This window comes from Gopherus evgoodei, chromosome 1 (assembly GCF_007399415.2).
Source record: "Gopherus evgoodei ecotype Sinaloan lineage chromosome 1, rGopEvg1_v1.p, whole genome shotgun sequence".
Classification (NCBI taxonomy): domain Eukaryota; kingdom Metazoa; phylum Chordata; order Testudines; family Testudinidae; genus Gopherus; species Gopherus evgoodei.
Window position 1 is genome coordinate 348,880,836 of NC_044322.1, and position 72,089 is coordinate 348,952,924.

The 72,089-nt window shown below is 42.2% G+C and overlaps 1 pseudogene; it reads left to right on the forward strand.

Annotated features, from left to right (window-relative positions):
- The first annotated feature begins 7,140 nt into the window (after nucleotides 1–7,140).
- Nucleotides 7,141–30,652, forward strand: LOC115645275 (annotated as a pseudogene).
- The last annotated feature ends 41,437 nt before the right edge of the window (nucleotides 30,653–72,089 follow it).

Genomic DNA, 72,089 nt, shown 5'->3' on the forward strand with positions numbered 1-72,089 from the left:
CCCACCTGCCACCCTGTGCTCCTCTCCCAGAGCATCCCCCGGCCCACCTGCTGCCCCTGCGTGCCTCCCCTGCAGCATCCTTGCCTGCACCCTAGGTATCGGGCGGCTGCCCTGCCGCTCCGTGCTGCGCTCCCTCTCTAGCTACTGTTGCTGCTGGTTACCAAAGGGAGCAGCACCAGCGGCAGGCCGAGGTGTCGGCACTGCAGAGGGAGGAGGCACACACGTGATGGCAGCCCCATCTCTCCCTGGCACCCACCACAGGGTAGGCAAGGGGGCTTTCTGGACCGGAGAGGGGCCCTAGGAGCACGTGCAGTGACTGGTGCAGGCTGAGTGTGCTGCTAGGGGGAAGAAGGGAGGCCTGCCCCGGACCTTGCTGCTGCCAGTGGGGAGAGGGCTGGGAGGAATCCTCCTCTCTGGCTCCAGCCCCAGGGCAGCCTGCCTGGACCCCAAACGCCTCATCTCTAGCCCCACGCCAGAGCCCACGCCCCCAGCCCACGCCTCTCATCCTCCTGCACCCCAACCCTCTGCCCCAGCCCTGAGCCCCCTCCCACACCCCAACCCCCTCATCCCCACCCAGAGCCCTCACCCCCTCACACCTCTTCCCTAGCCCTGAGCCCTCCCACACCCCAAACCCCTCATCCATAGCCCTCACCCCTCACCCCAACCCTCTTCCCTAGCCTTGAGCCCCTCCCACATCCCACATTCCCAGCCCCAGCCAGAGCCCTCATTCCCCCACACCCAAACCCTCTTCCCTAGCCCTGAGCCCCTCCCAAAGCCCTCATCCCCAGCTCCACTCCAAAACCCTCACACCTCAACCCTCTTCCTTAGCCCTGAGCCTCTCCATACCCCAAAGCCTTCATCCCCAGCTCCACTCCAGAGCCCTCACCCACAGTCAGAGCCCTCCCCCCCACATTGTCGAATATAGGGAAACTGTTAAATGTTTACTGTTTCCAGTCCATTTTTACATTGTTTTAAATATATATATATATTGGCTTACAGGGCAGGTAGGGGTGTGTGGGTGTGTGTTGGGGGGCACGTGACATTTGGCCCCATTCTGGTTGCCACCAAAAATTATACAAACCTGCCACGCGTGGGCTTGGGTGGAAGTGGTGGGCCTGGGGGCTATCCTCCCTCAGCACCTACTTTTCTGCATTGGAGCCTATGACCCACATGGAAATTATTTTAATAGATGTTCTAAATCTCACTGAAGAGTCATTACCTTCAACGATATTTGTATCAGGTCCTAACTGGTTTATAGTACAACAGCAAAACAGAATAATCTGAACAGAAAAGCTGAGGGTTTTTTTTTCTTTTTTTAATTGTAGAACCATTTGATTCTGGGTTAAAAGCTCAAAAATTTAAAGTTTAAGCCGGTAATGAATTACTTTAGTCAAAACTATAAATCCCTAAAAATGAGGCATTATAATAGAAGTGCTGACAAAACCTTAACTAAAAGAGCACCAGTGGCCTTGCTAGGATAATAAAATAACAAACAGAGGAGGGAAGTTAAGCCTGTTTCGGAGGAACCTGCACAGTCTGGCTGTTTGTTCTGGTTTATTGAACTATTCACTGTGGTGTTTTTCAGTGAATGCAGTTTATAGGAATGCATTATTCTGTGTAGGTTTGTGAATCAAAAAAAAAGTGACATGTGAGACTAGAGGGCATAAGGGACTGGTTTGTTGTAAATAGTAGCTGAAGTGTCTGTATTTTGTTTCTTTATTCCCATTTCTATTGCTGCTATGGAAAGAGAATAGAAGTTAAAACCCGCACGTTTGATAATTACATACTGTAATACCTATAGGAATCACTTAAGCAACCATATCCTGTCTCCATGCAGGTTTGCATCTGCTGAAGTAATCAACCTAATGCAGTATTCACAGTAACTCACTCCTCCAGAGGAAAGGAGAATTAATGCATGGTGAAATTTACCACAGACGGATGGCATGGGAAGGTCTGGGTGAAGTGGCTGTGCAGAATAGCCACTGCACCTCTGCGTGCCAACAATGCTGGCTCAGAATGTTGGCATCAAGGGGAGTGTTGGGTATCGCTTGGGGCAGAACCAAAAGATCCACACTTACTTGGATCTAGTAGATGGAAAGTGCTTCAGGAGAGGCATGGATTATCTGCACTTGGAGAAGGACTTCTCCTCCCCACAACCCTGCTTAGTTCCCCCACGCAAAGCCCAGGTTTTGTGTGTGTGTGTGTGTGTGTGTGTGTCCATGTGGGAGTGGGGAACAGATTTAGACAGGGAGTGAAGTTTATCCCTAATGCCAGATACATTGTGGTTTCTTTCATGGGTGCAGCTCTGCTCAAAGCTTCATGAAGCATGCACACTTTGAGCTTGTGTGCCTTTTTTATACTTGGCGTTCTTCTTTGCCTGGATGCACCCACTTCGTGCTGATTTGGGCTTTACAAGGCACCTAAACCTGCCCCCATCTTCTCTCACCATCTATGACTGTCCACTTTGGGTTATGGTAGGATGTTGCGGGTTTTGCTAAGGCAGAGTTCAGGTTCTTCCTTGCCTATGTTAGGCAAATAATCTAGGATATATGACAACAAATCAATGTGACATTCTGAAAAAAACCCACTGAATTTCAACCCCAAAACCATGAATCCTGTCTTTACAACTCCCTGCCACAGAAACACTGAGAAGTGTGGCAAAGAGGTTATGGTGGGACCCTCTTGCTTCCCTGAAAACTGTTTAGGTTTCTCATATACATGCTGCCATTGCCTTAGTGGTGGTCTGGTATCTCCTTGTCCCTCACAGAGGTATCTGTCTGTACACTCCTCCATTCCTTGGCTCTTCAGAGCATGTCTCTACTATTGCTGGGAGTGAGCCTCCCAGCCCTGTTCCACAGACCTATCAGGACTTATGCTTGCACCCTAAAAATAGCTCTGCAGACATTGTGGCTCTGGTTCTTAAGCTCCCTCCCCTGACTTCAGAGCTCAAGCTTCAGCCTACATAGCAATTTTTAGAGTACTAGCATGAGCCCCACTAACACAAGTCTGTAATCCCAGGTTGGAAGGCTTGTTCCTTAGCAAGACAGCTGGGTGATCAACTGTGGCTGGGACAGAGCAGTGGCAGGCTAGAGCAGGGACAGGCTGGAGCAGGAGCAGTCTGTCAGAACTATCAGGCAGCTAGGTGCTCCCCATCAAGGTAGCGACCAGGGCCGGATTTACACCCTAGGCACAGCATCTTCAGTGCACTCCCACTCCTCATGTGGCCCTGCCTATAGCCCCCTGCTGCCCCATTTGGTCCTGCCTGGAGCCCCCCACCAGCATCCTCATGTGGCCTTGCCTGGAACCCCCACCAGCATCCTCTTGTGGCTTTGCCTGGAACCCCCTCCTGTGTCCCCATGTGGTCCTGCCTGGAGCCCTGTGACCCCCCATCCCTGGGTGGCTCGCTCTGCCTCCTAACTTGGCTCCAAGAAGGCTGCTGTGACTTTTCACTTGAGGAAAAGATAGACCCACCGCCCACCTGCTAGCTGTCAGCCTCAGCCAGCTTAGGCTGTTCTGGTGCCACAGCTGCCTTTGGTGGGAGAAACATGGAACTGCAGAACATTCTCTGCAGGAAAAAGAAATTATGCCAGGCTAGAAAGTCTCATATTTGGCAATATACCTAGAATGCCAGTGCCCCTAGGCACGTGCCCACTGTGCCTAATTGAAAATCCAGCTTTGGTAGCGACCTTGAGCATACTGGAGTTTCTGCTTTAATTAGGAGCCTACATACCTGACTTGGGGTCACCTGGTTAGACCCTTGCTTGTGGATTGTCTGGACCCTTAGGACTCTGACAGGAAACGACAGGTCAGACTCAGGACAAGGATGACTCATCCGGCTCAGAACACTTATCACGCTCCCAAACGCAGAGTAGACATGCCGTCAGAGGGCAGTCAGGGTAGCCTGTAAAGCAGGCCTATTCACCTTCCACCTTGCTGAAGCATCTTCACTAGCTTGCTGGCTCCCATCAGCTTGACTGAGAGTGAGCTGGACTAGGATTTTAGCATGAGGAAGAACTTTAGTGTGGCTTGCTCTCACAGCACAGGTGGCTATCCAGGAACAAGCACTGCCCCAATCATGGAGAACCTTCATTGCTTTGCCTCTGAATGAAGTCTTTCTGACAGCAATCAAAGGAGGAAAATAATCATGCACTTTCAAATATTGTGAACCCCTACAATTCAAGTATAAAAGATACATCTGAAGCATACACACAACACACACACAATCATTCAAGTTACACATGCTGAAAAGTTACGAAAACATTAAACATAGATTCAGAAAAGGTAGATTTATTGCCTAACACATAGAATATTGTTTTGGCATGTTCTACAATTTGCATTCAGTTTTGTGCTATCCGCTACTGCAGTAGGTTTTCATACAGATGAACTTATATTAGATCAATAGCTAACCTCCTGTCGGGTTAGCTACTGATAGACAGATGTAATTGTGCTTTAGATATTTAGAGGTGGCTAGGTACCATGTAGTCACTAGGTGGTGCTCCATAATTTGAATGAAGAGAAAAATATTAGCTACAGCACCTGTTAGTTAACTAATGAGCTCTTCTTTTTTCAGAAGTACATGGTTTTATTTCATTTTATATTTAAATCTATGCTGTAGAAATTCAGGCTGAAAGATAACATTTCAAAGATTATATAATGAATGAATAAAAAAAATACACCAAATAACTTGGGAGGTTTTGGTCACCATAAGATCAGAAGCTTAAAATATGTTTGAATGTGTTCAACCAACGTTGCTAGAGAATTTAGAAGGGCTGCCTGTTATGTATAGCTATTCCAGCAGCAGCTCTTTGTATCTATGCAACCCTAGATAAGGGTGTTGACATTACTAACACAGAAGGCAGGTAGTGACATTTTCTAACCTCCACTTGAAGTCATCAGCTGTAGTCTCCTACTTTGCTTTAAAATGTATTTTTATCATTTTAATACTACTTGTTTTATGTGTTGATTTAATACAACACATACTATTTAGTACTGAATGGGCTTGATTCAGTCCTGCCTTGCATCTTCCAGACATCCAGGCCATGTCCCTTCACCAGCCTGTTTGTTTTGGGGGCAAGGCTGGCTAGCTCCCTTGCAATGGTGAGACTGCACCAACTGGAATTTACAGCACTGGGGAGTAGATGACCCAGTAGATTATCAAGCCTGACATCTTTAATAGGGATTCACAAATATCAATGAATTTTATCTTCCCTTTGAGGTAGGGAGGTGTTTTAATTCCTGATGAGTTTGGGAAACTGAGGCACAGAGTTTCTGAAAGCCACCCAGTGAGTCAATGACAGAGGTGGGGTTAGAACTCCAGAGTCCAATACTCAATTCACTAGACTTCCAACCTGCCTCCCTATGTGTACCGTATTCTGTTAGGAAAATGTGCAACCCATGCACAAGGCTTTGTGCAGCTCCTGAGTCCCGGGTTTAGGCCAAGTGAGATGTGGGTGTTGCAGATGGCCTTGTTCAGGCACACCTCTCAACTGGGCTTCATTTTCAGGGGTGCCACTCACTGCAATCCCAAATACTTAAATGCCACACAGCTTTGGTGTCCCTTCACTATTATGGTTGGAATTTGTTTACAGCAGAAATGCAGAATCTTGGAGCTGAGATGATCCAAAGAGTTATTCAAACCAAAATAAAGGATCTCACTGCAATTCAAATTTCTTGCGTGAGTAACATTTCTGTATCCCTAACTTTGGGTCACTGGCACATGACATGTCCCACATTTGGGCCTCAGCAGGTGTGAGGTTCCACCCTTAATCCTTTGGGATCTTAAACAACCTTTTCATGTTCTCTCTCTCTCTCTATATATATATCCTTACTATATGTTCCATTCTATGCATCTGAAGAAGTGGATGGTAGCCTACGAAAGCTTATGCTCAGATAAATTCGTTAGTCTCTAAGATGCCACAAGTACTCCTGTTCTTTTTTTGATTTTAAAAGCACTTTAATTCAGTTTTAAATCTGATCACACCATGCTGCACAGGTAGTCACTAAGACCCCTATTCAGCCAAGGACTTTAGGCCCTTTATGGCTCCTAAAACTGTTTAAATAGATAAGCTTTTACTGAAAAAGAAGGATGATCCAGTAGCTAAGGCACTAGAGTGGGACTCAGTAGACCTTAGTTCAACTCCTTGCTTCCCCCACAAATTTCTGTTGTGAGATTGGGCAAATCTTACTTTGCTTCAGTTCCCCATCTGTAAAATGGGGCTAATAGCACTGTCTCACAGAGTATTCTGAGGTTAAGAAAAAACAGCTGTTTAAGATCCATTAAAAATTGTGAGTTGCACAGACACTATAGTGATGGAGGCGATACAAGTACCTAGGATGGATAGACATATTAGAAAGCAAATTCCTGGCTACATTAAGCATGATCTCTGATGTTTAGTTTCTTTTTTTTTATCTTCTTTCTAACTGAAGTTTAGAGCATCACTTAGAAAAGGAATGGGAAGGGGAGTTAATACAAAGTCAGTTAGAAACAGAACTGTACTTAAATACTGAAATACAAGCATTGCTTTGTATACTACATACCTTTATTTCAGACACAGGAACGGTACTGAAAGTTGTGAGCATTACAAAGGAGAAGTGGACTGTGGAAGAGCTGCAGATTTTCAAGGTAAACATTAACAGCCACTGGGTGTTTCAACAGCATCAGAGAATAGTTTAGGGGAGTTTTAAACCTTGTGGAATTCAACCTCTGAACAATTCATTTCTCAGATCTAGTGCAAGTTCCCAAACTTATTTTATTTTTAACATTGAGATCCTTTGGTTTTCTAAAGGTGATTGAATCAATAATAACATGAATTTTCAAGCTCCTAGGAAACTGCTGCCAACTCTTGCAGTTTTATCATGTCTCACCAACACTGCTTGATTTTTAGTGTTTTTCCTAAAGCCTCAGATTCTGGAGTCCTGTGATCCTCATTATCATTTAAAAAATGTTTTCAAGCCTCATGGTTGTGGAGAAAATCTTGAAAACACAAACAATCAAGTTTTAAAAAAAGAAACAAAAGCCACAAGGCAAATAAAATGAACCAAATATCTATTAATTATTTTTAAATCAATCTCTGGTTTGCTTTGTTTTGGGGTGGGTTTTTTTGGAGCTTGATTCGAGGTTTAGTGTGCTTCGGGTTGGCAATGCCGGTAGAATGTCGGAGAGAGAAGAAATCCACTAAGTCAGGCTAACACCAGTGAGTTGCCCATAAATGGTGTCTATATTGGGCCAAATTCTGCTCTGTATTACACTGACATAAATCCTGATTAACTCTGTTGATGGAGTGGAGTGGATTTTGATTTGCACCAGTGTAATGGAGAATAGAATGTGCCTGCTGATTTATTTTTTCATCCAAGTGTTTCTCTCCTCCTTTTTGGCAGTCCCTTGCTGTTCCCTTTTCATTGTGTCCAGCTCTACTTCATTTTTCACCTTACTGTTTTGTTAATGTTTTCCTTTCTGCCCACCATCTGCCCTTTTTCCATGGACTCTCTCCTAAGGGCAGTTCAAGCCCAAGAACAGTGGGGTCATACTCAAACTTTCCAACCCAAAATGATCAAGTGGGTTTGAAATCAGACACAATGAGTTCACACAGCACTAGTACGGACTCTGTAAAACTGATATTACTGAGTTAATCTCTCGATGTGCCTTTTGATACATCATCTATAGGATGAGAATCTTAAAGGCTCTCAATGTCCTCTTTCCAGTGCAATGAACACCAATTATAAATATTACTTTGAAAATACCAAGATTACTCGACAGTCTGCCAAGTAATCAGGAGTTTCAGCATGTACACCAATTTGCTGCATTCTTATAACATAACGTCAAGGGCAAACATGGCATATCATATTTAACAGTAAAAGGGTTGGAGTTTGCTCAGCAGACAGTCCTCTATTTTATAAATGTTACCGCTACATATTTTTAATACAGAAAATTGAAGAGGAGAGAGCAGCTGCAAACCATTTATTATTCTTAAAGCCACATCAACATTAAACAATAGGCTTAGATGTTCCATTATGTGATAGAGCATAGATAATATACCAGGACCATCCTGTTCTTACTACAGTCATTGGCACAACATCCACTCACTTCACTAGAGGTAAAATTCACCTTTGGTACAGAGGAGTAAAATGCATCCCTTCCGTCCCATTTAAGCCTTCAGAATAGTTCTTAAATGGAGTTTTTAGATTTGGTGCTGGCCCTCTGTGCAGGGTGAATTACAATCTTCCTGGATAAAAGGCATCTACTTGCAAGTAGCAGAGAATATTTGCTTGCGGTCATAATTTCTGATCTTTTTTTCACATCTGCATAAACCAGTTACATTGATCTGTAGTTTTATTGATTTTGTAGTTAGGCAGGTGTTAAGATATATCATCTTTTCTATTAAAGACAGAAGCAAATGTCAATGAACAGGTACACTGACATTCACTCATTAATTTTTCAGCATCCATCATTTATCTCAACTATGGAGATGTCCCTGAAGCAGATAATTCACACACTTGTTTAATTCACATGAATAGTTTGGTATTTTGAGCATTTAGCTTGTTGCTTTGCTGGTGACATCTGTTGCTTATTGGCCAAACTTTCAAAGGCTGCCACTTAAGCTGCATCTGGAAAGTATAGCGTGAACTAGTTTGCCTGGAAAATTGACATTGGCTTGCAAATAGTAGTTTGCATGCACAAACTGGTAATTACTCATGGATACAAATCCTTAGTCATATGGATGTGGGATTTGTGAATTAAGTTAATACACATATATTTTCCAGACACAACAAAAATTGGACTCTGTGTAATCTATCAATTCAATGAGACATTATTATTATTTTATTGTTGGTTATAGTAGTGGTATTACAAGCAGCACCACTAGGGATCCCAAATAGGGATCAGGACCTCACAGTGCAAGGCATTTGTATGTACACATAGTAAGAGGCAGTCCTCAAGCTATGAGCTTAGAGTCTAACTACACAAGTCACAAAAGGTGGGAGAAAGGAAGTATTATTATTCCCCATTTTACATGCCGAACTGAGGCACAGAGTGGTATAGTTATTTGCTCAAGGTCATCCAAATATCCCGAATTCCAGGTCAGTGTCATAGATTAAAGTTAGAATGGACCACCAAACCATCTAGTCTGACCTCCTGCGTGTTACAGGCCATCTACCAAACCATCTAGTCTGAACTCCTGTATGTTACAGGCCACCAACACCACCCAGGACCTGCACACTAAACCCAATAACTGAAATTAGAACCAAGTATTACAGCCCACAAGAAACTGAACTGTTATGTGCTACAGCAGAGAGTAGGTGAGAGACCGAGGTGCACAGTACCTGAGGTCTCTGCAATGGCAGGGAAATGATTAGGAGAGATACACCCAGGTAATCCTAGCAAGTGACCTGCACCCACATGCTGCAGAGAAAGACAAAAAGCCCCAAGGTCACCGCCAATCTGACCTGGGGAAAAATTCCTTTCGACTTCACACGTGACAGTCAGTTAGACTCTTTGAGCAAGAATCAGCCTGCCAAGCACCTGAAAGAGAGAATGTTCAATGTCATCTCAGAGCCCTGGATCACCTTATCCAATATCCCATCTCCAGCCAGGGCCATCTTTGATGCTTCAGTGAAAGACGATAAATACTTTGGAGGGGAAAAAAAATCCCTTCCTGACCTGTGCAGGTGACTATCTGAAACCCTGAAGCATGAGGTTTTAGGAACATAAGACAGAAACCAGAGATGAGCCCCATGGCTGTTGAGCTTAACATCAAGATCTATCTTCCACTATAAAATTATTATTAAAATTACTTTTTGCTGTGGGGGATTGCTGCTAATTTTTTATACTGTAAATTCATGCCAGCATCCTACCAGTGTTTTAGATCCTTGTCCTTCCAGTTCCATAGCCCCTTTCCACCATCATGTCATCTGCAATGGATGGAGACTGTCCAGTGCACACAGTGCCCTGAGAAACATTTTACAATGAATGTGAAATTCTCTCTCGTTCAGTACAATCTGGGCCAAGATTGAAAGATTGCGAGGGTGGTAGCGAGAAAGAGAACATTTAAAATAATTGCTTGAAGAATGCTTCTAATTCATTCGCCTTGCTTGATTTGCAGCAACAATTGTACATTGGTTCCAAAGATGGATTGGTTCAGCTCTCCCTGCACAGATGTCACACGTATGGGAAGGCTTGTGCAAACTGTTGCCTTGTCAGAGACCCATACTGTGCTTGGGATGGAAACTCATGTTCCAGATATGCACCAACTTCTAAAAGGTAAGAATATATAGAGAGTTCCTATGGAAAATCCACCCACTCATATACCTTACATTAAAGGCTTCAGAGGTTCCCCATTGAGTTTCTAGGCCAGCGAAAACAAGTTGCACTTTTTCAGCATGCTGTTTAGGTAAATTGTAGACATAACTTTGTCCATGTTTTGGTGGGAGTGCTATGAAAACAGTGCAGCACTTAAATATGAATAGCGGTAACTGTGCTAGGGTGTCTAACATAACAAGATCATGATACTTATTGTTATGCTATGTGCTTTAAGATACCAAATTATGAGGCTAAGGGCTAGACTGTGTCTGGCTCTGCATGAGTGTGCAAAGGAGGGAAGTGATTCAAGGAGTCTCCCGTACTTGTGCCTCTGCATGGGAGCTAGGCACAATCACAATGGGGTGTGTGACTCTCACATGATACCTCTGGGTGTGTCATCAGCAGGAGGAACTGAATGGATGAGCTGCTGCTGTCTGAGCTAAAAGACACAGGTCTCATGGCTCAAGTGCTTTAGAGTTTACAAACCTCTATCCATGGACTAGCGAAGAACAGAGAGCCATAGTGTGTTGGTATAGAGTACGCAAGTGCTTTGCTGGGCTAATACCAGCTGCAGCACCAGCCTCCCAAATGGGGCAGCTTTATGTATTTTGCAGCCCCAAGCACGGCAGTCAGGCAGCTTTCGGAGGCGTGCCTGCAGGAGGTCTGCTAGTCCCGTGTCTTCGGCGTACCCGTTGCTGAATTGCCGCCGACACCACGGGACTGGCGGACCTCCCACAGAAACACTGCCAAAAGCAGCCTGACTGCCGCCCTCACGGCAACTGGCAGGCCGCTGCCCGTGGCTTGCCACCCCAGGCACGCACTTGGTGTGCTGGTGCCTGGAGCCGCCCCTGCTCCCAAAAGAGAAAGGACCACGGGAGCCATATCTGAACTCTCCCTGAGCCAGATGGAGGGATTTTGTGCTGTACTCTAGAAGGCTAATAGAGTTACTGAGTTGGCACTAGCACCCCCTACTAGAATTTCTCAGTTCATGCCACTATTTCAAGGCTTTTCCTCAGCCTTCTCTTCCACCCCTTTGATGAAACTGTCCTGTGCGCAGTCCTCATAATTCGTGCTCATGGGGTTTAACTGATTGTCACATGCGAGGTTGCAAAGGCATTTTTTCCCAGGTCAGATTGCTGGCAGTTCCAAAAAATTGAAACAAAATTTAGTTTTAATCAGATTATAAAATATTCTCCCTCACCCTCCCAAACGAAAGATTTTTTGGCTGCAACTGCATTGTTTTGGCATATAACAATTCATCTGAAAAATGTTGCCCAGCTCAGCTTACAATAAAGGTCCATGGTTGCTGTCTGTGATGAGAGTTTTGCTTCTTTAAGGACTGCAGTACTGGGCCTAAATGATTAAATGAGCGATTGAAGTTAATTAGTTGTGGGTTGTTGTATCATTCATGGGGCAACCATGTATATTCTCCCCTAAGCTAAAGTGAACTAGAATAAATTCAGAGAAATATAAATGAGAAGAGAAATATAAAAGCTAAGATTCAATGGACAAGTTATGTCCCATGGGGTTGCTGAAGGCTGCAGTGCTTTCTTTCGGCTGCAGTGCTTCTTTCCACTGCATGCGGAGACAGAGAATGAGGGATCATTTATTTATAGAGCTCCCTGGCTTGGTGGATAGGTCAAAGCTTTGTGGGTGTGAGGCTCCAGAAGAAGGGATTGGTGTTTTGCTTTGTGCATCTTCCATAGGTTAGTTACTTGGGTATTTTCCGTTAGCTCAGTATAGCAACCTGGCACACTGTGCTCCCGGCATATTTAAGTCTCTACTCCAAATGGACACATTGGCATCAGAAGCCGGCTCTTCCACTTAGACATTGCTGCGCTTTGCACTAGTAAGGGCCTATTGCCATCTCTGACACTGGCTCATAGTGTGTCCTCGAGGAAGTGACTTTGCCTCTCTATGCCTCAGTTTCCCCATCTGAAGAATGAAAATAATTAGATTTATCATCTTGAGATCTATGGATGAGAGTTCTTAAGAGCTAAGTATTATCAATATTATTTTAATAAAACCTAAAAACAGTCACAGAGAGGTTAAGTAATTTGCCCAAAGATCACTATGCAAGTTAAATAGTGGAACTGGGAAAAGAATCCAGGAATCTTGACTCCCAATCCCCTGCTCTGTTGATCTCTGCATAAAGTTCCCCAAACCGTACTCTGAAGCTGCTGTTCTCAAAACTGTTCCATCTGAAGCAGCACCTACGCTTTTTCAGCATTGCTTGTTTTAGATAATTCAGTAGTTGACATTACACTGTGTTGGCCTTGAATTGCGTCAGGAATGTGGTCTGTTGAAACTCGTAGGTTTACATGATGTAGGATGTTGAGGGTTCTGATGGTTTCCAAGATGATCTGGCCCACCAGATCACAACATCTGTTCTGCCTTTGGATCTGGCAGAGTATCTATAGCTGATTTGGAAGCTGTCTCTGCCACTAGATTGCACTCACCCTCTTCTAGGCAGATCTCTCTTCCCAGAGTGATTTTCTTAAATCACTAGCCTGTCTCTTTGTGCCATTTGTACAAATCTCTCTGTGCCACATGCCACTTGAGAACGAGGCTGGATTTACTTAAGGGCGTAATTGCCAACGATAGAGCAAGAGTGCTGCGGTCCCACATCTGCCAAGCTCCTCTGCATTTTGTTACTGAATTCCAGCAATTATGCCTCAAGTGTTACACATTTTAATGCTCTTGTTATAGGCGAGCCAGGAGGCAAGATGTTAAATATGGAGATCCAGTCGCTCAGTGCTGGGATATGGAAGTAAGTATTTGCGCCTAGGGCCAGTGCAAGGAAGTTTCGCGCCCTAGGTGAAACTTCCACCTTGTGCGTGCCCCCCCCCAGCCCTGCAGCAGCTCTGCGCTGAGGCGCCCCCCCCATGACACATCCCCCCTGCCCTGAGGCGCCCCCCCCGCGGCAGCTCCCCCTCCAGGAGCCATGCGGCACCTCCCCCCCAGCTCACCTCTGCAGGGCTGGTGCAAGGAAGTTTCGCGCCCTAGGTGAAAATTCCACCTTGCACCCCGCTCCCCGCCATGTGGCAGCTCTGCCCTGAGGCACCCCTCTGTGGCAGCTCCTCCCCACTGCCCTGAGGTGCCCACCTGCGGCAGCTCCCACCGCCCTGAGGCACCCCCCCCAGAGCCGTGTGGCACCTCCCCACCCCAGCTCACCTCTGCTCCAGATGCCCTGCTGTTGCACCCGTCGCCAGGCTCGTGCCATGTGCGCTAAGCAGAGCTGCGGAGCTCTGCCCAGCCCCCGCCGCCCCCACTGGCAATGAGAAGAATCACATGGGATGGAGTGGCCGCTGCGCTGGGAGAGAGAGGGAGTCTGAGCCGCTGACAGGCAGCCCAGAGGTTCCCCTGGGTCAGCACGCTGCCGGCAGCCCAAAACCTTGGGCTGGCTGCCGGTGGTGGCGCGCTGACCCAGGAAACCTCTGGGCTGCCTCTTGGCAGTGGCGCGCTGACCCAGGGGAGCCTCTGGGCTGGCTGCCAGCGGCATCGCGCTGACCCAGGGGAACCCCTGGGCTGCCTGACAGCGGCTCAGACTCCCTTTCCCTCCCAGCGCAGCGGCCCCTGAAACGCTTTAAAAGAAAATTGGGGGCACCGCTTTTTGGCGCCCCTAACTCTTGGCACCCTAGGCAACCGCCTAGTTGGTCTAAATGGTAGCACCGGCCCTGTTTGCGCCTCTTCCTCCAACAAGGTGTGTACGGTCAGTGTGTCTGTCTGTTTACTATGCTCTTTGGAACTAGGCCTCTGCAGATATCTGGGCAGCTAATGCCCAGGCAGTTAGAATCCCCAAATTCTCTCCATTCAGCCCTCATCCAGCAGTTAGACTCACTGAGCCATGGGAACTTAAAAGAAGTAAATGGCGAAAACAACTCTCTGCCCCCCCTGCCAAAACACACACATACTTCATGCGAGAGAGTCACCAGCGGAAACCCACATGAGGGGAGAAATAGGGCAGTAGATATGAATACCCTATACCCCACCATGAGTGAGATGCCAGGACCTCCGCTCCTTTGCAGAGTATCTGGAGAGAAATCCAAGTATGAAAACCTCTGAGGAAGCAGAAAATGCTCCTTCTTCCTTCCCTAATACATACACATACTTGACAAAAGTCCCAACCCCTGTTCCAGCTGCCAAACCCTCTAATTCCCCCTCCCTGTAGCTACTTAAACACTCCCCCTATTAACATGAGCTTCCCCTTCCCTCAACAAGAAATCCCCCTCTCCCAGCTGCCAAACAGTCTGGCTCACTGACTTGGCAACTACCGCAGTTCACTTACAGAGTGTACTGTCAATGCTAAATCCTGCGGTTTCGCTGCAATTTCTGTGACAGTGTAAAATAAATGAAAAACTTTCAAAACCGAAGTTTAAGTTAGTCTGGAGTTTTTACATTCAATTATTAAAATGAACAGCCCAGTCACAACTAGAGATGTAAAAGGTTAAACGGTTAACCAGTTAGCATTAGGCTTACTGTTAATAGATCTTAACTGTTAACCCCAGCTGCCCTGCGCCACCGGGAGGGATCCCAGCCTTGGCTGCGTGAGACTAGCAGGAGCAACCCCAGTTGAGTCAGGCCAGCCGGCCAGTGGGACCACAGCCTCGGCTGCACTGTGCTGGTCGCGCTAGCGGAACCCAGCTCTGGCCGGGCTGGTTGGACCCCAGGTGGGCTGGAGCAGCCCCAGCCCCAGACACCCTGGACTGTGCTGCCAGTCGGAGGGACCCCAGCCCCCGCTATGCCAGGCTGGCCAGAGCGACCTCAATTAATCGTTAACCAGTGAAATGATATAATTGTAATTGCTTAACTGGTTAACTTTATTAGCCAATTTTTACATCCTTAAACACAACAGTACTGATAGTATTGCCGAGTTTAATTTTTGACCTCGTAGAAGCTGCTCTATTTGATTGAACTCCAATAATTTTCATGTCACCTGCTGCAGAACTCAGCGTATTTCGTGGCAAAAATTAGGATTGTCTGCCATGAGATGAAAGACCAGTCTGTTGCACGGTATACTGGGATCTCACTGTGCATATATACCGCAGGGATCATTAAAATGTCAGCGTGAAATCCCGATTCCATTGAAGTTAATGGCCAAACTCCCATTGATTTCAATGGGGCTGGGGATTGCACTCTCATGATTCACCCCACAATTACTACATAGTGGTATCTGAGATATGCCACAGAGCTTAGGGTTACTGCAGGGATGCCATCCCGACTGCTGCAATCAGGTATCTCTTTGTAGAAAAATGGTTATTGAAGTTACTGTCTTTGATGAACAAATACAAAATTACTTAGATGTTGCACTAATATGAACTCCATCCTGAGCCCCAGTATGGTGGCAAAAATGGAATGTATGGCTAGCTTTAGCAGCAAGGTGGGTATTTCCCCTGGTGCTGTAAAACAGGTTCAGATGGCCTTGTGCAACCCCACCTCCAGCCCCTGGCAGATTAATAATAATAACTATTAATAATATATAATAATTATATTATGATAGCATCTCTCAGCTCCAGTTGTGATTAGGGCCCTATTGAGCTAGACACTGCACCAACAGAGTGCAAGAGGCAATCCCTGCTCTGAAGATCTTGCAACCTAAATAAACAAGACAGACAAAAGCTGAGAGGGGAAACAACAGCACAGAGAAGTGGAGTGACTTTTTCAAATTCATTGGTAGAGCCAAGAGAAGAAGCCAAGTCTCCTTACTTCTAGTTCAGTGCCCTGTCTGGAACACATCGAGCTTCAGTAGTAACTGCCTAGTAGATGGCCACTAAAAGGGAGTGATTTCAGATAGCTTCAAGGCTACTCTAAAGTATGCAGGGTGCTAAAGCGGTCCCTAGTGGCTCTCAGAATTGATGGAACTACAACCAGCACTTATGGCTACGCCACCTCTACTCTGCTCAGTCTCCACTGAGTGCACAGAGGATGGAGCAGAGGAAAAATGCAGGTAAAATATTGAATTCACCAGCAGTGGCTGTCTCTCTTTAAACGTAAGTAAGTCAGTGGTACAGATTTTATTAAGGGCTCTAAAAAACAGTTGCACGGGAGAAAAGTTAGCAGCCACCTCTAAATCCTAGCTGTTAGATTTTAAGCTAAAAGTTAAGTTTCCTTTGTCTTTTTTTATAATTCACTTGCTCCTATAGCCTCTGTTCTGAATCAGTCTATTTTATCATTGCTTTAAAAATCAGGTCAGGGTTAATTTTCGGTACCATTTTTGCTTTTCAGGCATTAGTCATGAAACTGCTGATGAAAAGGTGATTTTTGGCATTGAATTTAATTCATCTTTTCTGGAATGCATTCCTAAGTCCCTGCAAGCCTCGATTAGGTGGTATATTCAATGCTCTGGAGAAGAACATCGAGAAGAGGTACGTTATAGGCATCAAGGCAAGCTTCCTCAGGGGACAATTCAGCTGAGTATTCGAAGGCAGGAGTTATTGGGATTAGTAGATGTTTGCCTTTTCCTTGCTTCACCTTAGGGGTCATGTAGTGTTCTGGTATCACTATTTAGGGCATAAAGAGGGTGGGAGAGAAGCCATTTGCACTGTACTACAGGCAGATTTATTTTATTTATTCTGATTTATAAAGTTGTTCAAAAAAAAAGGGAGGGGGAGAGAGTGAGAGCGAGCGAGTGAGAGAGAACCTAACCTTTGCTCTAAGCACTCCTGGGTGCATTTTAAAAAGACAGACTACTCCAGTAACACCCTTTCCCCCTATAATTAACACATGGAATAACTCAGCAGCCAAAAACATATTCAGAATGTTCAGCTCTCTATAAGTTTACATACCACCCTCATCACGCTAGTATCTGAGAACTTTAGTTCCTGAGGGAGTTAATTCCATAGTCTAGGACCAGCACCCGAGATGTTTCCTGCCTTACAATCTTTATAATTTCCCATGGAGTCCTCTCACAGCTACTGAAAAACCAATGGGCATTAGAGCATGTCCTGAAGGTCAACACATTGGGACTGGTTTGGACTGATGTTCAAACCCAAGGACCCCTCACAGAGAATGACTTTTGCCCTCATAAAAGCCATTTTCCATCTCAGGCCACTCCCTACCACCTGTGTAGTCATCACAACTGTGGTGGTAGTGAAAAGGGGGAGATAGGCTGGTCGAAGGCTTTAGATGAGCTTTATTGTTCAATGTTCATCCCAGTCTTTAGTTAATTATGCCTTTAGATCTGAACCAGATTGAATTGGTTTTTTTTTCAAGCTCATGCAGAGTTTAAATACCACAGTCCTACAGGAACTATTAAATATGCACCATGGTTTATGGCTCGGTATTCCGTTGATTGTGGGCACTAGCAACTTTCCCATTGACTGTGATGGCAAGATTGATCTCTTTCTTTCTAAAGGCCAAGAAATTCTAGCTGTGGCTGATTTTTGTGAGGTTATAGCCCTTAGCAGGTTGCAGAGGACCCTGATCACCATCTGGGCTCTTTGAGAAAAGTTGCCATGTGGGAGGCCACATGAGGGCTAGGACAACAGTAATGGGCCATAGAGAGAAGTGACGGGTGCTAACCTTGGGAGTCAGATAATCAATTTTATGTGCAAGTAGCTCAGGCTGCCGCTGCTTTTCCACCACATGAGCTGGAGGAACAGGACTGTCTGCAGGCCCTGGCTTTGGGGTACTTTTGTTGTACCAACCCCTACACACTCAAGCTTGGCAAAGTGAACTTCACCACTGAGCATGAACACATAACAAATGTATTTATATATCTCACATGTCTCATGCCCCAGGCTTAAAGCCTTAGGTAAAGGCTGTGACAAGTTCCCTGGGGTGCAACCTGGAACTGTGGTATCGCTGAGCCTGTCTTACCAACCTGGGCTCCCTCTCACACTGCGATGCTGTGACAAGCTGCAAGGTCCTGCACTCACACAGCCATTCACAGGCAGGGACACACTCAGCTGAGTTACATGCAGGGACGGCTCTAGGGATTTTGCCGCTCCAAGCATGGCAGGCAGGCTGCCTTCGGCGGCTTGCCTGCGGAGGGTCTGCTGGTCCCGCAGCTTTGGACCTCCTGCAGGTGAAGCCGCGGGACCAGCGGACCCTCTGCAGGCAAGCCACCAAAGGCAACCTGCCTGCCGCCATTGTGGCAACCAGCAGAGCGCCCCCCGTGGCTTGCAGCCCCAAGCACACGCTTGGCGTCCTGGGGCCTGGAGCCGCCCCTGGTTACGTGAATGCTTTTACCATCCACTCATGAACCAACAATACAGAGGCTCCAGCCAATGCCCCCTGATTCCCCAGCCTAGAACCTCAGAGTTGTACTGTCTTGCCCTGGTCAGACGCGTGACCAGTGTAATCTTATTACCCAGTCTGCCCCTCCCTCAATGTGGAGAGGACATGCACCAGCCCTTGCTCCTGAGTAGATTTCCCTCACACTTCAAGCAACATACTATTTTAGGTAAAAAAATATAAAACAGATTTATTAACTACAGAAAGATTTTAAGTGAATAAGTACAGATCAATGTTGGCTATCTAATAAATAACAAGCAAAAAGGTAATCTGAGTTTCATAAACCAGACAGGATTTAAATCAAGCAGTGTCTCACCATGATGGTATACTTCCTTTATATACTTCCTTTATATACTATCTGGGATTCTCCTTTCCAGCCTGGGACCACCTCCCCAGTTCAGTCTTTGTTTTCTAGACATGTTTCCACGTGTTGAGTTTTGGAGGGAGTGAAGCCAAATGATGATGTTACTTACCCTTTTATAGCTTCTTCCAGCTTGCTGGAAAGTTCCTTTGCTATAACGCGAGTCAGGCAGCCTCCACTGTGCATGTGCTATCTCTGGGAGGTTTCCATTATATACGGCTCCTGGGGTAATCCTTGTGAATGTGTCTATTCCCCTTAATGGGCCATCATCAGTTTCTGGCTGCCCCATTGTTGTACCTGAAAGGCCAGTTGTGGGTGTTTCCAACTTCACACCATATTTCAGTAACACACACAGCAAAACTCCATAACTGCAATGGCAGCACATGCAATCCAACAGAATATTAATGTTCAACAGATTAAGGCTCTTAGAATGATACCTCACCAGGCATACTTTGCTCAAAACATAACATAATCGTATGGGAGTGCCAGAGTGTTGCTTTGGGGTACAGAGTGTCACAAAGGTATAGTGATTTATTGTGTCTTTGACATCCATCAGTACTTCAAAAATTATATTGTATTCTGATCAGCAGGCCTGCTGTTATGTCTTGAGAATGGCCAAAGAACAACAACAGACATAGGTGGCTAAACTGAGAAGTGTGCTATACGTGGCTTGGAAGACTTATATTAATCACTCTGGAAATACTGAAATTCTTGCCCTAATTGTTTTATTTTTGACTCTCTTGTGCAAGAAGTTGTATTCCTTACCTCACTAGTGGCCTTCTTCAGAAAAGCATTTAAGTATACGATTACATACAACCCAATTTATAAAAACAATTGAGCAATTATTTAAGTCCCATTCTTTTCAAAGGGATTTATGCACGTGCTTAACTGTGGACCAGAATAGGGAACTGGAACTGGGGCTCAGATGAGCCACAGTCATTATAAAAACAACCTTTCGCCTCTGTAATACCTAACCAAGGTTCTCAAAAGAATTTACAAACATTCATTAACCAAATATTACATCTGAAGAGGGTTTATTTCATAATGATGTTTAACACTTCTTAGATCTGAAAGTGCTTTGCAAAGTTGGTTAAGTATTATCATCTTCATTTTTCATGCTGGGAAACTGAGATACGACGGGGTTGGTGGGTTACTAATGTCCATGCCTGTAGCTCAGGGGTTGGCAACCTCTGGCACACGGCTCACCAGGGTAAGCACCCTGGAGGGCTGGGCCAGTGTGTTTACCTGCCACGTCCGCAGGTTCAGTCAATGGGGGCTGCAGGAAGTGATGCGGGCCGAGAGATGTGCTGACCACAGCTTCCTGCTTCCCCCACTGACCTGGAGCTGCAGCCAGTGAGAGCTGCGATCCGCCGAACCCTCCGGACGTGGCAGGTAAACAAACTGTCCTAGGCCGCCAGGGTGCTTATCCCGGCAAGCCGCGTGCCAGAGGTTGCCAACCCCTGCTGTAGCTAAACCAGGAATTGAAACTCCTGGGTCTCCGTCTGATGCTTTAACAAGACTTGTTTTCCTCCCTGGATTTTGTTCAACCCAGTTTGGAAAAATTCAGGTTTTGTTAGAAATCGAAGACTCAATCGGTGCAACTGATGGTGGGCAAAACAAAGACATCTTTAAAGGACCTTTCCATCTCATTTGTTCTTGGAGTTGGCTTAAGGCCAAACTGGCCTTTGGTTACATGAGAACAGGCTAAGGACTGGGCAAACTTCCACCAACTTGTAATAGCCCCACATAACCAATTTGTCAGAATGCTCTGGCCCCACTCCCTAAGCCAGGCCATGAGAACAGGTAGTGTAGAGTGAGCCATATAGGTTTTATGCCACCCAGAGACTCCTCTCCATGACAGGATTCCACAGCTGGTTCAAAAAATAGAGCCAAGAAGCTGGCATGAAAGGCGTAAGGGGGTGTGTGCATAAGTTTTATGGCACTTGCATCTCTAATATGCACCCAGCACACATTTGCAGCCTTTCAAGGCAATGTTTACTAGGCTTGCACTATGTAACAATCTGACGTGTTTATATGACAAAAGTCAAGTTTTGATAAAATGCCACATTAACCATTGGGCACATTTAAGAAGAAAACTCTCCAGATTGTTTTTCTGTGTTATGAATGTTAACTACAAGCAAAGAATTTCTTATCACATGCTGCGACTATATCCATGGGAGTATACACACGATGTTTTATCTTGATAAAATAGATGCTGGAGCTCATGTTCTGGATTTTTTTTTCTTATACTTTTTCCCCCCACCAAAGTCCCCAGACAGAGTCCTTTTTTACTTACAAGATCATAGGAATTAGAGATGGAACTGACCTATTAGCTCATCTCCATCCTTGCCGGTGAATGTTTGTTCCTATGTTCCATCTGCTAATATTTTGACCCAGTCTAGTTTTTCTTATCGTAAGCAATGGGGCAACCATTTTTTCCCTTTTCAAAACCATCCTGATGGTGCATTTCAATACAAAACAAAACAAAAAAAGTTCTTTCTTTTAGAGAAATAGGGTGGGTGAGGAAATAGCTTTTATTGAACCAACTTCTGTTGGCGAGAGCTCTCTACAAGGTTGAAAGCTTGTCTCGAAAAAACTGAAGTTGGTCCAGTAAAAGATATTACCTCATCTACCTTGTCTCGCTAATATCCAGGGACCAATACAATACAATGCTGTTCTTTCTTTTGTTATTTTTAAAGATAAAGAAAAAATTAATAAAGCTGCATTTTCAAATTGGGTACCTAAAGTAAATTCATGTGTAACCACCTAAATAAATCAGCCCGATTTTAAGAGATGCTGAGCACTCACTACTCCTGTTGGTGTTTGGCATCTCTGAACCACAAGTTCTTTTTATTGAGATGGTCTAGCTTTGGGCACCCATGTTTGAAAATTTTCCCTCAGTGTTGGATACCATACAGATGGCCTCTATAGAAAATCCAAATATAGAGCGATATTAAACTGAGGGTTTTTAATGCACTTTACTTTGACTAAAACACCATATGTAACAGAAATGACGTAGTTGTATTTAACATGTAGCCTGATCTTTGCTCAGTCAATACCCTACCCTAACTTTTCCTGTTACAGTTCTATATTCTGTTCTCTCTTCCTGCATTATATTTCTCTAATAACACTGTATGTTATTGTAGTGCATGTCTTAAAGGTATAACTTATTGTGATGACGATACCATGCTTTGTGAATGACTCAGTGCACCTGGAATTTAAGTTGCAGACTTTTAGTTACAGTGGTGTAGCTGGAATGTTTCAGCAGATCTTTAAACCTCACGTTACAAATAGATGGTTATGCTTTGTCCATGACATGCAATACAGCTTCCTGAGGGGAGAGAAAGGGCAAAATCCAGACTAGATTGGGAGCCTTTGGCCCAGCAGGATGTCTCCTGCATTTCACCTTTAAGGTCATGGTTCAGAATCTTACTTCCAGTCAGAATGGCCTATGGGAGGGGACAGGATCTCCTGTGGTACAGGAGCTGTCACCAGGTCATTCTGCTGCCAGGGGGAGTGTGTTTCCCTGTGGTTTGGTGGGTCATGAGTCAGTTATCTGGTGCTTTTGTATTTAGTGTTGCTCACGCAATTGATCATGTTTATTCCCATATTTGGAAGGTTAGTCACTGACTTGTGGGAGAACATTTTTTGTGACTTGGATTAATAAAAAAAGCCTGTACATCATTTGTTCGTAAAGCTTTAATGTGCTGAATTTCCTGCAGCTTAAGCTTGGCTGTTTGTTTATTCCTTTTTAAATTCCTATGTGTTGTGTTATGTACATAATAGGTGTCAGGGCCAGAAAAAGCAAATCCAGTGTTCCCTGCAAAGCTATTAACATTGGCCTCCTATGGTTTCTTAAAAATATTCAGCTAGCCTGACCCAGAGTCTCCTATGGCTGCAGGTTTGCCAGGTTGTCATGTCCTTTCCATGGGACATAGTAAGCCATATGTTTTGAAACCATGGCCTATTCATTGATATGGTTTAACTCCTTGTATGGTGTGGGTGATGGAAGATAACCCACTGGGGAGCCTCAGCATTGTCATGGTATAATTCCCAAATCTGAACCTTAGAGTCCAAAAATATGGGGTACCAGCATGAATTTCTCTAAGCTTAATTACCAGCTTAGATCTGTTAAGCTGCCACCACCCAAAAATATATAGTGTTTTGGGGCACTCTGGTCCCCCCAAAAACCTTTCCTGGGGACCCCAAGACCCAAACCCCCTGGATCGTAATACAAGGAAAGTAAACCCCTTTCCTCACCGTTGCCTTTCCCAGCCTTTCCCTCCCTGGGTTACCCTGGAAGATTACTGTGATTCAAACTCCTTGAATCACAACACAGAGAAATTAGGTCTCCTGGAGAGAGAGACAGATTTACACTCCGTGAATCTAAAACAAAGGGATTCCACCCTTACCCTCCTTTCTCCTTCCCTGTTAAGTACAGACTCAGTTCCCTTGAGCCTCAACAAGGGGGAAAAATCAGACAAGTCTTAAAAGCAAAACTTTTAATAAAAAGAAAGAAAAAAAGTAAAAGGTTATCTCTGCAATTTAGATGGTAAAAAGTTACAGGGTCTGTCAGCTTATAGAAACTAGAAAGAAGCTTCCCCCCTCAGCAAAATACAATTTAAAATACTTCCAGCAAACTACACATTTGCAAATAAAGAAACAATCAAAAGACTATAACCGCCTTTCTTACTAAAAATACTCACTCTTCTGAATATATAAGAGACTATAGCAGGCAGATTGACAAGAAAAGTGGTTGCGTGTCTAGTCCCTTCCAGGACCCAGAGAGAACAAAGCCAAAACCAAAAAACACAAACAAAGGCTTCCCTCCACCGAGATTTGAAAGTATCTTGTCTCCTGATTGGTCCTTTGGTCAGATATTGCAGGTCACTGTTTGTTAACCCTTTACAGGTGAAAGAGACAATAACCCTTAGCTATCTGTTTATGACAAGCATATTTCAGCTTCTTCACCAGCAGCTCACTCTTTCCCATTGTCCCACCCCATGTTCGCTGGCTGATGTTAGCCATGGATTGGGCTATCCTGCCTGGTTGGTAATCCTCTTTGAAAGGTATGTATCTGGTAGGACATTGAACTCTATTGCTGTGGTCACCATATTGGAGACAGGGAGGCATTTTTTTCCCTAGGTGCATTTTTCCCTGGTTGGAGGGATTGGGCTTCAGTTGCATCTGGCAGTGATGTCTGTTTTGTGGTGTTGATGTTTTTTGTGGTGAATTGGTGCGTGAGGCATTGGTCTCTGTTGGTTTAGTCAGTGGTTGATGATTTTTGTGTGATTACAACCTATTTTCTTTGACCACGACTTCATGGGCATGAGTTTCTGGTGGTGATTGTAGATAGATTCTGTGACTATTCAACCCCAAACCCAAAAGTCAGATGAAAGCAGAATGGAGAAGAGGGCTAAGTTTGGCAGAGAATAGTAGTTATGGGCAAAGACCTTATTATCGATAAAGATTTAAGAATACACCATCTTGTATCAGGCCCAATTCTTTGAGAAGTGAATTTTGTCTTGGGGGCCCAGTAAATGGTGATTAGTGGGAACTCTGGGCCAGATTGAAATACACATTGCCCGGTAGGGATGGAATGTCATAGCAGGTAATTATTGACTAGTTTGCTGTTGAATTTAATTAAAAGTGCAGCCAATTTGCTTTTTACCATAAGTTAGTGGTGTGATTTGCTTTCTTGGGCAAATCCCCTGGTGTTGATAGCAGGGTCAACTTATTCTTTAAAGGTTTGAACTGTTTCATTTTGTTGACCAATGATTCTTTCACACTTCTATTATACTTTAACCAATTGGGTGGTGGTGGTGGGTTGTTGTTGTTTGTTCTTTGTTTGTTTTTTAATTCCCTGAAGTTCTTAAATCAGATCATTATTTTTTCCACAATTTCCAAGAAAAAAACTATATCCTGAGCAGAGATATACCATGTGGAAATTCAGGGAGATTGATTTGATTTGGGTAAATGTAGGGTGGGAGTTTAAAAATTACCCTTCCAATGGGAAGTTAGCTTCAGCCTTGCCTATAGTGGAACTGATGTCTCTCCATACATAATGACATTATGTCCCAAAAACCGAAGAAGAGCTCTGTGTAAGCTCAAAAGCTTGTTTCTCTCACTAACAGAAGTTGGTCCAATAAAAGATATTATCTCACCCATCTTGTCTCTCTATTATGTCCTCAACACATTCTTCATTTTTTCTTTAGATTTTTATGTACAAATAGATGTTGTAAAAACAGTTTGAATTCAATTATTATTTGTCTCAATATAACAGTAACAACATGGCACATAATAAGAAGATCCACCTTCTCAATGGAATGATGATATAGGCCACTGATAATGAAGTCCAAGGAGAATTCTCAGTAAATGCTCCTTATTTTTGTTTCTTCCACCCTTTCTTTGTTGAGTGGTAACATTTAACCTGTGGTTAGCTCAGCTTTACCTCTAGTGCTTTTTCACATGTTGATTAATGAGGCTTTGAAACCGCTATCTTCTCACAGACAGGTGCAATGTTTTAACTGTGAAAGAGGTGACGTGAATTATTTGTAATGAGGGAGCCATCTAAACATACCATTTATAAAGGACAAAAAATGGTGACCTAACCTGATGCCATGCCACTTTTGAATCCTTAGTTGTTTTCCATCTGACTGTTTCAAGATTTGCCATCCTTATGGCAATTGCTAAATTCATGCTGTAAAAATAAAGCAACTAATATAAATGAACCTCTTATTCCTTTGTCAGGCACCTTCTGTATCTGTGCTCTACACATTTTATTTAATATTTTATAACAAAGATCAAAAACTATTTAAAAGTTGCTGAAATAATATAGAGAATGCTGTCCAACTCTGCTACCTTGTCACTGAGAAGATATAGCATGCACACTGCAACCTATTTGCAAGCTGAATCAAAGCAACTACATGACACCAGAAAAGTTACATGGACAAATGTTGATAATCAACTGCTTAATTTCTGTGGCTCACAATATTAGCTCTGATTCAACAAAATACTTAATCATATGTTCAGCTTAAAATACCTGCTTAAAGTTAATCACATTATTGAATAGGAATCTCTGGTCTTCTGAATTGCTAAAAAAAAACCTCGTTATAGTTCCAGCAGAATTAATGGTTATGATATGCTGAAAAATAATGAAACCACATATGACAGAAATAAAATGACATCTCCTATGTAACCAGGCTTTTCACTATACTCAAAATTTAATAAAACATGTTTTACGTCTGCAGGTCAGGAACTAAAGAACAAATTAAGCATTCAAGTGAAAGGTTAAAGATCTACTACCAAGTAATGAAATGCCAGGTGTTTATGAAACTCCAGAGTCCTGTGGGGGAAAAAGTAGAGAGGAAAGTCAGGAAGAGTTCTGAATCTATGGGTAAAACAACATAAACAGGATACCAAAAAAGAGAAGTGGGAGGGAAAACAATGATGAAGTGTGGCTCAGTATGTGTGAAATCAGAGCCATAAGTTCATCCTGTCAGAGAATAAGAAAGGAATGAACAATGAAGACACAGAAAAGGAGGGGGTGACAGTCATCATATATCAATAATCAACATATAAATGGGACATTGAATAAGAACCTTATTAATTAAAAGTAGAAGTAGAGATGGATTAGGATTAAGAGACACAACCACTTTAGCGATGTTAGCCTGTGGTGTGGGCTCCCAAGGGGAGTGATGGGAACCTCAATGTTAGCACATTTATAACTATACTATGTCAAACTGCATATGAAGGCTACTGTATTACAAATAGTGCATGGTAATAATTAGTACAGAGATGGACTAAGTGACCAAACGGCTATTTTCCAATTCTAGATTCTTCAAGAGCCTCCATAGCTCTGTCCTGCCTTAACCTGACAACAGGCTGAGCCCCACTGTGGTTCCTTTGAACCAGTGTACAGCCAGCTTAAAGAGCCAGCTGCAAATTCCCTTACTGTAGGAGGTCCGACGTGTAGCCAATATACGGCAACCAGGTAGCAAGTGTGAAAAATCAGGACACTTTTTTGTGTGGAGCTATAGTTGCATATATAAGCCAAAACCCCTAATATTGGGATGGTCCTGATAATATCAGGATATCTGGTTACCCAAAGCCAATGTAGCTGATGCTGTGCCTCCAGAATCAGAGATGTGGCCAGCGCAAGCTGTACTCTGGTGATCCCCAGCTGACAAACAGCTCTTCAGAGGACATTGCAGCTGGGACATAGTGTAGAACAGCCCTCAATCTGCTCAAAATGATGCTGCCATGGAGCCACAGGATGCCTCTTTGAAACTCCCTTACCTGGGCTCAGCAGTGGTTCGAGCCTCTTGTCTCTTATTGCGTCATCTCTTCTGCTCCACCAGCGACACCAAACTTTTCGCTTTGGTCATCAACTTTACCCACAGCCCTCTTTGCACTTTCTTGCACACTACTCCTGGCATGAGCTGCTTGAGCTTCTATGAAAAGACACCACCTTCAACTCATTCAAGCCCCTTTTTAAGATCCACTTTTGCCATTATGCTTATATGATATTAGCCAGGTTAAGACATGCTTTCCTGGAATTATTTAAAAACCTTTCCTCATACTGCCATGCCCATGCTGACTAAATGCATAATCTTGGCTTTCTAAGCACTTTGGAGAAGGCATTCTGTTTTCTTTCTGTTTTGGAAGGAACTTAATAATACATCTTTGGGTGGCCTTAGAAATAATCATAGGAAAAAGTGAGGGAACCCTTACCCTTAAAATAGGTCTTTTCAAAAACTTAAAAGATCTCCTTTACATTTTATCTTTACAGGATACCAAATGTTGTGGTATCACTTGACACAACATAATGCCATGTCTAGGTGAAATTTTCAAGAAAGTTCACTTGGTCTAATTCTACCCCTGTTGAAATCCATATGGGTTCTAATGGCAGCAGAGTAAAGGCCAATGCTGAGCAGTTTTGAAAATCCCACTCTATATTTCTCTGTCTTCCTCAGCTTTCCAGCAGGTATCCATGTCAACGTTTCTTAAATGGTGGGTCACAATCCTTACATGGAAAGAAAAGGGAGATCATGAAAGGCAATTGGGGAGATGGGGGAGGTTTGTGAAGCACTGAAAATTTTATTATAATCTTAATCAAAGAAAATCTCTCTCCACCACTGCCCACACAGCCTTACTCTTCAGGGTCAAGTATTGTCTCTCAACAGCACGAAACACACACACAAATAAATTACATTGGTTTATCTTTGTTATCACTGATACATTTTTATTGTTACTTTACAATAAGCGCAAGGGGTTTGCAAAAAAATTTTTCTTCAAATAAGGGGATGCCATCCTGAAAAGGTTGGGAAAACTGCCCTATGTGATAGAATCTAGCGAAGAAAAAGACTTATTGAATTACCCTCGCTATTGCAGGACTGTTAGCTGCGGAAATGTATTTGTATTTTGACCATGACTAATTTAGTTTCACTCAGATAAACTTTGGGGTTGTATAGTGCCTGGTATCCAAGGAGCACAAAACACTTTCCAGACACTTATTAAATAAGCCTGACTTCCCCTTTGTGATGCAGTAAGTATTATAGTAGCCAATTTATGACTAAGGAAACTGAGCTGCCTTGCCTCAGGCCATATTGTGAGTCCGTGACAGAACCAAACAGAACCCACCAGTAAGCCCCAGCTGAGCCGGGTTCTGTTCAGTAGACCACCCCACTATTCTAGTAGCTGACGTCTTCTCTCTGAGTGGGTCATCAATGGCACGCAGGCAGCTGCACATATCTGGCTGAAGAGTGCTTCAGCTAGTATGGTAGCAAGCCAGGCCAGCAGGACTTATATATATTATTTAGGGATGAAGAATTGCTTACAGATTTTTCACATAAAAACAGTGTGTAGTCTACCCACTGTGAATAAAGTTAATTTACTCATCTTTATGCTTCCCTGATCTTCATCCTCTGAAATATGCTGGAAGGGCAGACGTATAGTCTGGGACGTTTTCCAGATTTCTTTTTTTTTTTCCCCAGAGAGGCACTCAGCCCAATAGTGAATTAAACAGGATCCTTGTGTATTATAACAATGCCACCAGTGGTGCTGAAGATGTGCTTAATGTGCATGCTGCATTGTGAGCTAATCAAACTGAACCACAATCCCTTTGCTGTTGTTCTCCCCTGCAGCCTCTGTGTGGCAGCAGAACACTGCACACTCTGTGAAGTGCCAGCTTCCTTTTCAAACATCAGCGCTTCAGAGGGAATGTTCCCTGGGGTATGGAATTAGAGCAAGGGACTGGGAATCAGAGCTTTACTCACAGCTCTGCCACTGAGTCTTTGTGTGACCTTTGGCAAATCACATAACATCCATGTTTGTCCATCTGCAAGGATCCTAACATATCAGCGCCTCAGAGAGGGATTGTGAGGCTTAATTAATTTTGTAAATTACTTGTAGGTTACCAGTTTGCAAAGTAGCTGGCAGCATGGATGGCTATGTTTGCCTCAGGTACCAAGTGCATTGAGCCAGCACCCCAGTGGCTAACATGTCATATTGTGCTAGATATAGCAAGTATTTCCACAGCCTTCACAATCTCAACTACAATTCCACAAATGCTGCAGTGAATAGGGTACATAATGCACAGAAATTCAGCCTTAGCTTTAAATCTCAGTTTTTCCTAGGTTTTCTCATTCACAGATCCTGAACCCTACATGATAAAAAAATTGCATTTGGTTTTAGCTCCCTGAATCTTATTGGCGTTTTTCTGCTTTCACTTACAATGGTGTAAATGAAGAGTAACTACACTGAAGTTAAGAGAGTGTTGTAAACCAGTGTCCCATCAGAATGAGACTTATTGACTTAATTGTTATTACTGTTGATTTATTATTTGTATTGCTGTAGTGGCTAGGCACGGCAGTCATGGACCAGGACCCCATTGTGCTACATGTTATACAAACAGAATAAAATGATAGCCCCTGCCCCAAACAGCTTGCAGTCTAATGGGATTTGTCCAGTTAACTATCCCACCTTTGCTTCGAGAAAGTAGGCTACCGCACCGTTGTTTTGGTCTGTTTCATGTTATTATTCCTTGGTGACTCTATCCTCTCAGACTGTATGTACCTTTAACTAATGCATGCTGATAAGACTATAATTATCAATTGAATAGTAGAACTCTGAAATTCAAATGGTTCCATACGCATCTGTTTATCTAAGGTACTTATATGCCAGTGACCTAGAGGTAAAAGGCTGCATATCTCATTGTCAGTCCCTGAGCCAACCATCCCCTCTGTCTCCTCTACTCCCCACCTAACACGTACTTAAATTTTATTTTTCCTGTGCTTTTAATGCATTGTTTTCTGCTGTGTCCAATCTCACAGCTAAAGGCTGATGAGAGGATCATCAAAACGGAATACGGGTTGCTGATCTGCAGCCTGCAGAGAAAGGACACAGGGGCATATTACTGCAAAGCACAAGAGCACATGTTTATTCACACCACTGTGAAGTTAAATTTGAAAGTTATAGAGAATGGGCACATGGAAAGCACTCAGAAAACGGAGGACAAAGACAGATGGATGAAAGATTTGCTTACTGAGTCGCGGCTGAGGTACAAGGATTACATCCAACTCGTCAGCAGCCCCAGCTTCAGCCTGGATGAGTATTGTGAACAGATGTGGCACTGAAGGAAGCGGCGGCAGCGGAACAAAGGTGGGGCAAAATGGAAGCACATGCAGAAGATGAAGAAAAAGCGAAATCGAAGGCACCATGAACCTGTCAGCAGCCCGCATGCCAGGCCTGCATCTACGTAGCTTTTATATTCTATTTAAAGAAAGGACATTAAACATGCAAAAATACTGTGTTCTGCTTTGTGCATCCTTCCGATTAATTAATATTGCTTCATACTGAGATTAGATAATGTACAGTCATTATTAGTCTGTATACGACTGCACTGTAATACTGGAATACTTAAGCAAATGGCAAGTTCCTTATTTGAGCATCGCACTCAAGGCAATAATTCCAAATCTGGGTTTTTTTCCCCAGAAATTGAGATTTTTTACTTAACACTTAGATCGCAAGAAGCTGGTTCATGAACATGTGGGTGTTTCACAGCTTCTCTAGCATAGTTTTTATATGAGACTTAAAGTCTGTGTTATAGTGCATTATTAATCATTCCACCCCAGAGATGGCTGCAGTTCAGGGGTATGTGCATGTATTTGTAAAAGTGCTTTGGGATCTTGTAAGGATGGGAGGTGCCATATAGATACAGGCCATTTTGTGACAGATCTGCAAAACTATACTAAATTACCCACTGGGCATATATTTAGGTACATGGGTGGCATTTGCTGGCATATAGAAGCAAAGCAAAAAAATCAAATTAAATATCAGCTTAAGAGTAACGCTCATTTTCCCCATAAAAATGTAATCACATTTTAATAGGAGGAAATGTAGAGCTTTATTCATTAGGGCATAAGCAGCCTCTAGCTGCTGAAATGAAACGTTGACTCAGATTGACGCTGCCAGCAAGAGTAAATGTTCTAAGCAGAGCGTGGGAGGTATGTGCACAAACCCTATTAACAAATAATGGGATTTCTGCCTTCATCTCTATTGTCTCGCTGAAGGTTTTAACCTGAATGTCTCCACTCACCTCTACAACTCTAACCCCCAGCTGGCTTCATTTTCTGGAATATGGTTAGTTTGTTGTAGAGAAAAAGAGGAGTGGAGAACGTACACGCACAAAAATCCTCCCGAACTTGATGACAAGAGTCAATGAGGGAAACATATTTGGCGACAGACAGAAACTGAGAGTGCTCTTACGCCAGGTATAACATTGGGGAGAGAGCAGACATTCCTCAGCCTTGTGTATTTGTTTTATAAAAGCTCTTGTGTATTTCAAACAAGGCATTGTGTTGTTGGAATTAATACTATTTTATTAGAATTAAATAAAAACAAAAAGAACCCACGTGTAAATAAACAGAAGTAGAAGTTAGAGATGAGCAGCTTTGCAATTTACAATAACATCATTTGTAAAGTGTTCCTAGTTTTACTTTCTCTCTTTAATAAGATAAATCTTCTTGTATGAGGAAGAGACACTGTGCTTCCTTCAGATCTGATTTAAGCCAGTGTAACTCCTTTGCCTTCATTGGACTTTCTCCCAATTTACGCTGGTGTAAGCAAGATCAAAATCGGGTCTATTGCCTCTTCTCATGCTTCACAGCCCCTCTCCCCTACTCTACCAAATCTCCCCCTTTCTGCCTTTCACGCCTCTTTGAGTGTGAAATGACAAATTAGCCACTTCCTCACATGGAAGAAAGCTTTGATGGATACTAAACCGACAGACTTTACTTGTTTCTCATGCATTCTACATGTCTTGAGAGCAAAGTCTGTGGGAACGCCATGTAATTGGTGTGCAAATCATTAAGGAACCAAGAATTTTGGCTGTGCATGCTGGAGATTATCCCTATCTGCTACCCAATGTGTGCGTGCATTCAGTTCCTGATCAATAATTATGTCCATACAATCTGTGCCATTGTACATTTCCTTTCTGATAAATGATACTAATATGGTGATGTGTTTGTCATATTGTAGAAAAGAACCTCAGCTGACTCAAGTTTATTGTAAAAAAACAAAAAAACAAAACAGAATGTGCATGCATTGTATAAAGCCAGGGATATTGTGCCATTAATTTTAGATTTTTTGGTTTTTCTTTAAGAGATACATTAGTTAATTAGAAGGCATTATGTAGTTTGTGTACAGTACTTTGATAGTGTACTCTGCAAGTGTTAAATATTATAAAAGATGAGAGGGGAGTTTCATTATACAGGACCTTCAATCAAAGAGACTGATGTCCTAGGCTCTTATTAGTAAGCTTAGTCCTTACTACTCTGAGTAGCCTATTAATGTCTATAGAACTTTTCACAGTAGTAAGCATTATGCTCAGAAATCAGCTTGTACAACAATAGCACCTTAGGCCAAGATTTTCAAAAGTGACTAGTGATTTTGACTGCCCTGATGTTTGGTGCCCAATTTGAGACTCCAGAAGGGGTGTTATCCGTAAATATGAGGCCCCTTTAAGAAATCTCAAGTTGGACACCCAAAAAATGAGACACTCAAAATCTTGAATCACTTTCGAAAATTTTTGCCTAAGGATGACTGTAGTTACCATTCAGAACACACCGATGTATTCCTTGTTGTATTTTATCAGTCCAGAGAGTGCCATCTCTTAGACTTGGTCCTCCGGGGAATGAGTGGTGCCACACAATGACTAAGCTAAGGTGCTAGCATCAAATAATCCATGTTGGGCCCATGCTTATATGTACTGACAAGGGGCCTGCTCCTGCTACCACTGAAGTCAAAGGGAGCAAGAGTGGACTCAGTATTGTAATTATTGATTACAGCATAAACCCTACATATCTTCTTCATGAAAGTAGAAACACTGGACTTTTTTACGGTTGCCAACCCTCCCTGATGGTCTGGGAGTCTCCAGGAATTAAAGATTAATCTTCAATTAAAGATTATGTCATGTGATGAAATCTCCAGGAATTCATCCAGCCAAAGTTGGCAACCTTAGACTTCAGTGCCCCTACTCAGTGAGATAAGGTGAGCAGGATTTGGCTCTAAATAAGCTGTTTGTGTTTATTCAGTACTTTTTTCCATCTTCCTTGAGAGCTGAACAGAACTGGTTTCCTTTAGGTTTAAATAGCTTTGCAGAGCCTAGTGCCATAATCTTCGCACAAAACTTCCAGTCACCTTCAACAGGAGTCTTGGTGGGCTAAGGGCTGCACCACTGGGACTGTGAGCTTTAGAAGATCGAATTAAAATGTTACTACTCTTAAATTCAAGAATTTTTGTTTTATTTTAAGTGTTCCTGCAATAGGATTCCTCTCAGAGGACTGACCTCAACTCTGCTATGTGAAGTAGCAGAGTGAAGCCCCAAGCGAGGAATGAGGCCACTTCTATCCTGGGGAAATAAATTCAATATCCTGTTAGTCGTTATGTATATTGTATTCATACCACCCTGGGGAGGGGTATTTAACAATATTGTGCAGATAAAAATCTGTGGTTCAGTACATTTTATAAGCGATGTACATTGAACTAGCACACTGCTTCTCATACACGGCAGTACATGATACACTGGTAATGATTCCAAGGGGCACTGGAGACCAGTAAATTAGCTAGATAGTCCAGGGAACACTGAGGGAGAGTAAGAAGGGATTTCTTTAGACAATTGTTTGTTAATAACCAAGGTCAGGTGTAAGAGTAGCGGATCTTTTTGTAATGTACAATCCCAAAGACAGGCTCAAAGGAGAACAGAATGCGCTAACCCAGGGAATTGTAGCAACAAGAGACAGATAATTTAAAGGCACAAACTTGAGTCTACTTAACTTTCAAAATGAGGACTTGAGGGTCTTATTGTGCTGCTAAACTGTACAATGACCCACAACACACTCATAGTTAAAATGAAACTGAACCCAGCCTCCTTAAAGGGCTCAATAAAAAGTAATGCTACCCAAAGTTTGGGTTAAGCATGGAAAAAGTTATCTCCACATTAATAACTGAAGGTTTTAAACAGATCCCCTAGTGCTGACTTTAAAAAAAACTTTGTTCCGATCAGTAATAAGTACTCTTCTCCCACCCCAACACCCCTCCTAAAAGTCACCCTCCCCCAAAAAATACCCTCCAAAAAAAACCCAAACTTCCCTCTCAACCCACTTCAGAACATAACTGGTGTTTGCCTGAGTTTCATGAGTTTGAAACATGCTGTCAGAACAGCCAGTGCAACTTGGATAGTAATTAGAATGCTGAAAACTGATATAAGCTTTAAGATTCAACAAATTGCTAAATATAGTAGTATTCCAGAAGTCAGTTAACATAAATCTGACAGTGGGATTAGCAGACAAAGGAATAAAGCTTTTTAACACTTATTCTGATAAACTGGTTTCTTTGCTGGAAAACATTCTAGGGACAGGTGTGAATATGTATTCATACCACAGGCAAACAGTTTTCTGTACAAGCAGTTAAATTTACACACGTACTGAGGAGCCAAGATCCTTGATTTTACCAGTCCTCAACTAGACATTGGACCCTGATTCTTATCTTAGTTATACTGATGTACACAATTAAACTTCATGGAATTACTCTTGGTTTACATTCATGTGAGATCAGAATTGGGCCCATAGTCTAAAACGCTCTGAAATTTTAATGAAATCTATGTAAGTCTTGATATGCACCTACCATTTACAAATTCCTTATAAAATTAATAAATGATTAGTGGAAATTCATGTTCCTACTAAATTGCTGTGATGTGTATGATGGTTTTGTAGGGACCTATGTAAATAATTGGATGCATTTTATTTTATGTGTAACACAAGGTTATTGCAACTGATTAATATGAGTTAAAAATACTTACAGAGCCAGCTCAGCCATTGATGTCAGTGACCAAAGCCCCATTGGCTTCAGTAGAATATAGATCTGAACCTAATAAAAGTAATTATAGCAAGTTATTCCAAGATGCAGCTTACAGTGTAGATAACTATGTAGAGATTCATTATACAGAGGAGAATCAGGAGTTAACTTCATGGAAGGCACTGGAATTACACCTGCGTGACAGGAAAATCAAGTCCACATGTCTCTCCAATATATTCTGTTACAATTTATAAAAATTTAAGTGGTCCCTTATTATATTTCACCTTAGTGTCACAAATATTATTCAGAATTAGGCTTCTGTGATTAGCAAATCTGTGAAATCCTTTATAATTGTAATCCAACTTTTGAGGTTTATAAAATAAGTTTTTTACAGAAAGAAAAAAGGAAGGATAAAAGAACAGCTAGTGAGAGAATTTTAAGGCTGTGAAAAATGATCTTGTTATTTACTTCCAGACAGTATTTTAATTATGGTAATCCTAAAGGTGTCCTAGCCAGGCATACATTTTCACAGTGCTGAATATTTAAATAAATTATAATACCGGGACAACAGATCACCACCAATGTTCAGCTAAACAGCCTAAACCTGCCCCCATTGAAATTAATGGGGGTTTTGCCACAGATGTCAACAGATGCAGGATTGGGCTCTTAATTGTTCAGGTTTGTTTTTAGCTACAATCCAAGTCTGTTGTCTCAAGTTATTGGGCCAAATCCTTCCTTGGTTTTCACTCAGGCAAACTCTTGCTGACATTAAGAAAAAGACTAGGCAAATCAGTGAAGATTTCAGGATTTGACTCATTGCTTAGTGTATAAAGTTAAACACACTAGAAGGCCTCTTAATATATTCTCATCTCAGACAATGTTTTTTCTTAGGCACTTGTGTTTGTATAGACTAGTATCTACCACAAACTTTCCTAATGTTTTGACACAAAACAATTCAGTGACTGACAGATGTAAACCAGATCTGGAAAGATAAATCACAGATCGGAAGGTGAAATTTGCCTCAATAATGAGATTTTGAAACTCTTGTTTAAAGTTGATCTTTTTCCACTTTATTGTATTGTCATTGTGTACAGTTCTCCAGTTTAAAATCAATGTCTGTTGTGCTTTAAAACAAAAACTTTCTGGGTGATGTAACAACCAGAAAAATGTTTCCAGGTGACTTTTATTATTGCAATGGACCACTAGTTAATGGTTTCAAATAGCCCGTGCCAAGAAAGTCATCTGTCTACTCATAGGCAGTCATGATATTTTTAATGGACCCAGACATGTCTCAATTTTGGTGGTGTTTCATATTCTGCTCCATTACTCTTATTATATATAAGTGCCTTTGGCTACTTTTTGTGTTCTATCATTTTGTTCTTGCTACTCCTGCTATTAAATGGAATCATGGCCAAGACCAGCCGTTTTCTGAAGATTCAACATACATGGTAATAGTGACTGGAACAGAAGGCTTAGGCAGATAACTTGTCTGCAGAGGTGTGTCGTGGCTACCCTGGCCAGAGCCTTGTGGGCTTCACTACTTTTATGAGTTTTGAAAGCACTTAGCACTTCATAGGATAGTACCGTATATCTGCCTATAGCTGAAAGCCAGAATCAGTTTACAAAACTTGCATTTACTATACTTCAAAGCACCACCCAAAGTTATATAATTTGTTGTCAAAAGTTCCAGAAATCTGATAGCTAGAAATGGTCAAATTTTAAAAGGAAAAAAATACTTTATCGAAGTGCGGCCATTTTTCAAAAATGAAATTCTGTTTGGAAAAACTTTTTCATATTTTTTCTTTTTTTTTCCAAAAAACTTCAGTAGAAATTTGCAAAAAAAAAAAGATTTGCCTGCTTCTTGCTTTTCAAAATGTATATATATATATATATTTTGGGGGGTGGGGAAGGCCTTGCATTGCCAATTTTGATTGGTCATCTTAGGACTTGTTTTCATGGGGAAAAAGCCCAGAGTAGCTGGTGTGGGGCAGCTAGTGCGCACTAGATACTTCACATTAACTCTCTGTGTGGACATACTCAGCACTAAGAGCGCCTTTGTGTGCTTTAAAGCATAACAGTATCCACATGGGTAGCTAGTGCATTTTAAATTCACACCCCAGCTTATTACTACAAACTAACTTCCCCACACAGACAAGCCCTTAGTCACAAAGGATTTTTTAGACATTTTTTGAACATTTCAATTTGAAAATGAATGTTGTACAAGAAAATTCAGGAAAAATGGAAATATCACAAATGATGACAGACTGAAAATTGCTCTCAAATTTTCCAAAACTCATCTAACTTTAAAAAAATATTCAACCAGCTCTAAAGGATTCCTTAAGTTCTGTTTTTTTATGATGTCTTCATGATTTAAATGGAAGAGATTTCTTTGTAAACTAAACGTAAAAAAGTCATTTTAAGGTTGCTTGTCAACATGTTGACTTAAAAACTGAAATACTTTACTATCAGATAAGAAACAGAGAAATCTATGACACATACAAATCAAGAGAGATTGATCTATAATCTTTTCAATCACTTGTATGAAGATGCATGTTTTTTCCCCCCAATAAAGAGAGAACATTTAAAATATCTCAGGAAAACTGCTCAAAAGGTCCCCAAATGCTCTCAAGAGAAAAGTCCCAGCCAAAAAGACTGACCAAAAGGAATTTGGTTAATGCCCCACATTCTGTCAGTAAGGCTAATATTTTCACTTAGGGCAAAATTCACACTATTTTAGAAGTCCAGCACAAGAACTATGCACCATTTAAGTCTATGTTATAGGGCTTAAGTGGTGCATAGACTGACTCTCTGTGTGGGAGTCAATTTTACCATATAGTATTGAACAGAACAAGCTATAACAGTAAAAGGACAGCTTCACTAGCTGCATCTACACTAGGGACTTCTGCCAGCACAGCTATGTCAGTCAGGGATCACATCTCTTTTCACTGCGGACCAAGAGTTCTGTAGTATGAACCTGGCCTAAGGAACTAATACAAGGTCAACAGGGCAAATCTTACTCAAATACATATCTTGCTGACTTCAACTGAAGTTTCACTCGAATAAAGTCTATTGGTGAGATTCATCCCTGTGCAGACAGCCTGCTCAAGGCCTAAGCACTTAGTCTCTAGATGAGGCTTAAGTGGGACATAAGTGATACATAGACCTTGTGCATGTTTCATATACCACATGCTAGTTAATAACATGAGAGGACTCCATGTTTCAAAAAACTAAATTGGCTCTTGTGATAGGAACTATTCACAGAGGAGGTACAACTAACATTCTAGCAATGTGCACACAGACTGGTTCCTTGGTGTCTTCCCTCCTGCAACCTGTGCTCCTCCCTTCAAGGTCCATGTAGATTGTTACCCCGCACACCCTCTGCAGTGAGGTAAATTTCACTCCCTCATGAAGAAGGGCCTTCACAAGCCTATAAGGACTTAAGTCCTACAGAAGGCTTGACAGCGCTGCTATTGGATGTAAGTCATTATACACCTAGCAAGATTGGCCCAATAGGTGCTAAATTGTCACCCTAAAAGCCATGCACAAAATTGGCTCTGTATGTGGAACACAATTCAATTGCACGCACTGTAACTTATACCTGTGGTTCATTGAAATACAAATTGTAAATGTTTTTGGAATGGACCAGTCTGCACTAAATGGCAAAGGGTCGTTAACATCAGAGTTTGGGGAATTTTGTTGCCTGGTTTTGTTGCCTCGCTCTTTGATTATGGTTATGAGGGTGATATATTTTCATTTGAATGGGACACAATCCCTTCCCGAGTCCCTTTCTGTCTGCCAGTACACGCACCCATGGCTCATAGGGTTTATGAATGACTAAGGGGGAATATTTTGTAAACATACTGCCAACACATCATTACCGGATCCATACAGCAACTCAATGGCACTGTCAGAAGGTCTGGTTCCCAGGACCATGCTGTATCCAATAGACCACACTGCTTCTGACCTCTGGACACAAGAGCTCCCATGGTATTTTATTCTTGAGACTCAAAGCCTAATTCCAACTGTGGTAATAACATTCTGCCTACCTAAATTACACCTGTAGTTGCAATTGGATATGGTGTTCTTCATTCTGAGCCTAAAGGATTGCTCTGTATTACTGTGCATCGTTAAACAACTGCTGTGCCCCCCTCCCCACCCTGCAGGTGGCCTCACTTCAGTAGTGGATGATGTGAACCCTGTGTGGGATCAATCTTGGTTCCACTGCAGTCTCTTGCCGTTGACTTCAGTATGACCAGGCTTTGGCCCTGTGTGCAGCTGGTAAAGCAGCCTGAACTCCGGCAGGATGAGATGTTTTGTTATTTATCCACTGCAATGTACAGGCTGCTCAACAGAGTAGAGAGAAAGAGGAAAAAAATTAAATCCTCAGCTGGCTTTCTGCAGTCACATATTTAGTTGGTTGAGTCTAAAGCATGGCACTATTTCATGGGTACTTGTAGACAGGAAAGCTAATTAAGTTGAAATATTTCATTTTATCTGAAAAGGTTTAACGGGGTCAAACTTGAAGACAATTACTGAAGTACCCGGTTTGCCATATCCTTTTAATTATGAGCCCCTTGCACAAGCAAGGAACTCTTTGAAGCTCACACAACAGCGTTTATGAAACTGATTAGCTTACTAAACTTTCTGCATGCCGCTGATCCCAGCAAGTAGTACGTTACTCCACATCTAGTCTCTGTGAAATCAGTGGGGCTGCTGACAAAATAAGACGCTACTCGAAGAGAGAAAAGGAGGGAAGGGGTGAAATCTGGCCATTTGGAAGAACTTGGGGGGCTATTCACATGCAATGAAATTTATAATATTAATGACAAGAGATTCAAAGTTTACTTGACACTGGTAGTAATTTAGGTTTCTATCAAGTAATATATTTGATCCAATTTTGGAGTGAGGGAAAGAACAGACAATAGCCTACAGGGGCTCCCCGCCACCACATTTTCTCTGTATTGTTATTGCTTGCAGCTAATGCATGGTTTGTAAATAGTGGTAGAAAGTGGAGTTCTTAACCCAGTACAAACAGTGAGGAGTCTGAAACCCAGTACAGTTGTTGCCCATTGATGAGTGTGTTTCAGGACCTTCTCTGTGCTGATCCACAGAGGGTAAGATGTTACATCATCTTGGTTATCACATAAATGATTGAATGGGGGACCATCAGGGCTAAAAGTATGGGCTGCTATAGCTTGAGCTAAAACACCAAGTGTCTACAACTACAATCTGTAACAATTCCTGTCCTCTGTGGATGGGCACAGAGGGGAGACCTATAAACACTTTCACCAGTGAATCATACAGTGACACCGTAGCAATGCTTTCAAAACCGGCTGAGGGTGTTCAACAAGTGCAATCATATTTAGCATTATTCTAGTTTGAGTTGTCTCCTTTGCTCTCTACACTGGTGTATCAAATCCACATTTCTGACTCAGATTTAATTCTTAAAATTGTGAAGAAAAAAAATTACAACTAAGCATGTTTTGGAACAGGTTGACATGCATCTTTAAAAGAGTGTTACAGTCAAATGGAGCTAAACACTTTAAAGTCAGGCAGTGCCAACATTAAGATTCCCTCTACAGCCTTAACGTTATTCATAATAAAAACTTTAATTACATGGTTACATACTATTATATCTGCAGAGCCGTGCCTAATTCAGCACGCAGCAGGGACAGTGCATAGTCAATGAGCCAGCTGTTCCCTATTTGTTTTCCCCTCTTACTATTCAATGTGTGGTCCCCTCCATTATTCTCTGCACACCAGCCAGCCTCTGCATCGGGGGGGCCCAATTTTACCACCATCTTTGTGGGTTCTGTAAGAAAAACAACCACAAACACCTCATCTGTCAGGGAATATAGTTGCCAGCGCAGTTTTGAAGGTTTTCCTTCCACATACCCTACTTACCGTAACCCCATTCTTCCTCTCTCATGCATTCCCAGATTAATTGTGTGCTGAGATTTTACTAGACGTAACAATCGTTGGCCCCGAGCTTGCAAACACTTATGTGTTCAACTTTACTCCCATGAATAAGCCATTTACTTCAGTTAAGCATGAGTAGGGATAAGATTTTATCACAGTGGCCACCATTGTCATGGAACCTGTGAATTTTGGCATTTCTTGCCACTCAAACATGAAACCAGTGACCCATCTTGTGGAAGCAGGAAGTGATCTCAACTTTTTGGCAGTATCAGCAGCAGTAAAATGTTAAAGGGACAACAACAAAAAAATGAGTAAAATAGCTAAAATAAGTGCAAAGTAACAAGCACAGCAATACCCTACAAATATTTAATGAAAGTGGAGGAAAATCATTGTGTACTAGGTGGAACATGCATGTTGATTTTACCGGACAGGCTAGCTGTGATAAGCATCAGGAAAGTGCAACACATACTCTCAAATGAGAGGCAGTACAAATGGAAAAGAACAGAAATGTGAAACTTCAGAAAATGGTTACACAGACATTTAATACTAATACAGAGAGTAGCTTCACAGAAGATGTGAAATTTTCAAATTAGCTGACGCCTTCTAGGCCTTGACAATCTAAAACTCAGAGGGTTTGTAGAATGCTATCTGGAACATTGTTTTTCCATGGGACATCAACAACTGGAGCATGGAAAAGGAGCTTGAAGAATCCCTCAGTCTCATGGGAATCATCATGAATACCATTTAGTACAAGAGAATAGATAGGACTATGGTCTGGAACCAAATAAGCACCCACTTGACTGGAGTCAATGCACAAAGAGGAGCATCATCAGCAATGAAAACTTACCTTTAACAGTAAACCCCATGAACTCAGCATCAGAGTGAAAACCCTGTATGCCTCAAAGCACAACAAGAGAACAGAGCTTTGGGTGGTTGGGGTTTGAAGGTGGGTGATTGGAGCTGAGGGGGACACTTAGGGAACACACTGATTTTAAGTGAGGAAAAATTGCCATGTACTTAAGGCCTTATTTATTTAAAGTACTTAAATAGCTCCCGTTATCAAAGTATTGAAGCAAGTCAGAATTTATATGTTTATCCTCACAGCACCCCTTTGAGGGAATAAACTACATTAGTCCCATTTTACTGATGGTACAAAGAGAGAAAAAGGCTATGTCTACACTGTAGAGTTTTGTTGTCAAAAGTTCTGCTACTTTAATTAAAGCATTTTAATTAACCCACTGTTGCATGTCCACGCTATGCTCCTTGTGTTGGCAGAGTGCATCCACACTAGCACTCTTGCATCAACACAGAGAGCAGTGCACTGTGGGTAGTCATCCCCCTGCGCAACTGGCCGCAGAGTGCTTTCGGAAGGGTTTGCAATGCCTCATGGGACTGGTAAACCATCACATGATGAGGGTTTTTCAGTCTTATCATTCCATTGGCCTACTAGATTGTCAGTCACTTTTCAACTTAAGTGGGAGGGGAGGGAGGAGGGTGTCTGAGAGGGGGAGAAACAGATTGTGTGTTGGGGAATTGTGTGAGAGAGTGCGGGGGTATATAAGAGATACAGTGTGGGCTGGGGGAGTGCATATGTTGGGGGAGAGTGTGTGTGTTGGCATGCTGTCTCTACATTCAGACAGCCACTGGCAGCAACCAGTTCTGAGACAGGTGGAGGTGGGACACCCCAGATATCAGCCCCACCTCCCCACCTCCCTCCCTGGCTCTGCACAGTACAGCGGGTTCTCTCTCTTACATACAAACACACACACACAGACACACACAGTGGATTCTCTCTTTCTTACACACACACACACACACACACACACACACACACACCCGCTTGCCTGCCTACCTCTGTGTTCATAGTGCAGGAGACAGCAGCATTCCATGTTACTGTTTTCTTCTTTGTTCCCAGAGCAGAGCAGCAGGCTCAGCTGTGTCAGGAAGCTTTGAAAGGGGAGGGGCACATGCCTGCAGGGCAGCTGAGTTCAAAACCATGAGCAGAGTGGTCATGGTGGGCATTGTGTGATACTGGGCGAGGCCAGTTCTGGCAATATAACGAACAGCAGTGTCTACACTGGTGCTTTGTCGCTTTAACTTTGCTGCAAAAAAGCTCTTTTATTTTGTTGCCAAAACTGAAAAATCACCAAAAGTGGCATTGTAGTGTGTACACCTCCACTGTTTTGCTGCCAAAATCTGCCTTTTGCTGACAAAACTCTGCCATGTAGATGAGGCCTGAGCAACTTCCCCTTGTTCACAAAGTAAGTTTGTAGCAGAGGAAGGAAATGAAGCCAGGTCTCCTGTGTGTAAGGCTAAGATCCCAGTCACAAGACCATCCTTTCTCTCCCTTCAGCTTCCCTCCTTTATGAGGATAAATTCATCAATAACTGTCTGATGCCCTCAATTCTATGTGGACATCTAGTTAAATAGAAGGGACCTGACTTTCGCTCAGATCAGGATATTAGTAGTTTATATCCACTTTGCACTAACTTTCCATGGGATTAAATGACTCCACAAGCTTAAGAGAAATGAAGAATCAGACCCATAGACATCAAACATGGAAAATGTTAGGCTTATTGTCAAGTTTCACAATATTCAAATTTTCTGTCTAAGGGAAATGATGGAGCAGGGCCACAATATAATGCCATAGGTTTATCACAATAATATGAGAGTCTGTTCATTCTGCATAAAGGCAGTTTTTTGAGAACCACAGGACCTGAATCGCCACTGCCAGGCATCTTGGCTAATCATTTTCACTCTCTTTGCAGTGCTGTAAATGATTAGACAAGATGCAAGATGGTGGAGAAAGTGCGTATAAAACACTACCAGGTCAAAATGTTATTTCTCCTTTTCAATCTAAAGTAGCGCAATTTAAGCACAATGCAGGAAACACAAAACCAACACACCCTTCCCTCCAAAATACCTTCCTTTGTGACTACATAGTCTCTATTTTAGAATCACTGCCTTCTGGGAACTTTTCCCCAGCACACCTGTCTGGAAACTGACCCTGTAAACGTGGCAGAAACAAACAGCTGCACATCTAAAGTAGCCATTCTGCAATGGCCTGCTGTTTGTTGTGCCTTCCTTCCTTCAAGCAGTAAGTACTTTTATTTCCTGTTAGATTGTCCCTTCCTTATTTCTGAGAGAGACAGCATGTTCTCACAGGTAGCATGTTGCAGTTTATATTCCTTGGCTCTGGAAATAGAAACCATATTATTTCACTTACTACAACACAGGTCTCCCTTTTTAAGATACCTTTATTAGGGTAAAGTTTAACGGTAGACATAATTTCCCCAATATAATTTAAATTTACCCCCCTCCTCATTGCCCTTTTGCGGGCCACAAACTGTGGCAGTGTATCTTAGTCCTTTGCAATAAATGAGAAGTAGGAAGGCCATATCATTATCTGCACTGATGCAACTACCATTCTGTTCCTGTTAAGATATCTTTTGTTCTTCTTAAACACCTCTGTCTCCTTTTAAAGAGATGCCAGATCTTCTGGGTCTTGCCTTAAAGCTTTACTATATGCAGCTTTTATGCTGTTACTGTGTTAATTTAAACTGCACAGAACGCTTTTATGTTCATCTCAGGTTTTAGAATTGTTTTGTAGATAACAGTTTTTTGGGGAAAGGTGGGGAAATACTACAAAGGCCTGTCAGGGTTTCAGACAAGCGATGGGAAACTTGTTTTTTTCAAAATGTAGAACCCACTTGGCTTGTATCATCATCATCATCATCCATTCCATTACGCCTCTGGCATTTAGGGCAGTGATGAAGCTCTTCCACTCCTGTCTTTCAGTGGTTCTTCATCTGTGCCCCAGGTTTTTCAGCTCAGTTTCCACAGCTCTTTGCCATGTTGTTTTTGGGCAGCCTCATTTTTCGCTTCCCTTCAGGTGTCTATCTTATTGCTATTCTGGGGTGACGGGACCTGTTTCATCTAGTAGGTTTAGAAAAAAACTCCAGATAGAGGAGGCTTGAGTTCTGTTTGTCTGTAGCAAAATGTGCCTTCAGGATCATTGTGTAGTTTATATTTACTTTCTAGTAGTCCTAGCCTCAGGGAAATAACTGTTTCCAAAGACAAATCTTTGTTTTTCTCATATTATAGGCTTCTGTTTAATTAGAAATCAATATTTTGATTTTAATTAAGCTTTTCCTGTAAGAGGATTGTTTAAATTAGAGTCACACAGGGACTGTCTTTCTACTCTGTGTTTCTACAGTGGGTAGCACAATGATCCTAATTGGGAAATACAGATAATAATGTGGCTTATAGTGAGAGTGAAGATTATATTATAATTTAATTAAGGAAGAGAAATGCTTTAACAAACCTGAAAAGATTTCAGAAAACTTGAAACTTAAAAAATAATACTCCAGTCCTTCAGCTCATTCCATACAATCCCTGGGGCTTGTTATGATCAGGGCTGGCTCCAGGCACCAGTGCAGCAAGTAGGTGCTTGAGGTGGCCAACGGAAAGGGGCAGCACGTCTGGCTCTTCGGTGGCAATTCAGTGGTGGGTCCCTCAGTCCCCCTTGGAGGGAAGCACTTGCTGCCAAATTGCTGCCAAAGAATGAAGTGGCGGCAGTAGAGCTGCCGCCGAAGTGCTCCCGATTGCGGCTTTTTTTTTTCCGCTGCTTGGGGCGGCAAAAACACTGGAGCCGGCCCTGGTTATGATGGCGCTCTACAAAAGGGATGTGGTATCTATGTAGATAGATAGTTAACAAATAATGTACCATATATAGGGAAATACACAGTATTGTTCATAGGTTTTCTAGGACTAATAAAAACTGTTTCATAAATCCCTTCTTTTATGCAACCTTTATATTAACTCTTAACAGGGCTCAGCACAGAAGTCAATGAGCACCAGTCTGGAATCAGCTATGAGATCAGGGCCAATACTACTACTATTTCTAGAGCATTTTCTTCTGTAGATCTCAGTCTTTAACATATTTATCCTTACAACACCCCCGTGAGGTGGGGAAGAGCTAGAATCTCTATTGTACAGACGAGGAACAGAAAGGCTGAGTGACTTGACCACAATCACACAGGAAGCTTGTGGCAGAGCAGGTCTCCTAAGTCCCAGGCTGAAGCCCTAGCCACTATCCCATCCGTCTTATGTTACAAAGTTTTCCCCATACACCACTGGGGTTTCCCATTCCTGTTTCAGACCTAGTAGAATGGATATCATGGTGGGCAGAAAACGAGATGAGGGCTGCCCCATTCTGAGATCAAGAGCTGCATGGAAGTGTTCATATTTTTTCCAGTTTGTATTATTGTGGGAAAGATCTGCCTGTGGATAGGCTACAGGTCCAGAAGAGGTATGGGTAAGCTCGAAAGCTTATCTCTCACCAACAGAAGTTGGTCCAATAAAAGATATTACCTCACCCACCTTGTCTCTCTTAAAACAATGGCAGTTAATCAAGTTTAGCACGGGCTGAATTTTATTGGTAGTAATTAAAGATTCCATGAGACTTTAACTCCACGATGAAATTCCAACTCCGATAATTACATTCCAACTACCTAAATATTCCTGCAGCTTCACATGGATGCGGTTGTGGTGTTTTTCTTTATTTGCCTCCCTAAATGGCCACTAGGTGTTTTGTTAATTTTTCAGTTGTGTGGTGTATTTTAAAGAGCTGTGGTGACTACACTTTTAAATGCTGGAGCACATAGGGTGTTGAATTCAAACCACACATCAACCACAGCAGGAGTTGGCTGGAGACTGAACCTCAGGATGAATCCTTTTACAGTGCTAGCTTGGAACCTAATTTCCCCTCCCTTGCCTGTGCTGCGTAGGACTTTAATGCCCCAGTAGTACTGTTGAACTCAATAGTACTATAGGAAATAAAGTACTGTGCAGTGTAACTAAGAATCCGGCCACAAAAGATGATGAAAAAGGCCATATGTTATCAGCCTCTCTGGTTGGTTGACTCCATGTTCACGCGCCATATTAGGATAATTTAAGTTTGGGTTGAAGTTCTGAGCAGGAACTATATAATTGTAAAAGATCATCTTTTATATTTGTACAGCAACTATCAGAATGGGCCACCAGTCCTGATTAAAAAGATATCAAATAAAAATATTATTAGCTGCATAGTTCTCATATATTTTATTGCAAAATATTATAAGCTCTTGTGCTTAGTCAGTCACATCTAATTTTGCAAGTTCTTCTGCAGCAGACAGTGCAATTATGGGGCGTCCCCATTATTTCAGCTTCCATAATATCACTGGTCAAAACATCGAGTGACTGTTGGGCTTTATAGAATGAACTGATAAAAAGCAAATTTTACTCTGAAATATTTAAAGGCAGTGGTTTAGAATGATCAAGGTACATTTTTGTTTTGATTTTCATCTGTTTAAACATTGTGGTCTAGCAATTAGAAACTGATGGAAGTGATTTCTTTGATTTAGACTGAGTTATTGCCATAGACTTCATCAGTGTTTCTAAGGATTCCAAACACTACAGAGAGGGTTTTCCAATCATTGGTATTAATAGATTGCTTGTTTGATCAGCAGGATTTGACTGAAAAATTTGTTGTTCTTGTTTTTTTTTCCTAATTTCCAAGTATGGAGACACTGGTGAATACAATTCAGATGTATTGTGGATACAGCTGTTTTTTGTTAGCAGAAGACCATTTTGAACTGCAGATTCTATATCATGGACTCATTATTCTATATCACTGTTGGTTCTTTTTTGACAACTGTCCTGTATTACAGTAATTTGTGTGCATGTCTTCAATAGAGCCTTCTTGCAAAAACACAACCTAGACCTTTAAGATCTTGTGTGCTTCTATGCTGAATCAAATCAAACATAAGTCACCAGAGGCACGATGCTTGGTATTTTCTTTGTCCATTTTGCCACCTCATTCATATCATCTTTAAAAATATAGTTAAAACTTCACATACTGGTTTCATTTGTGCATTTAACCTCCACAAAGGTAAGACTAATAAAGATCATATCCAACTTTCACTGTGTAAGATCTCGAGCTGAACATATGGTACATTAAGGCTTTGGTATATAATCCTGGAGCCTGGATCTGTGGCATAGAGTTTCTGTCCTAATTTGGTAAAAGATATGACTGTCGGCAATATGATTTTCTTAGGTTATGTAGCTAAAAGTCTGGGATGACTATAACTATCAGCAGGTATTCGAATCAGAGAAAGTCCAGGCCTGAACTATCCAATCTGCCCATATACCCATAATTAGGTAACTATACCTGTCTTTATTCAATCTATAGCAATTCTGTTGCCTCCTACATATCTGAGGGGTGTGAGGATCAACAGCTGGAGCCAGGAAGAAATTTCCTTTTGTGGTATGTTTTGTACTGTAAGGTGTAATTTAAAGGACTTCTGTTTATTTCTTCTGAAGAATCTGGCACTAATTACTTTCAGAGAAAAGATAGTAGTCTGGGACAGACCATTATTGTTCTCTGCTTTTGAGATTCCTATGGACCTTTCTGAAGATAAACTTATAACTATTTAAAAATTGAGAAACGTTTTGTCTAAATTCAATTATTTTTGACAGCTGTACTTACAACCAACATTGTCAACCATTGCTTCAGGACAAAGGAAAATAATATGGGCACACAAAAGGAGAAAATAGCAAAGTTAAAAAAATATTCTTAACTGTGGGAATTCCCAGGTGGCTAGCTCCCCCAGATGTATGGGCCCTTGAATTCACAGAATGATGGTGCAAAAGGGCTGTAGTAGACAAAGAGTTGGGGATATTAGTTTGTACTCTAGAAAACAGTATGTCTGAGGAAGAATTAAAAGAAACTGTCTTTTTTTTCTGAAAAGAGGTAAATAAAAGTTGCTTATAATTTAATAGATACTGTCTTTCTGAAATACAAAATCACCTCTTTTTGACATTATATTGTGGATTATTTTTATGGAGATTTTGTTAATCAATTAAAAATCACCTTAGTTTAAGGTAACTAGTTCCACTCAAGCAATGATAATTCAAAGTCTTTTTATTGTCTGTTTCTTGTACACCAGATTATTGGTATTGATTCTAGCTTTCTCCACCTTGAACTTATCCTAAATCGAGAAACTATTTAGACAACCGCCACAGACAATAACTTCCTGTAGTCATTGGCTGGTAGTTGAATTATTCATCAAAGCAACGTGCTTTAAAGAAAAGCAAAAATAAAGCAAGTTTCAAAAGCCAGAGTAGGTCTGCATTCCCACACTGCCTGAGAGTCCTATGGCATTTCCAATACATCTAGTAACTTTGTTTAATACTAAAAGGATAATTGCAAAGCTGATTATTTATAGAACCTGAGTGTGTTATTTGTGGGATCCATTAGGAGCATAAATAGTGGGCATGGATAAAGGTTATAACTGAAGTAATGAAAGGAAACATGTAAAAGTCTTATACAAATACTTCTCCTAAGCTTGCCCAGATTTTAAAACGGAGAATGTTAATGCAAATAGCGGTTTCCTGTATTTGAACCAACATATTTTATGGTAAACCAAATAGGTTACAAATAGGTTAAATTCATGCCTGGTGTAACTCCATCATCATGCTTGCCAGTCAATCATGATTTTATCATGAGTCTCACAAAATCTGGTGTTTTCTTAAATTCTCAGCTCCCTGAGCCAAGCGGTTAAGTGTGAATTTCAGCTTTCATTATTTTTAAATAAAAAGTGTGTTTTCTAGCCCTTGGGGCTGTGGAGCAAAGCCTGAAAATGTGACCAGAGTGCAGCTGAAAGGCTCAGAAACAAGACGGCAAATAAAAATGATGCTAATTGTTTTTATCCTATTATTTTTAAGACACTCCCATGATTATCTGGGGTCTGACTCATGGTTTTTGAATTCTTATGATTGTGAATATTACCTGTCTATGTGCTCGAACCTAATGAACCATCTTTAGGGTCTAAGGAGAACTGAAGTGGTACTATAGACCTTTATGGAGGCAATCCACACAGCTTCACTCTAGGATTGTGTTTGGCACCCATGACGTGGGCACCAAAAGTTTGACCTTTAGGGTTTGTTTTTACAGTTTTGGCTGTCTTCATCTCAGTTTGATCACTGCTCAGCAAGACTCTTCCTGTAAGTTTTACACATTGAGCTCTCTCTTTCCATTTTACTATCTTTGCACTGAAAATGTTTAAACAATTAGAGCCTGATTTTCAGAGGTGCTCAGTGTAGTAAGAGGAGGCCCTGAGATATAAACCTTGGTATCAGAGGCCTGGTATGAGACTTAAGACTTGAACTAATGTAATGGTCAGGACTTTGCTAGCATAAAGCAAAGTTAAGCTGTGAGCCAGAGCGAGGCCCTGCTCACAGAAGCTGGCAAGGAAAGGGCTGATGCTGCAAGAAGGTACATACCTAAAAGGTACGGGACACTAGATATCAGAACATTTGCATACTTGTACACTGCACACAGATAACAAGGAACAAGCTGACCCATCCCAACGACAGGGCCAAAAGGGTAATATGATGGATAAAGTTGTTTTGTTCCAACCAACATGTACAAGGTGAGAGGCGTCACCTTACTGCGTAGAGGAGTTGTACCTTGCTACTTAGAGGGGTTGCACCTCAATACGTCAGGAGTGATGTGTAACTTGTTTGTACCTGTGTATAAGAATGCATCCCTGGGGTGGTGTCTTTGTCCAGCTGAGGGGGCAGTGGAAAGTCCCACCACTGACTGAGCTGAGCCCATTTCCAGAGGGCACATACTCGTAGTATGTCCTGTAGAGTAAAATCTAGAGGGAACTATCATTGTGCTTTGTTTGACAATAAACCTGACCAAAGTGCTTTCATACCTTACTAGACTCTGTGGTTTTCTCAGGATCTGCTGGGTCAGCTATCTGCGAGAGCTGGGGCAGCACACAGAGGGAACACACGCACGCAGCTGACTGATATCAACATAGAAGAGAGCAGAGCACCACACCGGTAGCATCTGACAACATTAGTGACCCCGACCTCTGATCTGGTGAGCAAGTGATCTGTCTGCTGTAGGAATCACGATCTAACATGGCAGAAATCTCATGCTAGGGAACCCCCTTATCCCCTCCCTTTTGATCTCCATGAAGTTTGATAACTCCATGGACCCACTGGATTGCCAGTAAGGGGGGGTCCATATGAACTGAAGAATAGGGAAACATGGACTGGCATATGTAGAGCGATGGTAGAAACCGAGGCTCTGAAAAATAGTAATAAAAGTAAAAAAGCAAGAATTTTGCAACTACTGTCTATGGCAGTGAGATGGCTTAAACAGCATGCTAGCATGCTGGCCAAACAAGTAATGAAAAAAACAGGGGAAGCAGAAGAGGCAACCCGGGCAGTCGAGCACTGGAAAGCCCAAGCTCTTTTAGCAGGGCAACGGGTGGTCCAGACTCATGATATGCTTGAGCAAGTAAAGCAAGAAAATAAAAAATGGGAGACAGCTGTAAAAAACTTGCAGAAGCAAAAAGTGCCATCCTCTGGTGTTCAACACACTTCAGGTAGTTACCCTGTGCCTGAAGAATGTGGACAAAAGCGGAAAAAGGTGGTTCTAGTAAAAGTAAAAGATGAAACTGGGTCCACTGCATTGCAACCACTACCGTATGATAAAAGCCGGGTTCCAGTTAAACTTAAACCGGAACCTAGACTGGTGCCTGTCAGAACGGGACAAGTAAGTGCACAGAAGGAAAGAGTAGCAAACAGTACTCTCACTGAATTGGTAAATCAAATGAAGGAAAAAATGGAACTGTTCACAGAGCACATTAGGAGACAGGAGCTGCGACTCGATCTCAGGGGAGTGAATAAAAAAGAATTTCAAAGTAAAAAACTGAAATTAAGCGAGTTGACACCTAGAATTGATGCATTAATACATAGAGTTGCCCCAAAACAGCTAACTGCAGCAAAAAAGTTCACTCCCACTATCCATTTGGCATGCACACAAAAGCAACAGACACTGGGGGAACAAATTCAGGTTTTACAAGAGCAGGTAACTACCCTCACTCTCCTCTCAGAGCCAGGATAAAAACCAGGGCCGCGGTTCCCAACTGTGCAGGTTTCCAATTGCTTTGACCCATGGAACCACACTCCATGCTCATATCTGAAAATATAACTTTCTTTCTCATATATTTTTACATACCAGTTAAGTTTTGTCCTTTATATATTTTCTCAGTTTGCTAAACTTGCTGCTGCTGCTCGTATTTTCAAATACCTTGATAGAGTTAATCTCCCTTGGCTCAGGTCTCGCTACCTTCCTAGGTTGCTCTCCCCCGCCCCCACACTTTTCCCCTGCCTTTCCTCATTTCTGCTCTCTTTGTTTTAAAAGTTAAAAGTTATAGTTTTATAGAAACCTCCAAAAGATAAAGCAGTTGAAAACAGAACAAAACAAGAAACAAAAAGAAAACAAGGTAAAAACTTTACTTTAAATAAATCCAGTAAATTAATTATTTTAACCCTTCAGGAATGCAACAGTTGGAATTATTCTTAACTTTCTTGAAGATATGGTTGCCAAGCAACAGAAATGCACTCTTTGCTTCTAATCCTAACCATTAATTAATATTTGAAACATGGGCTTTTCTTATTTTCATATAGCAGAGTTTTAAAATAATGTTAAATATAAAGTAATGCAAAATTCCTTGTTACCAAATGAATACAATATATTTGGCAAATATTAATATATTTTTACCAAATTTATGCTACAAGTTTTAAATAAGGTAATAACTTGTTTATTCAAATGTTTAACCCTTTTTATTTTTGGTTGTGTTATTTTGTATAGTTATGAATAGAATTCTGGCGCCATTTGTTTTTAATTGTAAGTTTGTCCTGTATGTCATGTGTGTGTCTTGTGCTATGTTGTGTGTGTCACATGACTATTTTTAAATTATTTTTATTTTGTTGCAACAAAAGTCCATTTTATACCCTTTTAAAAATATATATGTAGATGTGGTACCACACTATTTTAAAATCATGGTTTGGGTATAATCATAGTATTATTAACATCCATTTTTTGTGCAAAGTTCAAAAAGGTTTCAGTTACAAATATATGTACATATATTTCTGCCTCAACAAATAATGCAATTGCAAACAAAAGGAATTCTCTTTTATCAATCACAGGTTTTTTTTGTTTTTTAAGTATTTTTAAAATTTGTTATTCAAAGAAAAAATGTAAGGGGAAACATTAAGGTAAAGATAATATTAACAAAATGTCAATTTCTTCTTTGGGCTTTTTATAAACTTGTTTGCACTTTTAAATATAGTTATAAGACTATCATAACCAAAATGTTTTAAAATAACAATTTATGCATAAAGCTAACCAAACAACTTGAACAGGTTTCCACATTTTCAACAGGTTTCCACCTTCGGCTCCCAAACATAACAAAGCATCTTGAAAGTATACTGTCAAATACCCTCAAGGTATTTGCATGTATCTGTATTTAAAATTTATTTTGGTTTAATGTTATAGTTGGTTTAATTCTATATGCTTTTCTTTTGTTATGTTATGTTAATGGGAAGCAGTGGTTGTTAAGGTTTGTGCTTCTAAACAGTTAACAAGAGTGAAGTTGGTATCACAAGCAAATTAACTCTAAAAAGCTTGTTAAAATTATGTTACTAAAAACAAAGTGTTCAGCAAGGGAAAGCAATAGACCTTCTCATGGAAGATTGTGAGCATTTATTTTAGCTGTTAAGCATTACATTTACTATGCAATATTAGTAATGCACCCTGAATGAAAATGAATGTCTATACAACAATTGCAGAAGTATAGGTTGTGTTATAAAAGACTTGGTCCCTGTTACATTGTTCTTATTACATTGTAAACCAGCTAAGTTAAACTGTGTATTAAGTTTGGGTTACTGAAAACAAAAACACAACAAAAACAAAACAAAAAACTTTATTATGTTAACTGACAAAAGTTATTTAAGTTGCATCCCACAGTCCAAAGACGCCAGAAAATATCACACCCTGAAGACTCAGTATATAGTGAAGAAACCCCCAAGAATCAAGAAAAGAAAAATGAAGTGCTTTATAAATAAGAGACTGGTCAAATACACCTCTACCTACCGTATATGGACAATTAAGTTCACAATCAGCTAAAAACCACTAGCTGGACCAGGAAAACTATCATTTAATTTCAACTTGGTTACTGTGTAAAAACAACTGTATTATTGCTGTACTACTGTATTATCATTGTTCTGCTGTATTATTGCGGTATTGTATAATTGCTGTACAACATGTACAATGTGCATAACCTTGCTAAATTGTTTAACCAACACACAGGTAAAAATCAACAACCAAATGGCAGCAAACAACATGAAGACAAGGAAAAAACAAATTTGTAAAGAAATTAAGTTACACAGTAACTACAAATTGAGTAAACAAATTCCCTTTTAGTACCAGTCATAATTTGGGTCAATGACACTGCATCCTAACTGAGGCACATGTTATTCAAAACAATCTTGTTTGGTGTCTGGGTACCAATATTAAATCCTGACACAGCAATATTTGATAAATTTGGTTACTGTCTGTTCAGTAGGTTATCTGGAAGACAGCATACATAAGAAACAACTGGATCTACATCAACCAATGGAACAGAGAAGCTACCCACTTCTGTTTCCTGCCCAGTAAAGCTGGCCAGAGGGTGACAACCAGCATTAAGGATAATCTATAACATGAATGGACAGTACTGGGTAGTAACTAATTACAATATATTTATATATAAAGGCCTCAGTGTTAGTGTCACTACTCTACATTTCTGTTTTACTTCTCATATACACTGTGGGACACACTATCACAATCCCTATCCCAGTATTTTAAAACACTCAGCCTACTACTAATGATGAGACAGGTGATAACTGGAATTGCCCTAATAAGAGTGTGTTTCTATCTGTGTCACCAAAGTAAAAGGGCCAGAGTACACCAGCAGCCTGGAAAACATAGTTGTGCTTGGATATAAGGTGGTGTCATATGTACACATACATACTATACATATATGCCCATACACACTACAAATATATATGCCATATCCATATAATTCATATATATTAATTATTTGGGAGTGCCTCTAAGGCTCAATCATAATATTACATTCCTCAGTCATGGTCCCGGGCCTAACATTCCCAGGTCCACCATAAGGGACTAAAAAACAATTGCATAATAAAATCTGCCTAACAGTCGTATGAGGGAACGTGCAGACTAAAAAGACAGATGGGGCATGAGTGTATGGATGGTAAAATAAGGTAACCACATAACAGTGTTTAGCCCACTGGGTTATCTTTAGTCCATGCATTATGCTTTTCTGGGAGGATGGGTAAACATCTTTCCCATAAAAAGACAAAAAGTGGGAGAATGTAGTAAGAGGAGGCCCTGAGATATAAACCTTGGTATCAGAGGCCTGGTATGAGGCCTAAGACTTGAACTAATGTAATGGTCAGGACTTTGCTAGCATAAAGCAAAGTTAAGCTGTGAGCCAGAGCGAGGCCCTGCTCACAGAAGCTGGCAAGGAAAGGGCTGATGCTGCAAGAAGGTACATACCTAAAAGGTATGGGACACTAGATATCAGAACATTTGCATACTTGTACACTGCACACAGATAACAAGGAACAAGCTGACCCATCCCAATGACAGGGCCAAAAGGGTAATATGATGGATAGAGTTGTTTTGTTCCAACCAACATGTACAAGGTGAGAGGCGTCACCTTACTGCGTAGAGGAGTTGTACCTTGCTACTTAGAGGGGTTGCACCTCAACACGTCAGGAGTGATGTGTAACTTGTTTGTACCTGTGTATAAGAATGCATCCCTGGGGTGGTGTCTTTGTCCAGCTGAGGGGGCAGTGGAAAGTCCCACCACTGACTGAGCTGAGCCCATTTCCAGAGGGCACATACTCGTAGTATGTCCTGTAGAGTAAAATCTAGAGGGAACTATCATTGTGCTTTGTTTGACAATAAACCTGACCAAAGTGCTTTCATACCTTACTAGACTCTGTGGTCATTGGGGGTTTTCTCGGGATCTGCTGGGTCAGCTATCTGCGCAGAGCTGGGGCAGCACACAGAGGGAACACACGCACACAGCTGAGTGATATCAACATAGAAGAGAGCAGAGCACCACACCGGTAGCATCTGACAACACTTAGTAGAGCAGCAGGGACCATTTTTGATTAAATAAAATTTTGATGAAATATATGGGTTTGATGAAGCTATGGAGATGTTGTTTCCCTAAAGTGGGTGTCGCTAAACCCCTAACCAACCAGGTTGTTGTGTGTGTGTGTGTGTCTCTCTCTACTCATGAAGCCTTTATCAAAATCAAATTGTCTCTGCAACACTTATTTTTCCATCAGTAGTATCCAGGACAATATGTTTCCAGAACAGTTATTGTGCGTGGGAGGCTTCCTAACTCATACCTTATAAAAGGACTAGAATAAGATCAAAAACATAAAATTAAGGGCTCATTGTATAAGTAGTCCCACTGACCTCAACAGAACTCTTTGTGTAGTCATTTCATTAAGGGTTGAAAGATAAGACCCTGACAAGAATCTAGCAAAAAAGATCAGTGATAGTTAGAGGAAGAGAAGATGGCCCAGTTGTTAGGGTGCCAGCCTGGAACTTAGGAGACCTTGGTTCAATGTTCTGCTGCACCACAGACTTCCTGTATGACCTTGGGCAAGTTTCTTATTCTCTGTTCACCACAGTTTCCCACCTGCAAAATGGGGATAATAGTACTGTCCTACCTCATGGGGCATTGTGAAGATAAATGCATTAAAGATTCTGAGTTCAGATACAACTGATGAAAGCCAAAGAACTATGTGGTAGGAGGCAATGACTTGTTGCAATGAAAGAGAACAAGGTAGTGAAAACAGAGTTGTCATCTGCTGATGAGGGAAACAGAACTAAGGCTTTGTAAATATACAGGTGATGTGTGAAAGGCTCAAACGGCGCATGGTGGAAGTAAACTGCATAAACAATATTGCAGGGGGCAGTTTCAATGTACTTGCCAGCAGTGACAAAAAGGACAGTTTGCTCTTAGTTATGGCACTGAGGTGGGTCATTGGATTACAGCATCAACTCTCATAAACTTCCATTGAATTGCTGGGAACTTTGCCTTTCCAGGGATTGCCGGATTGGTCCACAATGTCTCACAAATGCCATTGCTAGAGATAGCCCCCTCTAAAAGGTCAGATCAAGGACAAAAAACTAATCCTGGAGGCAAACTCAGTTTTGAAGGTAAAAACCAATACAGAAATGACTCACCAGCCTGCTAAAGAAGACAAAACACACAGGACAGATTCTCAGCTGTTGTAAATTGGAGCAGCTACATTGAGTGCAGCTGAGGATCTGGCCTGCTGTTTGTAGAAAGCAGAATAACTAGCGATACTTGCAAGTCACCAGACCAGGTAACAAGTGAAACCTTCATATACTTAAGATCAAAAAGATGAAACTGAATTAGAATGTTACATCTGATGACCTCTCTCTATGCCTATTAATGTAAATGAGTTAGGCGATTATCTAGATGGGTCGATTTAGAAATCACCTTGGCCATGGTCATTGTTGAGGTTGGTACCATGGTAAACATTAGATTTCTGATTTTGTATGTATGTATGAGATGCACAGCCAGTTAGCTTCATTCAATAAACAGCAGCTCCAAAGCCTTCTTGATATCAACTTTCCATTGTGATCCCATGTCTCCTCTTTAATTTGGGTCTATATCCTTGCCGCTAGGTTGTCCCAGAGTCTTACATATATAGAAAGTGCATTCATCATTGTTCTGTATTAGCGAAATTATTAGTAATGGCAGAGAAAAGGTTCAGATGGTCTTTTCAACTTTCACAGTAATGCGGGACTAGTCACGAATCATGGCTTATGGTATTTGTTCTACAGAAGGTGGCATATATATTTTTCACCTAGAATATTCAATCTTGTCTGTGGGTACGTGCTTGTTGGCAGTGGACTAAAATGTCTGGTGTCATTCTTTTATCTGTGAGAAAAAATATAGGTAGTTGTGTTTTGGGGGGAACATAGGGAGCTAATATCAGTTCAGATTGTGGTTTCTTTCTCCATAGCTGTGGGAATATTACATCAGTCTTAACAAATTTGAAGTACACAAACATGACAAGCATGAACAACAAGGACAGAAAACAAGGCTGGAGAATCAGAGAGTTAATGAATTGCTTCTTGATGTCAAACTAAGAATCAGCAGAAATAACCACTTTGGCTTTGGACAGGAAAAGTCAAAGGTCAGGATTAGTGCCATTGCTGCCAAATTCTTCAAATAAGTCAAGCAGGTGCTTAATAAAGCATGAGTATTTGTTGTGTTTAGGGATTCTCAGCAAAGCATGGTGTGAAGCAATAAGTGGAAATGTGACCATAGCTGTGAGGTCTCTGTGGTAAAACAGAGGGAGGGCTCTCAATTAAGTTAATCAGCAATTATTTCTCGGGGGGCAGGGGTTTCGCATAGGAAATATATAGAACACCCATTTTCTGGGTAAAGTTCTGCTCTTTGTTTATATTTTCTTCCCCTCCCACACCCGGCTACATGCAGGGCCGGTGCAACCATTTAGGCGAACTAGGCCGTTGCCTAGGGCGCCAAGATTTGAGGGCGCCAAAAAGCGGCGCCCCCCCAAATTTTTTAAATGGTTGCAGCCGCTGCTGCTGGAGACGTAGTTTGAGCTGCCCGTGGCAGCAGCTGCCTGCCGCCGGCAGCCCAGGGCGCCCCCGGGGTCAGCGCGCCACCGCGCGGCACCCCAGCAGCCCGGGGCGCCCCCGGGGTCAGGGAGCCGCTGCAGCAGCCCGGCAGCCCAGGGTGCCCCCAGGGTCAGGGAGCCACTGCGGCAGCCCAGGGCACCCCTGGGGTCAGCGCGCTGCTGCGGCAGCCCAGAGGTTTGGGCTGACTGCGGCTGTGCTGACCCAGGGGAATCCCTGAGCTGCAGGCAGAGGCTCAGAATCCCTCTCCCTCCCAGAGCAGGGGCTCCAGCCTCTGCAATTTTTCTTGTTGCCGGCGGGGGCGCCAGCGGCTGGGCAGAGCTGTGCAGCTCTGCTTAGGGCACGTGGCAGGGGCCCTGCGACAGCGGCACAACACCAGGGCTTCGCTTCTGGAGGAAAGCCGCAGCTACCTCCTGGCTCAGCCTCCATGTCAGCCCCAGCAAGGGGCACGGAGAAGAAAAGAGCCTCAGCAGTGGTCTGGTGGAGCGGAGGAAGAAAGAGGACCCCAGCGCTCATGCCTTGGGCAAGGTAAGCAAGTGCCTCCCCACAGGTCAGCCTCAGGTGCCTGTGCTCCTGCCCCCTTGGTCCTTGGCTGGTCCCTGCTCCTGCTCCCGCTCCCCATGTGCCTGGACGGCTGGAGAGAACAGCAGCCTGCAGAACTGAGCTGCCCCAGTGCCCCCAGGCACCCCCCTGGCCCCATCCCCCCCACAGCCCTGGCCCCCAGCTCCAAGCCCAGTCCCTCTGAGCTGGAAACCCCTTGACCCCATCCCCCCCACAGCCTTGACCCCCAGCTCCGAGCCTAGTCCTTCTGAGCTGGAAACCCCCTCGACCTCATCCCCCCACAGCCCTTACCCCCAGCTCCGAGCCCAGTCCTTCTGAGCTGGAAACCCCCTGTCCCCATCCCCCCAACAGCCCTGACCCCCAGCTGTGAGCCCAGCCACTCTGAGCTGGACACCCCCCTGACCCTATCTCCCCACATCTCTGAGCCCAGCCCCTGTGAGCTGGGCACCTCTGAACCCAGAGCCCAGCTCCCCACCCAGCCGTGGGCAACAACAGCACCATCCCCAGGCAGCGACAGCCCATTGGTACCAATTATCACAATCACCCAGCAACTTCCCATTATGTAATTGCAAATGTATACACACCATTACAGCTTTTAATGTTTTTAAATAATGTATTTAGTTTATTTTCAAATTATTACAAATTAATTTTTGAATGTATTTTACTAGTTATTTTTTACATTTCCTAATACATGTTACTATAGTATTGCAAATGTTTTATGGAAGGGGCCCCCGATTTTGCTTTGTCCAAGGCCCCCTGAATCCTCTGGGTGGCCCTGTCTGAGTTTTAAGCCCTGCTGCTGTGTTTTGCCTGCAACAGGCAGGCCTAAGCCTGTGAGTGACCCCCATAGCACCTGCCTGAAGAAGTGCTTGGGGGAATCATGCAGAAGGAGCGTGATATTTGTTTGAGTTCTCTTCTCATGGAGGCTGCTCTCCACTTGGTGCAGGACAGCAGTCTCAGCAGGACTCTAGGCCCAGCCCCTTGCCTCAGCTTGTAGATTTGTAGTGCACCCATCACCGGGCTCAGTCTGGCACCGCTACCCCTCACCAGTGCCCAAGAAGCAGTCAAAAAAGTTGGATGGACTGGTTAGGTTAGTTGTCATGCTGTTGCTTGGCCAGTGTAGAGACCACTGAATGCATGGTATTCCTCTATGATGTTCTGTCCTGAGCAAAATTGGCATGTTATGAGGTAGTGCCTGTGAGGGACAGGTGTCTGTTTATGTATCCAGCCATCATGTCTTAGGTCTTCTGCGGGGGGAGCTTTTCCATCCTGCTTTCATTGGTGACATCTGTGATGCTCTGGTAGACATCTATGAAGACAATACTCTGACAGGATCATCTGGCAATACATCACGAGTTGATGCAAAGGCTCTTACAATAGCCATTTCTAGTTTCAAGTTTCTTGTTTCTCTTGTTTTGTGGTATGACATATTGTTCGAGATCAACATAACTAGCAAACAACTTCAGGCAAAAGAATTTGATATATGTGATGCCATTAATCAACTTGGAGAAACTAAGAAGTTTCTTCTGGGCCGCAGAAGTGACGCAGCCTTTGAGAAAACATTGGTAGATGCAGGTGAACTTGCGGAGGAGTTGGATATACCGGCACTTTTTGAACCAGTTCCAATCCGTATTAGAAAGAAGAGGAAGCAGTTCACATATGAAGCAGATGACGAACCTATTTATGATCCGGAAGAAAAATTCAAAGTGAACTTTTACTTTGCAGTCATTGACACAGCAATACATTCGGCTGAAGAAAGATTCACATTGATGCAGCAAATTAGTTCAGTATTTGGCTTCATATATGATGTTTACAGTTTGCAAAATAAAACACCAAAGCAAATTATGGAACATTGCTTGAATCTGGAGAAAGCTTTGCAACATGGTGAATCCAAAGATATTGATGCCTTTGACTTGTGCAGTGAATTGCAAGCTATTGCAAGATGAGTCCAAAGGAGTTCATCACCGCAAGATGTATTGAACTTCATATGGGAAAATAAGCTGACAATAGTGTCCCTAACACAGTTATTGCTCTTCGCATCCTCTTGACTCTCCCAGTTTCTGTGGCCAGTGGTGAGCGAAGCTTCTCAAAGCTCAAGTTGATAAAAACATATATGCGAACATCAATGTTCAAAAAAGACTTGTTGGGCTATCTACCTTGTCACTAGAACATGACATTGCTCACAGCATTGACTTGGAGGAACTTGTTTCTAAATTTGCTAAACTTAAAGCGCGGAAGCATAAATTCTAAATTATAACATGTTACTCTGTGATCGTGTATTGTGTATAATGTATGTGATTTTGAGGGGAGAGGGGGGCGCCAGATGGAAGTTTCGCCTAGGGCGCAAAATATCCTTGCACCAGCCCTGGCTACATGATGCAACTGAAAATCTGTAAAGGCAGTGCTCTTCCCTCTCTGAGGGAAAAATTCTGCCCTAGCTCACTGAAGCAGTATGCTGGGGTACAGCTGGTGCAAATGTCCCAGGAGCACCTCATCAGAGCAGAAGCGGGCTAGGGCAATGACTTCTGCATGGCCACTTATTGCTCCTTCAGAAAAAGAGCGGTGTGTGATTCCTCTAGTACCTACTGGTGACCAAGATTCTAGTGTGTTAGCTTGACTCCAGCCCTAACACATGCAAGAGTATTAAATATCTTAGTTGTGCAGGCCTCCTTCATATTAGTGAACACTTGTTCCTGACTCCAAGACTTATTTAAGACATAGAATTTATAGACTTATGCCTAGGACACTAGTTCATGGAATCACCTGATGAGATCAAAATACCTATGTGATGGTGCACCCCATAACGCTTTATGGAAATATGCTTATGAATGTAGATATGACATAACTAGAATACGTTTTATGCTACCTATGTCATGTAACCTATCTCTGAAAATTTATGATCTACTGAATCTATCAGTCCTATTTGTATGCCTGTATCATTTTGTATTTGAATTTATGAATATTGGCTGTGTACTGGCCTGATTTTTAAGTAGCCTTTTGCAATGGATTTGGTCAGCTTTTTGAGAAAGGAATGTGCAAATTAAGTGCCCAGTCAAGGAGCACTTAAGGGACAATGAATCTTGGAAGTCTCCAATAGACATAAGAAGTCTACATCAGGACATTCAAGATAGCAGATAAGCAATGGCTACTTCCTGTAAAAACTGAGTCATGCATGTGATTTGCCTATATGACTCCAAAACTCCATCTTGGAGCTGGACTTTACACAGGAGAGAGGAGGGGGTCTCCACCCACATGAGAAAGTCTACTTAAACCCCCGGGAGACCCCTCCACTTTGTCTTCAGCTGGCTAAAGAGAGAGCCTCTCTACCTCCAAGGATACCTGAAAGAAACTGGAACAAAGGACAGTAACTACAGGGGGTGTGAGGAACTGCTGGACCCAGACTAGCAGGAGACTAGTCTGTAAAAGGAAGCTTATTGGAACTGGTGAGGTTTTATTTGTGTTCAGTTTTTTTAGACATAGACTTGCATGTTCTATTTTATTTTGCTTGGTAATTCACTTTGTTCTGTTGGTTACTACTTGGAACAACTTAAATCCTACTTTCTGTATTTAATAAAATCACTTTTTACTTATTAATTAACCCAGAGTATATATTAATACCTTGGGGGGGGGGGGAGAAACAGCTGTGCATATCTCTCTATCAGTGTTATAGAGAGTGAACAATTTATGAGTTTACCGTCTATAAGCTTTATATAGGGTAAAATGGATTTATTTGGGGTTTGGACCCATTGGGAGTTGTGCATTTGAGTGTTAAAGACAGGAACACTTCTGTAAGTTGCTTTCAGTTAAGTCTTCAGCTTTGGGGCACGTGGTTCAGACCCTGGATCTGTGTTGGAACAGATTGGCATGTCTGGCTCAACAAGACAGGGTGCTGGATTCCCAGGTTGTAAGGGAAAGCAGGGGCAGAAGTAGTTTTGGCACATGAGCTGGCAGTTCCCAAGGGGGTTTCTGTGATCCAACCCATCACAACCTGTTCCCATTAAAAAGCTTGAGAACCTGACCCAGGTGTAACCAGTTCTTGAGAGTCTGCACACAGCCTGAGACAATAGTACCAAGAGGTATGAACTACCCAATTCTTCTTAAGTCTGAAACCTGCTATTACCCTATAGGGGGGCAGGATCATGGCACAGATCAGAGCCACAGAATAGAAGCTGAGGCTATGGGCACAGTATATATTCAGCCATGTGGGTTAGGGATGGTGAGAAAGTGGACCAACCTCAAAAATTAAAAAGGTCAAAAAATTAAAGATCAATAATATGTGACACTATTATTCTGTTACTTTGACTTACAGTGAAATCCTATTCTGTGAACACAGTGGACAGCAAGGGCAAAACATGTCTTGCATTGCACATGTTGGTGGGGTGAGATCAAAAGAAACAGAGAACCTCTCTACTCCCAAACTATTTGTGTAGTATGGCAGGATACTGTGTCAGTGCCCGATTATGGGAGCTTTCCTCCTGTTGGTGAAAACTAACAGGAAATTCCTTCAGCCCTTAAGTAGTGTTGATAATACTATACATTCATTTGAGATGGGGTTGAGGGTCAGGCCACGTTTTAGTTCTTGGTTGGTATTATATAATTAATTTATATATGAGTATTGTAAACTCTCTGCTTTCCTATAGCACAAATAGCCTCTCTCTCCCTCTCTCTCTCTCTCTCTCTCTCTCTGTTTCTTACAGCAAAATTTTAGTCATATTTAGTGCATAATATATAGACTAAGGGCCTAATTCCTAGAAGCGCTGAGCACCTGTTGCTCATATTGACTTCAGCTGGAGTTCTGGATGTTCAGAAGTTCTGAAAATCAAGCCCTAAAGTCTTCTGATATTTGAAAAATAATGAGTTAAACAGGGAAGTCTGTTTATTCCTTTTCCTGATTTTTTTAGCATGCCGTGCAGTGCATGTGAAGCACTCATGTAGGAGTTGTCAGAATCCATTGATCCATTGCATTACAAGAGCTATTATTTATAATCTCAGGATATGTACTGGAATAGACCAGTGCTCCATCTTATCCACTATCCTGTCTCAATTCTGGATGTTTCAGAGGAAAGTGTTAAATCTCCATAGTGCTCCTTACTGTACCTTAGGGGAATATGTCTTCCTGACTCCAGCTGCTGATCCCTGAAGCTTGAGGATTGAGTGTAATTACAGCCTACTAACTTACTTTCCTGACACAACAGATAATATAAATTTAAACTCTCTTACATCTCATTACCTAACATGGGTAATGTAGTTTTCAACATTAATTTTTTTCTTTATTTTTTTAATTTTTAAAAGAATACTACTACTGAAGATGGAAAGTAAAACACAGGCATACACAGACAAAACATAGGAAATTCCAACTCAAAAATCTATAGGCCAGATCATCTTTTGCAGTTTTATATTCCTCATTCAGCCAAAATTCCTCTTGATCCTGAAAAGAATTTGGAATGAATAACAATATCAGGATTCAGCCCACAGGACTTGGAGCTGAAACACTGAGCTGAGTTTATCATTTTAAATAATGCAGTGTAATGGGACTTCAGTGTGTTTTCACAACAATGACATAAATGAAACTTGGGATGTCATTTCAGATATCCAGCTGTAGTTCTGAATTGTATGGCTCTTTTGGGTGAAACAGACCACATAATGTTATGAAAATCTGTCCCATAATTCTAGAGTCAAAAATTCTGTAAGCAGTTATACATACAGACATATCCTCGGTACACTGAAATATCCTTGTTCATTCATTCTTTCATCATAGCTGGAATTTCAAAGGATCCTAAGAGACTTAGCTTCCCACTCCCAATGAGTTTCATAATCTCCTTTGGAAATCTCAACCTGGGTCTTTATTTATTTATTTCATATGGAAAGAAGTGTTCCTTGAATCTTACCGAAGGCTTCATTGGCACAGCCTACTACAATCCCTGTGACCAGAGTTGCCTGGAATACGGAATTTTTGTCCCTTGGGAAATTCTGAGATTTTGACATTTGTTTTTGTTTAAAATCAGAACAAAAGTCAAAATCTCAGTATTTCCTGCAAAATGAAATGTTCTAAAATTTTTAATTTTTTTAAGGTTGAAATGTGTCATTTCTACTTTATTGTTTATACATTTTTACGTTATAATATATTAAATAAAAGTCAAAACAAAAAAAGTAATACTGAAATGTTTCAACTTTAACAAAAAGAAAAGTTTCCCACCAAAAATTTGGATGAAGTTTCACATTTTCCTGGCAGAAAAGTGATTCATCATAAATTTTTTGACGAGCTCTATCAGTGACTGACCCTTACAGTGTTGGCCAGTCAGAACACTGTTGGCTGCTGCCTGTTTAAAAAATGTTTTAATTATCTATTGTTCTTTTCATGGCTGTTCTTATTTCGCACACAGACTGCTGGGTACTCAGTCAGAGCCTACTTGACATAGATAAAGGAGCAGTCACTCTCAGTAAGGTGAGCAGGATTTTGATATTAGGAGTTAAAATGTAACAATGCTGTTGAAATCCAGGGCGTTTATGAAAGCTGAAAATATTTTGGAATTTTTCCTTCTTCAATTTGTAGAAATGTTAGTTCAAATTTCACTATAAAAAAAATCTTCAACAGCTCCTAGGTTTTGCCCCAGGCCCATTGCTATTAGAAAGGCACATAAAAGTTTGAGTATTATGCGCTTTGGGGAGTAATTCTTGCTTGTCCTTCACCTCCTCCCCATGCAACCTCCATTGGCATCAATGTATTAGAACAGGGATCTCAAACTCAAATCACCATGAGGACTAGTACCTTGGCCCGAGGGCCACATCACTGACACCTTTTCATATAAAGGTAAAAAAGCCCCCACCTGCTGCCCCTGGCCATGCCCCCACTCCACCCCGTCTCTGAGGCCCTGCCTCTTCCCACCCCTTCCCTGCCTTGGCCCCCTCCCTGCCCATATTCCAACCCCTTCCCCAAATCCCTGCCTCTTCTCGCCTCCTCCCCTGAGCGTGCAGCTCCCCTCTCTGTCCCTCTCCCTCCTGGAAAGTGCTAAGCTGTTTGGAGGTGGGAAGTGCCTGGATGTAGGCAGAGGAGCAGGGATGTGGGTGAGGGGAGCTCAGTGGCCACAGGAAATAACTCTGGTGGGGTGGGCAGGGGCGTGGGGAGCTTGGCGGGCCACAGGAAATAACCCAGCTGGCCACGTGTTTGAGACCCCTGTATTAGACAGATACAAAGGAGAGAAGAATTTTACCCTTACTTGCAACTTAAGATCTATATTAAGAGTTTAAATGAGATTTAAGTGGTTCAGAGGGCCTTGCAAGTCCTTTGGAAATCAATGGGGATTGCATATGGGTAAATGGGAGCAGAATTTTGCCCTTGAAGAATAAAACTCCCACATGATGCCCACTGAAGGTGGATTTTCAAAAACACTTCACATTGGTCTAACTCAGCTCCCATTGAAATCAGTTCAAATAGGTTTAGCGATTTTGAAAATGCCACACCAATTTCATATCCCTTTTCTAATATCCAAAATAAAAACTCAGGATCTGAAGACTTCTGAACTTTGCTGTTCAGGGCTTATCTCAGCATTTTAACAGTTCACCCGCTATTAGAAAGATCTCTCTAAATTGCCATATATATTCTTAAGGAGGATTTACAGATTACATATTATATTCAGCTTTTGGAGTATATCCTCATAAATCATTTTAGATTTTGCATAGCTCCCAGGTTATGACAAGTGGCAGTTGGGTTTTTCCTGGCAAATGCAGCTTGTTTGCCAACAGATATTCTTGATCATTCGAGACAGGATAAAATGTCACAAGATTTGGAAGGTGTGTGTTTGCTTTATGACTAAAATGATCTTTTACATTCCATTACACACATTCTCTAATTACACAACACTACAGAAGCACGCATTTTGGGGAACTCATTTTCCATGTGCCGTGCCACCGGCATGCTCCAAAGGAAGCACCGGGGAGCATTCAGGTTTTCAGGATTGGCACTGGGTATTTGAACAATGAAAAAAAAAAAACATGTCAAAGCCAACAAAGCCAGGACAACTTCAAACAGTGTCATCTCTGATCTAGCTGTCAGTCAATTTCTGTAATTGGATATTAAGTGGAACACACCATGTACTTGATACCCCAAGCATTTCAGATCTTTTAAATTAAATATAATCCAGAGAGGAAAAATGCCCAGATATTGTGGCAAGCTTTGAAAATTAGATGGTGTAGCTAAAAGTCTTCATATTTGTACTATCAAATATTTTCTTACAGGAGAGATAAAAGCCACATATCTCTCAGATTCCTGGTGATTGCTGAGCCAGCTGGAAAGTTTCTGAGTTATGTTCTTTGGTTTGGTGAATTAGTGGATGTAGATTAATGGGTCTGTAAAATATGCAAAGACTGACTTCCAGCTGAGACAAGTTTAGTACAACCTCTACTGACTCAGCTAGAAGGAAGGTCCTAGTTCAAGTCTCAGAGGGTATGTCTACACAGCAATTAAACACCTGTGGCAGGTTGACTCTGGCTTCTGGGGCTCTGGCTGCTGGGCTGTAAAATTGTGATGTAGACATTTGGGCTCAGGTCCCAGAGCCCGGGCTCCAGCCCAAGCCTGAATGTCTACACCACAGTTTTACAACCTGCAGCCTGAGCCCCACAAGACCAAGTCAGTGGACATGGGTCCACTGCAAGTGTTTAATTGCTGTGTAGATATACCCCGTGGTTAAATCTTTCAATAGCCACTATAAATAAAATACAGCAAGGTTAACTTGCAATCATATTGTTCCAAACTCTCATGGTGGAAGCTCTGTATTAAGAAGTTATCAAAAGATCAGATTTTCCCTGAGTGGTTCTTGTTTTAATCCCAATCCTTTGAACACTTGTGTTTTCAGGTGGACATCCAAATGCATGTTTAATATAGGGTGTGATCTGAAAGGGTGAACTGTTTAAACAGATAACCCCTTTCTTATACAGCTGCTTTTATTATATCTTGGATCTGCAGTTTCGCCTTGTATGTTGGCTCGTAAAAAAGCATATGAGCTTTTCTGGGTGAGATATTAATACACAGCTTAGGACTCTCCCTCTCATTTTATAATACAAACATAGTTTGCACTTCTACAGTCCTTTTCATTAGAGGAACTTGAAGCACTTTATAGATGTTAATAAATTTAGCCTCACAATACCTGCGTGGAGCAGCTGTGTGTCATTATACCCAATGTACAAATGAAGAAAGAGAGGCAGAAAGATTAATGTAAAACTTCACTGAAGGTCTTAATGTGAATGAAGGGCAAAGGTGGGAATAATAGAAGGCTGGAGGGAGCCTTGACTCTCAGGACCAGATTCTCTGAGCATGGAATCATAGCAGTTTACACTAGATGAGATCTGGCCCTTAATCTCTTTCCTTCCATTGGTCCACCACCACAATGTGATATTTTTTCCCCTTCTAATTTGGAGTTTTTAATGTATTAACCCTTTATTAACGTCTGGTTAATCAATTGGGTAAGAGGCCTGAACCTATGGCTTACTGTAATGCTCTGGTACTACTACCACATTTGCTTTCATGATTTGAGTCCAATCTATAAAATGAGATTTTCCCCTGCATGCGGTCTGAGAAAACACTGCAGGATTTGGCCCTTTGAACTAATCATCGCCTACCTACCAAAAAAAAAAATTAACAAAAAATATTCTGGCTGTTTTCCAGGGTTATTGCTGTAATACTCAAATGCAAACAGGTAAAGTGAACTGTTTGACACCTTAAATCAGGGTGGAGAATTTTTTTATAACAGAAAGTACTTCCACAATATTTTTGTAACTGCATGACAAGGGAGAGGAAGGAGACGGTGGAGAGGTGCGAGAGAGACAAAAACACCTTCTAACTTTTAATAAACTTCACAAAACATGTAATACACCTTATATAATGGTTACACCTTGGACTCCTGTTGGGCATGCCTCACCACTGATATTGTGAGAATGAAACCTCTTATCCCTTTATTAACCTCTCCTAGTTTATGATCTGTTAGTCATAGGTGCACATCTGCTTCACAGGCCGTAACAATACCACCTGTCTAAACATCTCAGAAACAAAGGCATCTGAGTACATAAGCAGGACACATGCTGCACTGTGATAGGGAGTACATTCTGGCCACACAACCATCATTACAATAATATTTTCAGCTGCTCATATGGCACACACTTGTGGCCGGTTGGCATGGAACTTGATGTGAATAGTGAGAAACGCTCCGGTTCAAACAGTTGCAAATTATTTAGCAGGAATAGGGGTGCGATTTTTTATGTGATCCAGTAAGGAAAGACCTCGGGATAAATATGTGCAAGCAGTAGAGTTAAGAACAAGGTTACTTGTGAATCTTAAGCCTGAATTTCTGGACTTTTGCCTAACACTGCAATACTGTCAGAGCTTTTTTTTTTTAAATATGCACTAGTAAATATAAACTTAGCTAAAGCCCAAATTAGTTTCTTTATTTAAAATTCAATTAAATTAAGTTTAGGATCCAGAACACTCGCAACGACACATGTTTCTATGTCCACCAGTCCTTGAAATGGATGTTTAAGTTGTTCTTGCCAAGAAAAGGCCGAGTCTCCTAACTTGCAAATTATTTTACAAACCTCTGGCTTTCCAAAAGTCTTATATACCTCATAGCTGAGGTGCTGAAGGACTATCACTCAGAAGCCAGTTCCTGGAAATAACTGTTTAGCAATTAGGCATGCCTGCAGGGAGGGATAGCTCAGTGGTTTGAGCATTGGCCTGCTAAACATAGTATTGAGAGCTCAATCCTTGAGGGACCACTGAGGGATCTGGGGCAAAAATCTGTCTGAGGATTGGTCCCCCTTTGAGCAGGGAATTGGACTAGATGACCTCCTGAGGTCCTTTCCACCCCTGATATTCTATGATTCTCTCTGTTCCCCTTGAAGTCCTGCAGGCTTATGTATTCCTAGGATACATGTCCTCCTGAATCAGCATTATAGTTCTCTGAGCATGTGCTCAATTCTGTTAAAGGTATGTAAGGAGAATTATGGACATGTGGTGAGGTTTGGCAACGTTTCCTCCTAGCCAAAGGTATGGATAGAGGGCTAGATTGTGCCCTGAAATGTGGGAGGAGCAGTGCTGTACTGCTCAAAGGGATGCTCCTGTAGGAACTGCATTTTATAGAGAGACAAGCCCTCCTCGAACTTTACAGAGCACCCGGGGACTGTGAAGATTACACCCAATCTTTAAGATGGAGTAGCATGCCCTCCGAACCAGAGAGGTCAGCTTTTTGGGTAGCTGTGGAGGAAGAAGGTGTGACTATGGTCTCACCTCCTTTCTACTCTCTTTGTGTAGGAAAGATAGAAAATGTGGCAAGACACCACCCTGACTTAACCAGGAGATCTTCCATGTTCTGAAACTCAAAAAAGAGTCCTACAAAAAGTGGAAACTAGGTAACATTACAAAGGATGAATATAAACAAACAATAGAAGTATGTAGGGACAAAATTAGAAAGGCCAAGGCATGAAATGAGATTAAACTAGCTAGAGAGATAAAGGGTAACAAGAAAACATTCTAAAAACACATTAGAAGCAAGATGAAGACCAAGGAAAGGGTAGGCCATTTACTCAGTGAGGGAGAGGGGAAAGATAACTTGAAATGACAGAAGAACTAAAAGACTTTTCTGTTTCAGTTTTCACCAAAAAGGTTCGTAGAGATTGGACGTATAACATAGTGAATGCCCATGAAAATGAGTAGCATCTGAAGCTAAAATAGGGAAAGAACAAGTGAAAAATTAGAGAAGTTAGATATCTTCAAGTCTCCAGGGCCGATGAAGTACACCCTTGAATACTTAATGAGCTGACTGAGGAGATATCTGAGCCATTAGTGATTATCTTTGAAAACTCATGGAAGACAGAAGTGATTCTAGAGAACTGGAAGAGGGCAAACATAGTGCCATTCTATATAAAGGAGCAATTAGCACAATCCAGGGAATTACAGACCAGTCAATTTAACTTCAGTACCAAGAAAGATAATGGAGCAAATAATCAAGCAATCAATTTGCAAACACCTAGAAGATAGTAAGGTGATAAGTAATGGTTATGGTTGTCATTTATTCACAGAGTTCACAGAAGTCACGGATTCCTTGGCTTCCAAAGACCTTTGTGACTTCAGCCACTGCCAGCTGGGAGCTGCAGGGTCCCCTGCTGTCTGCGGAGGCAGGGAGCTGCAGGGTACCCTGCCACCCCAGGCAGCAGGAGCCCCCCCACAGCTCCTGGCCATCAAGGATGGCAGGCATACCCACTGCCGCTCCCAGCCACTGTGAGTGGCAGTGTGGGACACCCGGAGCTCCCAGCTGCTGTGTACAGCAGGGGAGATCTCCACCTCACCCAGCCACTGCAGACAGCAAGAGGGACCTGCCCCGGGTGGCAGGAGGGATCCCCACAGCTCTATGCCTCCACAGGTGGCAGGGACGACCCCCACAGCTCCCAGGTCCCTGGAGCTCTCTGCCTTCATGGGTGCCATGGGAGACCACTGCTACTCCTGGCCACCATAGGCAGCAAGAGGGACCCTCGGAACTCTCTGCCTTCGTGGGTGGCAGAGGGACCCCCTGAGCTCCCAGCAGCCCCAGCCAGCAGCGGGGACCCCCAAGCTTTCTGCCTCCCTGGGCGGCAGGGGGGATGCCCTGAGCTTGCGGATGCTGTGGGTGGGAGAGGGAACCTGGAACTCTCTGCCTTCATGGATGGCAGGAGGGACCCCTGGAGCTCCCGGCCACCATGGGTGGCAGGGG